Raw genomic sequence first — 67,732 nt, forward strand, 5'->3', positions numbered from 1 at the left:
TAAATCACAGTTCCAAGGCACACATGACCTGATTCTTCAGGCTTAAGTAGATCCTGTTCGTGACGCCAAGTTTTGCAGCGCCCCCACCGCCGCAGGGCCGAGGGGTACCCGGTACCGGGCCTCTGAGTCTCTGCTCTGGGGTTGTCACGGTGGCTAGGCCCCGGTCCGTGACCCTGCCGAGGGGCGCGCAGTAAATGATATGATGGATGTGGATGATGGTGGTGCGGTGCCGGACGCGGGTAAATAACGAGGACACCAGGTTGCAGTCTCTTTACCTCTTTACTGAAGATCTCTGGGTCCTCAGTCCGGAATCCGGATAACCAGGCTGCGCAAGTCCGATCGGTCCAATGGCACCTCCAGAGTTCTCTTAGCAGGTGGAAATCTGTGCCTCCCTTCTAGCGCTAGGTGTTGCGGTCCTTCCCTGCTGTGCTTACGGAAAGTCCCCACAACTGTTGTGTCCGTTTCTTAAGTTCCCTCACAACTCGATTAGATGATGTTCTGCTAATCCTCCGTCCCTCCCTGATGTTACGGTTAGGACGGCACCCGTATGACAGGTAGGCTCGGAGCTCTTCCGGGACCCTAGAGTCGCCCCTCTCCACAAGTTGCCCCCCAAGACTGCATAGGTGATTTAGGTGAGACAGCCCGCCTTAGACTGACTGTCCTGCCGTTGGTTTAGAGTATTGCCTGAAGCTGAATATTGTAATACTCCCTCGGCGTTCCGGCCGCCGGTTGTGCGCCTCAGTAGGATGTTGCCTCGGTCTCACAGCACGACTCCTACTGGTATTCTCCTTGTTGCTTTGATCTCGTTTCTCACTCAGCACAATCTATCTCGCCTCTAATCCTTCCTTGGGTACCGCCGCTATACTGAGCAGGCACGGTCCCGTTACGTTCTCTCAAGTTGCCAGGCCTCTGTCAGGATCCCACCCCTGACAGGGACCCTACCGAATCTTCTCCCACAACACCCTCTGCCACAAGGTGTTGCCTGGTTCCAACCCAGTCAGCTTTCTCTCTAACTTCCTGCCTGACCCCCAGTTTTACCAGTATGTGAGGAGTGGCCTAATGAATAAAACCCTTAGCTCCCCCTGGAGGCCCGGCTGTGAAATGTATTGGTGTCTGTGATACCTGGTCAGATGAACTCCTTCAGTGCCATCAGACGTACCATAGCTCCCCTTAGTGGCGGAGCCACAGTACTGCAACGACCAGGACTCTGGGGCGCTGCATTATGAACCTGTAACCATGGCAAACCCAACACGAGAACATCATGCAAATTATGCAACACCAAAAAGCGAATACTTTCCTGATGTGTGGGAGCCATGCACATGGTCAGCTGAGTCCAGTACTGGGGTTTATTCTTGGCCAATGGCGTAGCATCAATCCCCCTTAAGGGAATAGGAATCTGCAAAGGCTCCAAGAAAAAACCACAGCGCCTGGCAAACTCCAAGTCCATCAAATTCAGAGCAGCGCCCGAATCCACAAATGCCATAACAGAGTAGGACGACAATGAGCAAATCAGAGTAACAGATAAGAGAAATTTAGGCTGCACAGTACTAATGGTGACAGACCTAGCGAACCTCTTAGTGCGCTTAGGACAATCAGAGATAGCATGAGAAGAGTCACCACAGTAAAAACACAGCCCATTCTGACGTCTGTGTTCTTGCCGTTCAGCTCTGGTCAAGTCCTATCACATTGCATAGGCTCAGGCCTTTGCTCAGAGGACACCGCCAAATGGTGCACAACTTTGCGCTCACGCAAACGCCGATCAATCTGAATGGCCAAAGACATTGATTCATTCAGACCAGCAGGCGTGGGGAACCCCACCATAACATCTTTAAAGGCTTCAGAAAGACCCTTTCTGAAAATTGCTGCCAGGGCACACTCATTCCATTGTGTAAGCACAGACCACTTTCTAAACTTCTGGCAATATACTTCTGCTTCATCCTGACCCTGACATAGAGTCAGCAAGATCTTCATCTACATTAAGCAATGCAGGATTTCCTGGCTCAAGGGAGAATGCCCAGTCTTGCGGGTCACCACGCAACAAAGAAATAACAATCTTTACTTGCTGAATGGGGTCACCAGAAGAGCGGGGTTTCAGGGCAAGAAACAGTCTGCAATTATTTTTTTAATTCAAAAATTTAGATCTATACCTGAGTCCTGAACCACCCAGAGGTTAAGGGGAAAAGAAAGACAAAACAAGCAGCAAAGAAAAAAAAATTGACTCAGAACTTCTCTTTTCCCTCTTTTGAGATGCATTAACACTTTGTTGGCCAGCTGTACTGTTATGGACCTGGTGGTTAGGAGCACCCGAAATGACCTGATGGTTAAAATGGAAAAACCTGGGACAAGCTCTGAGGAAGTGGTAACTCTACTGACCGCAATCCCTAATCCTATCACACACACTAGAAATAGCCGTGGAGCGTACCTAACTCTCCCTAGACGCCTCTTCACAGCCTAAGAGCTAACTACCCCTAAAGATAGAAATAGCAGCCTACCTTGCCTCAGAGAAATTCCCCAAAGTAAAGGTAGCCCCCCACAAATATTGACTGTGAGTTAAGAGGAAGTAACAAACACAGGAATGAAACAGATTTTAGCAAAGGAGGCCGAATCTTCTCTAGACAGACAGAGGATAGGAAAGGGAACTATGCGGTCAGTATTAAAAACTACAAAAACCATGCAGAGTGTGCAAAAAGACCTCCACACCGACTCACGGTGTGGAGGTGCAGCTCTGCACCCCCAGAGCTTCCAGCTAGCAAGGAAATATCATAATAGCAGGCTGGACTGAAACATAGCATGTACTAAGAAATATATTCAAAAAACCAATGAACAGCAAATGAACTAGTGAGGACTTAGCTTCTGCTGGAGTAGACAGGTCATCTGGTTATGACCTGGTGTTTAAGAGGCCACACTGATATGACCTGGTGGCTAAAACGCAACATGGGACGAGCTCTGAGAAGGTGGTATCTCTACTGACCGCAGTCCCTAATCCTAACACAACAATACTAGTAATAGCCGTGGGATGTTCCTAACTCTCCCTAGACACCTCTTCACAGCCTAAGAACTAACTACCCCTAAAGAAGGAAATAGAAAGCTATCTTGCCTCTGAGAAAACCCCAAAAGGAAAGATAGCCCCCCACAAATATTGGCTGTGAGTGAAGAGGGAAATGACGTACACAGAAATGAAATCAGATTTCAGCAAAGGAGGCCAATACTAAACTTGATAGACAGAGAGAAAAGGATACTGTGCGGTCAGTATTAAAAACTACAAAATCCACGCAGAGTTTACAAAAATGAACTCCACACCGACTCACGGTGTGGAGGGGCAAATCTGCTTTCCCAGAGTTTCCAGCTAGCCTGAATATGACATAGTGACAAGCTGGACAAAAAGAGACATATTTGCAGAGCAATAGAGTCCAAGCAAATGGACAAACAAGAACTAGCAAAAACTTATCTTTTGCTGACAAGGACAGGCCATATGAGAAATCCAAGGAGAGAACCAAATCCAAGCCAAGGACATTGACAGCTGGCATGAACTAAAGCCCAGAGCAGGTTTAAATAACAAACCCAGGCAAGGCGATTAGTGAAGGCAGCTGCCACAGCTACCCAAAGGAGCAGCAGTTCCACTCGAAACCACCAGAGGGAGCCCAAGGGCAGAACTCACAAAAATACCATTAGCAACCACAGGAGGGAGCTCCAGAACGGAATTCACAACATACTACGTGGCTGTCTGTGTTATATACTACATGGGATGTGCTATATACTACGTGGGCTGTGCTATATACTACGTGGGCTGTGTTATATACTACGTGGGCTGTGCTATATACTAAGTGGCTGTGCTATATACTACGTGGCTATGCTATATACTACGTGGCCTGGTTGTATACTACGTGGCCTGTGTTATATACTACGTGGCTGTGCTATATACTACGTGGCTGTGCTCTATACTACATGGGCTGTTTTTATATACCACGTGGGCTGTGTTACATACTGCATGGCTGCTATACACTATGTGGCTGCTATATACTATGTGGCTGCTATATACTAAGTGGCTGTGCTATATACTACGTGGCTATGCTATATACTACGTGGTCTGGTTATATACTACGTGGCCTGTGTTATATACTACGTGTCTGTGCTATATATTACGTGGCTGTGCTATATACTACGTGGCTGTGTTATATACTACGTGGCTGTACTATATCATCCATCCCGAACCCCCGACATCCTGCGCCCCGAACCCCCGACATCCAGAGCCTCAAACCCCCGAATTCTGCGACCAATCAGCGACAGGCGCAGTGCGGCCGCAAATTGGCGCGGAATTTGAACCACGCTTCGCTGATTGGTCGTACCCGGCCGGCCACGACCAATCAGTGATATCGGCGTGGAACTTAACCCCCACTCACAGTGCGACCTACATACATACATATTCTAGAATACCCGATGCGTTAGAATCGGGCCACCATCTAGTTTGTAATAAACAGCTGATGTGCGCATGACCAGAATGTATACGCCCACTCAAAAGAGAATATAAGGGCAGATGTGATCGAATAAAGTTTATGGCGTTGGAAACAGATCATGCTTTTTCTGTCCCATCACTGTTCGAGCATCCTCATATCTGGCAACCATCCAATATCCCTGATGGTCTGACTTACAGACCAACCTCACACTACCATAATTGTACATCCCAGTTATGCTGGCGCACAGTAGATGTGTAGGAGCTGCCTGTTTTTTACAGTCGATACTCCACTGTAACGGGGATAACGGCTAACAGGTAATTCCATATAGCTGTAGGGTGGGCCCCCTAGGCTCAATTCCTCCCATGGGCACCAGACACCCCAGTCTGACACTGATGGCTAAAATAATAAGAATGGCAATCATACATCTCCTATAACAAAAATAAAACTAGCGCCCTCACTCATATATGAAAAACAGGATGCAACAGAAATCTGCAGGCAAACTTAGGATTCTGTGTGCTAAAATCCAAGGAATAAGCCAAAAACTGAAAATACAAGCATTAGTTTGTCACGCTAGTCCATTAATGAGGTTGGTGGCAGGAGTTAAATCCCTAGTAGGAGTGAATGTCTAATGGAAAAAATATGTATACTCATGCAGTCCAGAATAATAAACCATCGTCTCAGAACTGAAATAAAGTAAAATTAAATAAAAATACGGCATTCAAATCATAATCAAGAAATGAACACTGATAATGAGGTACCAAAAAAGCCTTTTTGGGCCATCCGCTGTCTACACTGTTATGAACTGGTGGTTTAGGAGCAACATGGGACGTGCTCTGGAGGAGGTGGTACCTGTACTAACCGCAGTTCCTGAGCTTAACACAACACTAGAAGTAGCCGTGGAATGTTCCTGTCACTCCCTAGACACCTCGTCACAGCCGGAGGACTAACTACCCCTAAAGATAGAAACAGGAAAGCTATCTTGCCTCAGAGAAAATTCCCAAAGGACAGACAGCCCCCCACAAATATTGACTGTGAGTGGAGAGGGAAATGACATACACAGAATGAAACTAGGATGTAGCAAAGGAGGCCAATCTAGCTAGATAGATAGAACAGGACAGAATACTGTGCGGTCAGTATTAAAAACTAGAAAAATCCACCACAGAGTTTACAAAAATCTCCACACCTGACTAAAGGTGCGGAGGGTAAATCTGCTTCCCAGAGCTTCCAGCTTAACTGAATAAATCCATACTGACAAGCTGGACTAGAAAAAACATAGAATGTGCTGAACAATAAAGTCCACAACAAGTGGAAAGCAAAAGAACAAAGCAAGGACTTATCTTTGCTGAACTGGTCAGAATATCAGGGAAATTCAAGAGAGATGTGAATCCAAGCAGGAACCATTGACAACTGGCACTGGCTGAAGGATAGAGCCAGGATAAATAGCCGAGCCAGAATAGATGATCAGTGGACGCAGCTGCTGACTGCTAAATCCAAGGAGCAGCAGTTCCACTTAAACCCACCGGAGGGAGCCCAAGAGCAGAACTCACAAAAGTGCCACTTACAACCACCGGAGGGAGCCCAAGAGCGGAATTCACAACACTACACATTACAAAGAAAGCCATAATCCTATAAGGGCCTAACCTTTTTTGGTATCCAAACTGTATGAAAATATTGGAGAGATGGAAATTATCTAGATCAAACATCACAGGTGGAATCCAAATGAATTTTTTTTTACTTAATGGTCTAGCCCCAAAGGGCTTGATTTATGATTTGGAATTGCATGCCTTTTAAATTCCACCCCACACACTTTTTTTTCCATACCCCTCTCCTACGCCCCTCTTCCCCCTCCTTCCCTCCTCTCTTTAGATTTATTTCCCATTTACCTGTGCAATGTATGCATAACCTCCATTTAATCCCTGGTTTTATTAAATTTATTAGTAAAATTAAATATTTTATGAATTACTAATACTAATGTAAACATACTTATCAATGAGTTTTGCATATCTACTTTTACGTGCCATCAGGGAGTGCATCCTGGAGTGGTTCTTAACCAATCCCTATCCTTGCCCTATTTACACCACTTGTATATCCCTATTTTAATATCTGTACACAGAAGCAGTTAATGAACGTTTTTTTTTTAAATGTTTCAAATATATTTTTTAATTAATCTAAACAGATACTGTGTATAGCTAGCCTCCATTGTACCATAATAAATTTGCAGTAAGTCAAACATTGGTGGATTAAGGGAGGATCCAAACCACATGCTTGGAGAAAGAGGGTACGAGCCTATAAAGCAGTGTCCTCTGTTCTGTTATTGCACAGACACCTTGAGGAAGACAACCGTGTATTCCCTGAAATGCGTCGGTTTGCTTTTTGGTCTTCCAGACACTCCGTACTACAGTGACGTCACACGCTGTCAACAAGCATCGTCGGACATTTTTTTTCTGCCGGGTAACCAGGGATGCTATCGGCTGAAACGCCCCTGGCTCTACGCGTACCCTCCTCAATCTACACCATGACGGAGCTGCATTCATTCTTTTTGGACATCGGCAACAGGCCAGCACCTACAATGACTGAGAAGCTTTTCACGGCATCATACCTGAACTGTGCGACTGCAGGGTAGGTCACATGCCACTCTTACTAGGGATTTAACTCCTGCCAAACACCAGCCTCATTAATGGACTGGTGTAACAAACTAATACTTGTATAATCATAAAACTTCAACTATGAGTACTTAAATTGGATTCTTACTGACTTGAAAGAACAGAACTCTGAATAGAAGAACAAGATGAGATTTTGCTTGTTTAAGTATATCATACATCACTATTAGGAGCAGTGACCAATTTTTTTTTTTTTTAGCATGACTTGAAGGGAAAGTGACAATTTCCAGTCAAGAACAAAGATAGGGCCTGAAGAACATCAAGAAAGGACCTAAGGTTCAATGTTAACAGTGTCGCATCCTGGGATGTCCAAAGAGAGAGGAGACCAAAAGGACAAGATGGCGAGATCCAGAGCAGAAGTGACTGAGAGACAGAGTGGCTTTTCATAGACTGGTCCTGGGAGAGGACATCTGGCAGAAAGGCCAGGACTGGGTACGTAAGACGAATAGAGTGACCCGGGCGAGAGTTCCAGAGGGTCAGAATTAGAGAAGATAAGTACAGGCCATACTGGCCCCAAAGCTCTCCTAAATGGAGTGAAGATGCAGAACCGCGGGTTGAGTAAAGAACTCTTGCAAAACAGAACTGTAGTGTCGAGCTGGATTGTGGTGAAGTAATGAGGAACAGTGAAAAAACAAAAAAGAGGAAGGAATTGAAAATGTGGAAAATGCTCTGAGTTGTGAAGGAAACGTTCATAAGGCTGTGTACCCGCTATCTCCTGTATATGTTCCCTGCCAAGTTCCCGTTCAGTAAAAAGTTTATTTTTGAATTATGGTCTCTCTCATCCTGATGGTCTCCCTCATTGAACGGTGAAACATCTGGTCCTGGAAAATCAGTTTAATCAGTTATATGCGGCCTGCACGGGCGTAGCACCCTCACAGCACAAGTCCACATACCCAACAAAGACCCCTACCTTCATGTAACATGTGAGGGGAGTACGTCGCCCATGGCTACTGCCCCGCTCCACATTACAAATAGACTGAGACATTACCAGTTTCGCCACTATGCACCATGTTAACTCTAATTTGTATCTTAACTTTAATGGTACAGAGGGTATAAACACTGTAATTCTGGATAACAGTCTAAGGGTATGTTTCCATGGTCAGGAAACGCTGCTTTTTTGACGCTGCGCAGAGCTGCAGCGTCAAACAAGCAGCGTCCAGATGTTCCAGCATAGTGGAGGGGATTTTATGAAATCCCGTCTCCACTTTGCGTGGAAACCCGCACGCGGCGGCCCTGCGACTCCGGACATGCTGCGCGTCTTTTCAGATCGCAGCATGTCATGGTTCTCAATGACAAGAGAACTACAAACAACAAGAGCTTCCAGCTACAGCAAAATACAATAACTGTGAACTGGAACAAAAATGCAAAATAATACTCAGGACAAAAGTCCAACTTAGCTGATCAGAAGACTAGGAGCAGGAACATGCAACAGAAAGCTCTGGTTACATTGATGACCGGCAAGGCAATGACTGAGCAGCAAGGTTAAATAGGAAACTCCCATATCCTGGAGGAAACAGGTGAACAGAGAAGTGAAGACAAGTCCAGTACCACCAGTGACCACCGGGGGAGCCCAAAACCAAATTCACAACAGCAGCATGTCCGTACACCTTGCGGGGACGCAGCGTCCCCGCAAGGCATATCACAGGGCGCTATGGGAGAGAGCGATCATCCCGGATGTGAAGAGTTAACACATCCGGCATGATCGCGTCCCAGAAAGGGGGCGGGGCTTAGTGCCGAGCGGCTTCGCCGCTGCGGCGATACCGCCGGCCATCCTGAACGTGGAGACATAGCCTAATACAGCCAACAGGCAATGGTAGAGATAACTATTTATACATAGGTTACACTTTAAGATCTAATAGTGGTGCATTAACAAATTTTTTTTGGGGATTGACAGATTCCAACAAGAATCTGCAAAACCCCTGAACCATCCAAGAACATGAAAGTGATAAGAATTAAAAAGTTTACTGACTCCAAGATGTCATACGCAGCAACAGGGAGATCATCTCATGGACCGCTCATACTGTTCCTGTGTAACAATCAGAACAGTCTTACCTCAGTCTTTCCAAAAGGGTGTTCATCTCCAGAGCCCTGAGGTAGTATGCCAAGCCAAACTCCTAGACGGTAGGCTGTAAACCACAGGCAGGCCAAGAGGGAGGAAGCCACAGCCAAGCTAAGGGGCAGGAGGCCACAGCCAAGCCAAGGGGCAGGAGGCCACAGCCAAGCCAAGGGGCAGGAGGCCACAGCCAAGCCAAGGGGCAGGAGGCCACAGCCAAGCCAAGGGGCAGGAGGCTGAGCCATTAGGCAGCCGTAGGGATGGTGAGATTTGTGGACCGCTGATCTGTCGACTTAGACAATTAAGTGTCATGAACTTTTCACAACTGGTTCATGATCCAACAAGAAGGGGGGCACTGATAGGCAAGCCAGACCACATATCAAATATAAAGGTTGGGGGTCACATGGGTAAAAGTGATCACAAAATAATAAGTTTTCATGTATCCTTTAATAAGATGTGTAGTAGAGGGGTTACAAGGACACTAAACTTCATGAAGGCAAATTTCCAACGGTTGAGAGATGATCTTAGTTTAATAAACTGGGATGATATCCTGAGACATAAAAGTACACAAAAAAGGGAGACGTTTATTAGCATCCTGAATAGGACCTGTGCACACTATATACCCTATAAATAAACATGCTAGAAATAGGAGGAAATCACTATGGCTAAATAGAGATGTAAGGGGCGCAATAAGTGACAAAAAGAAACTATTTAAAGAATTAAAGCAAGTAGGTAGTGATGAGGCATTAAATAAATACAAAAAATTAAATAAATTCTGTAAAAAGCAAATCAAGGCAGCAAAGATTGAGACAGAGAGACTCAATGCTAGAAAGTAAAAATAATCCCAAAATATTCTTTAACTAGATAAATAGTAAGAAAAACTAGATGGGTATTTCCTGAAGGAACTACAGATAGTGCTTTGAAATGGTGCCCAGGCTGCCCCTGCAAGAGTTTTACACTTGGATGCCCCTCAGGACCGATTTGGTGAGCGGGGCACCTCAGTTGCCGATTTGGTGGGCAGGGAACCTCAGGTGCCAATTTGGTGGGCGGGGAACCTCAGGTGCCAATTTGGTGGGCGGGGAACCTCAGGTGCCAATTTGGTGGGCGGGGAACCTCAGGGGCCAATTTGGCGGGCGGGGAACCTCAGGTGCCACTTTAGTGGGCTGGGAACCTCAGGTGCGAATTTAGTGGGCGGGGTCCGATTTGGGGGGCGGGGTCACTCGGGGTCCGATTTGGCGGGCGGGGCCCCTCGGGTCTGATTTGGAGGGCGGGGCCCCTGGGGGTCCGATTTGGCGGGCGGGGCCCCTGGGGGTCCGATTTGGTGCGCGGGGCCCCTGGGGGTCCGATTTGGTGGGCAGGGCCCCTCGGGGTCCGATTTGGTGGGCAGGGCCCCTCGGGGTCAGATTTGGTGGGCAAGGCCCCTCGGGGTCCGATTTGGTGGGCGGGGTCACTCTGGGTCCGATTTGGTGGGCAGGGTCACTCGGGGGTCTGATTTGGTGGGCAGGGCCCCTCGGGGTCAGATTTGGTGGGTGGGGCCCCTCGGGGTCCGATTTGGTGGGCGGGGTCACTCTGGGTCTGATTTGGTGGGCGGGGTCACTCTGGGTCCGATTTGGTGGGCAGGGTCACTCGGGGGTCTGATTTGGTGGGCGGGGCCACTCGGGGTCCGATTTGGTGGGCGGGGCCCCTCGGGGGTCAGATTTGGTGGGCGGGGCCCCTCGGGGTCCGATTTGGTGGGCGGGGTCACTCTGGGTCCGATTTGGTGGGCGGGGTCACTCTGGGACCGATTTGGTGGGCGGGGTCACTCTGGGACCGATTTGGTGAGCGGGGTCACTCTGGGACCGATTTGGTGGGCGGGGACACTCTGGGACCGATTTGGTGGGCGGGGTCACTCTGGGTCCGATTTGGTGGGCGGGGTCACTCTGAGTCCGATGTGGTGGGCGGGGTCACTCTGGGTCCGATGTGGTGGGCGGGGTCACTCGGGGTCCGATTTGGTGGGCGGGGCCACTCGGGGTCCGATTTGGTGGGCGGGGCCACTCAGGGTCCGATTTGGTGGTCGGGGCCACTCGGGGTCCGATTTGGTGGGCTGGGCACCTCAGGGTCCGATTTGGTGGGCGGGTCACTGTAAGAGCTGATATTATCTGGCAAAACTGTTGCCTGGTGGGGTCATGTAGAGTTCGTAGGCGTTGGCATAGTAACTGGGTCTGACTGCGCATATCAATGAGCTAATCAGCCCAGGTGGCAGTTACATTTCAAATTGCCTCAGAAATCAGGCCATTATAACCCTATGGGAAAATTTCCCTATTGAAATACATTGAGACAATGCTCTCCAATGAGGGGGAAAAAAATTTCAAACGCAAATTGTGCCGAAACTACAAATCCGATCGACACAAAAAATACTTAGCACACCTCTCGTGGACACTGGCTTCGAAATGACGCCTCACTGGAGTCTGTGCGTGCAGCGGTTCGGGCCGCATTAATTGCGGAAAAAAGCCTAATAATAATAACTAGAGGGGTATTTCCTGAAGGAACTACAGATAGTGCTTTGGAATGGTGCCCGGGCTGCCCCTGCAAGACTTTCACACTTGGGTGCCCCTCAGGCGCTGGTTTGGTAGTTGTAGCCCCTCAGGGTTGAGGATTTGGTGGGCTGGGCCATTCGGGTCCGATTTGGTGGGCGGGGCCCCTCGGGGCCCGATTTGGTGGGTGGGGCCAATCGGGGTCCGGTTTGGTGGGTGGGGCCCCTCGGGGTCCGGTTTGGTGGGCGGGGCCCCTTGGGGTCCGGTTTGGTGGGCGGGGCCCCTCGGTGTCCGATTTGGTGGGCGGGGCCCCTCTGGGTCCGATTTGGTGGGCGGGGCCCCTTGGGGTCCGATTTGGTGGGCGGGGCCACTTGGGGTCCGATTTGGTGGGTGGGGCCACTCGGGGTCCGATTTGGTGGTCGGGGTCACTCGGGGTCCGATTTGGTGGGCGGGGTCACTCTGGGTCAGATTTGGTGGGCGGGGTCACTCTGGGTCCGATTTGGTGGGCGGAGCCACTCTGGGTCTGATTTGGTGGGCTGGGCACCTCAGGGACCGATTTGGTGGGCAGGGTCACTCAGGGTCCGATTTGGTGGGCTGGGCACCTCAGGGTCCGATTTGGTGGGCGGGTTCACTCTGGGTCCAATTTGGTGGGCGGGGTCACTCTGGGTCCAATTTGGTGGGCGGGGTCACTCTGGGTCTGATTTGGTGGGCGGGGTCACTCAGGGTCCGATTTGGTGGGCTGGTTCACTCTGGGTCCGATTTGGTGGGCGGGGTCACTCTGGGTCCGATTTGGTGGGCGGGGTCACTCTGGGTCTGATTTGGTGGGCGGGGTCACTCTGGGTCCGATTTGGTGGGCGGGGCACCTCAGGGACCGATTTGGTGGGCGGGGCACCTCAGGGTCCAATTTGGTGGGCTGGGCACATCAGGGTCCGATTTGGTGGGCGGGGCACCTCAGATGCCAATTTGGTGGGCGGGTCACTTTAAGAGCTGATATTATCTGGCAAAACCTGTGACCTGGTGGGGTCATGTAGAGTTCGTAACTGGGTCTGACTGCGCATATCAATGAGCTAATCAGCCCAGGTGGCAGTTACATTTCAAATTGCCTCAGAAATCAGGCCAATATAACCTTATGGGAAAATTTCCCTATTGAAATACATTGAGACAATGCATTCCAATGAAGGGAAAAAAAATTTTCAAATGCAAATTGCGCCAAAACTACAAATCCAATCGACACGAAAAATACTTATCACACATCTCGTGGACCGAGGCTTCGAAATGACGCCTCACTGGAGTCTGTGTGTGCAGCGGTTCGGGCCGCATTAATTGCGGAAAAAAGCCTAATAATAATAAGAAGAATAAGAATAAGAAGTTAACCACGTTCGGATTACAATATAGTGCTTTGTTCCAAAGCACTATAATAAGAAGAATAAGAAGTTAACCACGTTCGGATTACAATATAGTGCTTTGTTCCAAAGCACTATAATAAGAAGTTAACCACGTTCGGATTACAATATAGTGCTTTGTTCCAAAGCACTATAATTATAGTGTTGGACCCCTTTAAAATAGTCTGGGGGAAATGGTGGATGAGGATGAGGAAAAAGCCAATGTGCTAAATTACTTTTTTCAACAGTATTTACAAAAGAAAATCCCATGAAGGACAACATGATTAGTGATAACAAAAATTCTCCATTAAATGTCACCTGCTTCCAGCAGGAAGTGCGGCGGCGTCCAAAAATCACTAAAGTTGACAAAATCCCCGAGCCCGGATGGGATACACCCCGAGTGCTACAGGAATTGAGTACAGTCATTGATAGACCATTATTTTTAATGCTTAAAGACTCCATAATAACAGGGTCTGTACCACAGGACTGGCGTATAGCAAATGTGGTGCCAATATTCAAAGGGGACAAAAACTGAACTCAGAAATTATAGGCCAGTAAGCTTAACCTCTACTGTGGGTAAAATCCTGGGGGGTTTTCTAAGAGATGCTATGCTGGAGTATCTGACGAGGAATAACCTCATGACCCCATATCAGCATGGGTTTACTAGGGACCGTTCCGGTCAGACAAATCTGATCAATTTCTATGAAGAGGTAAGTTTCAGACTGGACCAAGGGAACGCAGTGGACGTAGTGTATATAGACTGTTCAAAAGGTTGATACATAAAATGAGAACAATGGGAATAGGGGAAAATATGTGTAAGTGGGTTAAGAGCTGGCTCAGGGATAGGAAACAAAGGGTGGTTATTAATGGAGCACACTCGGACTGGGTCGCGGTTAGCAGTGGGGTACCACAGGGGTCAGTATTGGGCCCTCTTCTTTTTAACATATTTATTAATGACCTTGTAGGGGGCATACAGAGCAGAATTTCAATATTTGCAGATGACGCTAAACTCTGCAGGGCAATCAATACAGAGGAGGACAATTTTATACTACAGGAGGATTTATGTAGACTAGAAGCTTGGGCTCATAAATGGCAAATGAGCTTTAATGGGGACAAATGTAAGGTCATGCACTTGGGCAGAAGAAATAAGATGTATAATTATATGCTGAATTATAAAACTCTGGGCAAAACTGTCACTGAAAAAGACCTGGGTGTATGGGTGGACGACAAACTCACATTTAGTGGCCAGTGTCAGGCAGCTGCTGCAAAGGCAAATAAAATAATGGGATGCAATAAAAGAGGCATAGATGCTCATGAGGAGAACATAATTTTACCTCTATACAAGTCACTAGTTCGACCACACTTAGAATACTGTGTACAGTTCTGGTCTCCGGTGTATAAGAAAGACATAGCTGAACTGGAGCGGGTGCAGAGAAGAGCGACCAAGGTTATTAGAGCACTGGGGGGACTGCAATACCAAGATAGGTTATTACACTTGGGGCTATTTAGTTTGTAAAAACGAAGGCAAAGGGGTGATATTATTACAATATATAAATACATGCGCGGACAGAACAAAGACCTTTCTAATGATCTTTTTGCTCATAGACCTGAGATGGGGACAAGGGGGCATCCTCTACGTCTGGAGGAAAGAAGGTTTAAAGGGAACCTGTCACCCCCAAAATCGATGGTGAGGTAAGCTCACCGTTATCAGGGGCTTATCTACAGCATTCTGTAATGCTGTAGATAAGCCGCCGATGTTACTTGAAAGAGGAGAAAAAGAGGTTATAATATACTCACCTGGGCGGTCCCGCTGTGGTCCGTGGTCAAATGGGCGTCTCAGGTCTGCTCCGGTGCTCTTCTGGTCTCCGCGCCGCTGCTTCGGCGCAGGCGTACTCCTCCGCCCTGTTGAGGGCAGAGCAAAGTACTGCAGTGCGCAGGTGCTGGGCCTCTCTGACCTTACCGGCGCCTGCGCACTGCAGTACTTTGCTCTGCCCTCAACAGGGCGGAGGAGTACGCCTGCGCCGAAGCAGCGGCGCGGAGACCAGAAGAGGACGTCATGGAATGAAGATAGGAGGTGCCGGAGCAGACCTGAGACGCCCATCGGAGCAGACCTGAGACGCCCATCGGAGCAGGACCGCCCCTGGGTGAGTATAATCTAACCTCTTTTTCTCATCTTTCAGGTAACATCGGCGGCTTAACTACAGCATTACAGAATGCTTTAGATAAGCCCCTGATGACGGTGCGCTTACCTCACCATCGATTTTGGGGGTGACAGGTTCGCTTTAAGCATAATAACAGTGAAATATATCGTGACACAGCTGTGTTGGTGCACTAGATAGGTTCCCCAAACCAGTGAACATATAGTAAATAATTAGGCACTCAACTTATTCGTGGTTGTAGCTTTGAAAAAAGTTTTTTTTATTGCAGTCCAAAATAAAACGTTTCGGTCAACACGAGACCTTCTTCGGCGGACACCGCGTTAGAGGCGCAACACTACAGACACTTATGGGCACGCATATCCACTGAGTTCGCCCTCCTTTATCCAAGTGACGTATTCTACTATAATCCGTTAACCTGCTTTTTGTCCTCCCTACTACAACTTTGAAGCCCTGGACCCTGATGCCTGATTAGACATATAGCCACACCGGCTCTGCCCACTTCTAGTGACTTATAACAGTTATTGACACAATATAAATTTGGAGCTTTTGGCCTTCACGTCACATTAGACGCATAACAACGACTGGGTGATTACTCTCCCGTTAGGTCACTTAGGGCTGTACCCCATATATTTGGACCCAATTGATGTACAGGGACACCTGCTATACTTACCACTTGAGCAGTCAGTTTACTTTAGAAGGTCTCGTGTTGACTGAAACGTTTTATTTTGGACTGCAATAAAAAAACTTTTTTCAAAGCTACAACCACAAATAAGTTGAGTGCCTAATTATTTACTATAAGCATAATAACAGACGCGGATTCTTTACTGTAAGAGCAGTGAGACTATGGAATTCTCTGCCGTGTAATGTTGTAATGAGTGATTCATTACTAAAATTTAAGAGGGGACTGTATACCTTTCTTGTAAAGTATAATGTTACAGGTTATATATACTAGATTCCTTGATAGGGCGATGATCCAGGGAACTAGTCTGACTGCCGTATGTGGAGTTGGGAAGGAATTTTTTTCCTCAGTGTGGAGCTTACTCTTTGCCACATGGGTTTTTTTTGCCTTCCTCTGACTCAACATGTTAGGGCAAGTTAGGTTAGGCTATGGGGTGAACCAAATGGACTTAAAGTCTTCTTTCAACCTTAAATACTATGTTACTAATTATAATCTAGAGGACAGAGGCTAAATGTGCACAAAATAAATATATAAAAAAAAATGTATGTGTGATAAAAATAACATTTATTAGAAAGTGGAAAAAAATGCTTGCGTGGTTTTGATTCGGGGTATACCGCACTTCGGCCTCCTCACGTTGTACGTTTTCTTCTCTCAAGTGTAGAAACTACTTTGTAAGATTCTACAGTTCGGTGCTATTGCCGCCATCCACGGTCTTGGAGCGGATTTTCTTTGGAAGGATCTCTGTCAAGAACTTAATTTTTTCCTCTTTCAACTTTGAAGACGATTTCTGCTTCAAATTGATCTCCAGATAGCACTCTTCTGCGCCGTACTCCGGCCACGTTGTCAGACCAGGACTATTGGGATTCCTGCAGTACACAACGTGGCATTATTATTATTGGGCAGGATAATTAGGTGACACCAACGCAGTGAATGTGCAGTCATTCTTGTATGGAGCATGGTCTTACCCAGTGCGAGCGAAGTTTGCCCAGTATTTCATTGTGGTTCTGGCCAGGCGTTTTTCTTCCTGGGTTGCAGGTCCTGAGAAAGAAAAGAGCAGCAGTGAATGAGACTGGGACCATAAGGGGATATAGACTTCATTCACACACTGGCACCCGAAAAAATAATACTTATTCTCATTGACTCACCAGAGTATAAGATGCCATCTCTTAGGAAGGCTCCTCCAGACACAAAAAATAGCTCGTCGCCATGATCGGCCTTCAGAAAACCTGGTCTTACTTGTTCTAGTAAGCTTGGCGGGTGCTGGAACTCATACAGATACACGGGGAGCCTCATATCTATCGAGAAATAAGAAGACCAAGAGTCGTGTGTCCGCACCATGACATTGTACAGTATATTGTAATAGTGAGATATTACGAAGGATAAGGGTACTGTCACACAGTGGCACTTTGATCGCTCCGACGGCACGATCTGTGACGTTGCAGCGTCGCTTGATTATCGCTCCGGCGTCGTAGACTGCGGTCACACTTTGCAATGCACGGCGCTGGAGCGATAATTTCATGACGTAGTTGTGATGTAGAAGTCATACGGGACATTGGGAATATCGTGCACTCCTTTGTTACACGCTGCGATCATGCCGCCACAGCGGGACACTTGACGACGAAATAAAGTTTCAAACGATCTGCTACGACGTACGATTCTCAGCGGGGTCCCTGATCGCAGTAGCGTGTCAGACACAGCGATAACGTAACTATATCGCTGGAACGTCACGGATCGTGCCGTTGTAGCGACCAAAGTGCCACTGTGTGACAGTACCCTAATGCTCATCCATCAGCTGCTGCTGTGCCTTTATGAAACTGGGACAGTCATCTCCTGGGCATCTTGAAGGTGTTGAGGCAGTTAGCAAAACAGGAGGTATCAGTGGGGGTCCTCAGCTGCCGGTACAGCTTGTTTAGTACACCCCTACCTGTTATTAAATTATATGGACACCTTTGGGGGGGTCAATTTTTTAATTATTTATTTATTTACTTACATGCATGTATTTGATAGTTGCAAAATGAGTTAATTGAGTTCATTCTGAGAGCAGCTCATAAAAATGAAGATAAAAGTTATAAACTCTTATGGATTAAGGGGGAAGAAAACACCATAAAGTGTCCTTAGCTTTTAAAAAGTGACAAATAGTAAGTAATTAATTTTGCTGCTTGACTGACAACTCCTTTGTCTGAAGTCACATAGCCAAGAAGAAAGCTGTGATGGGCGGGGAATAGAGCTGGAGTGACAGAGGCTTCAGATCTACAAATAGCTGTTCATTCTCACTTACATATCAATTAAAACCCTGATTTCTCAGTAACGGAGGAACAACGTGTATTGCTGGATTTGTCAGAGAGGTACATGAGCATATAAATAGTTTGGTGGAAGGAATATAGCTGACAGATTTCTTTTAACAACATCAGCAATATATTAAGACTACAAGTCCCAGCATGTCCTAACAGCAAACAAGCTACAATGTGAACGGCTTGTACCTCGATGGTATTTTGCAATTTTTATAGTCGGTATAACGAACACAAGATCGCCGCACAAATCCTGGAAGAGGTTGCGAATCTCCACTGGATCAGTGGTGTTACCAAGATACTCGTCCATGATGTGAGGAATTTCTTCTGGCCTCAGAGACTAAATGGACAGTAAATATACAAAAAAACATAGAAAGAATTTCTCATAGAAATATAATTGGATAATAATTATATAAATGCGCCGCGTTCATCTTATCTCACCAGTATGGGAAGATTTTGAAGCTTTATCATCGCAGTTGCTCGCGTCATTCCGGCTGTTACGTCTGATAAGTTTATTAGCTAAATGCAAAGATATATCGTGTATCATAACATAGAAATCGCTTCCAAAATGCCACCAGAAACTTTCATGACAGTCACAGAATACGATGTGGTGGGCATTACGGAAACCTGGTTTGATGAAAGCCATGACTGGTTAACAAACGTAGAGCGTTACACTACATTTAGAAAGGACAGGAAAAATAAAAAAGGTGGTGGAGGGGTGTGCATCTTCCTAAAATCCACATTAAAACCTGTGCTCAATGAAGACATTGTGGGGAGTTACAGCAATGAAGAATCACTATGGGTAAATGTACATGGGGATGGCAATAATGGAAAGCTGCTACATTGGAGTTTTCTACAAGCCTCCTATTATAGATGAACAGGTAGAGGATGAAATGCTGCAACAAATTAAAAAGGCAGCAAACAGTAATAGGGTTCTTATAATGGGGGATTTTAACTATCCAAACATTCAATGGGACACAGACTCTTCTGGTTGTGCTAAAAGCTACAAGAACTTATCCACAGTTCAGGACAATTACCTCTCTCAGCTGGTTGATGAACCAACCAGGGGAGGTATTCTGCTGGATCTGATTCTGTCAAATAGACAAGATACAATTTCAGATCTACAGGGAGCATTTCAGAAGCAGTAACCATAACATGCTAAGTATCAATGTAATTTTCAATCAAACATTCAAAGGGGGAAATGCTAAATCCTTGAACTTTAAGAAAGCTGATTTCAACAACTTAAGGGAAGAGCTTAATCATACAAACTGGGACAACGGCATGGTAACTGGGGATACCAAACACAAATGGGGCATATTTAAGTACCGTATATACTCGAGTATAAGCCGACCCTAGTATAAGCCGACCCCCCTAATTTTGCCACAAAAAACTGGGAAAACTTATTGACTCGAGTATAAGCCTAGGGTGGAAAATACAGCAGCTACCGGTGAATTTCAAAAATAAAAATAGATGCTCCATACCGTTCATTATTGCCCCAAAGGAGGTTCCATATAAAGCTGTGCCATATATAATGCTCCATACCGTTGATTATTGCCCCATAGATGCTCCATATATAGCTGTGCCATATAGAATGCTCTGCACCGTTCATTATGGCCCCATAGATGCTCCTTATAAAGCTGTGCTATTGCTCTGCACCATTCATTATGGCCCCATATACAATGCTCTGCACCGTTCATTATGGCCCCATAGATGCTCCATATAAAGCTGTGCCATATACAATGCTCTGCACTGTTCATTATGGCCCCATAGATGCTCCTTATAAAGCTGTGCCATATATGCTCTGCACTGTTCATTATTGCCCCATAAATGCTCCTTATAAAGCTGTGCCATATAGGCTCTGCACTGTTCACTATTGCCCCATAGATGCTCCTTATAAAGCTGTGCCATATATGCTCTGCACTGTTCATTATTGCCCCATAGATGCTCCTTATAAAGCTGTGCAATATATGCTCTGCACTGTTCATTATGGCCCCATAGATGCTCCTTATTAAGCTGTGCCTTATATGCTCTGCACTGTTGATTATTGCCCCATAGAAAGCTGTGCCATATATGCTCTGCACTGTTCATTATTGCCCCATAGATGCTCCTTATTAAGCTGTGCCTTATATGCTCTGCACTGTTCATTATGGCCCCATAGATGCTCCTTATAAAGCAGTGCCATATATGCTCTGCACTGTTCATTTTTGCCCCATAGATGCTCCTTATTAAGCAGTGCCATATATGCTCTGCACTGTTCATTGTTGCCCCATAGATGTGCCATATAAATCTGTGCCATATATAACGCTGCTGCTGCAATAAAAAAAAAAAAACCACATACCTCTCTTGCTTGCAGCTCCTCAGCGTCCCGTCCCGGCGTCTCTCTGCACTGACTGTTCAGGCAGAGGGCGGCGCGCACACTATATGCGTCATCGCGCCCTCTGACCTGAACAGTCAGAGCCAGAGGACGGGAAGACAGAGCGACGCCCGGCAGATGGAACGTGGACAGGCGAATATAAAATACTCACCTAGTCCCGGCGCTCCCCCTGCCTGTCACACTGTCTTCGGGTGCCGCAGCTCTTCCTCTGTCAGCTGTCACTGGCACCGCTGATTAGAGAAATGAATATGCGGCTCCACCCCTATGGGAGTGGAGTCCATATTCATAACTTTAATGAATGGTCCCATGTGACCGCTGAACAGGGGAAGAGCTGCGGCACCCGAAGACAGTGTGACAGGCAGGGGGAGCGCCGGGACTAGGTGAGTATGCGACAATCCTCTCTCCCCCTCACCCGCTGACCCTGCCGCCGACCGTGACTCGAGTATAAGCCGAGAGGGGCACTTTCAGCCCAAAAATTTGGGCTGAAAATCTCGGCTTATACTCGAGTATATATGGTATATACTACAAGAATCATGCTGAAATCTTATACCCTCTGGTAATAAAATGTCAAGGAATAAAAAAAAGCCATTATGGATAAATAAGACAGTGGAAGGTTTAATAAGACAAAAACAAAGGGCATTCAAAATCTTGAAAGCCGAGAATACAGAAATAGCATTTCAGGAGCATAAAGATCAAAATAAGAAATGTAAAAAAAAAATCAAGCTAGCAAAGTTATCCACAGAGAAAAATATCGCCAACAACATTAAAATAAAGCCTAAAATTGTTTATAAATATGTTAATGACAAAAAGAAAAAAAAAATCAGATGGTATTGGCTCCTTAAAAGATGACAATAACAAGATAATTACAGAGGACAAAGAAAAGGCTGAGATATTAAAAACGCACGTTTCATCCATGTTCCCCAATGAACTGTCTGTTTCATGGATCATTCAACAAGGCAAAAATCAAAGTTCACCTGATATAATTAGTTAACACAAAAAGAAGTAAATCTACGTCTGAGCAATTTAAACATTGACAAATCCCCTTTCCTTGATACACATAACATTGAGGGTTATAGTTAAATTAGTGACAAAATGTACAACCTATGTAACAATGAATGAGTTGCAACCTACCGATAGAGACATCCAGCCGAACTCCTGATTGTTCATTCCCAGGAGGAACGGGACCTTGTTACTTTCCTTGTTAGCAAACATCGTCATTGCTGGTTTCGGTAGAAAAACGCCGTCCACACAACCAGGTAGGAACAGCATGCCCTACAGAGACAGAATATTGTGATGGATCAGTGGGTATGTGCACATCGATATATGACAGATAAATGTTGGTTATATGAAAGCAGAACAGAATATTTGACACTGGATCGCTGATATTCTCTTACATTGCCTGACACTGAGGTCCGAATTGCACCACAGTAAGAATTTAGGAATAACCCTCTTCATGCCTCATGATTTTGCACTTTCACTTTTTCCTCCTCGTCTTCCAAGAGTCTTATTTTTTTATTTTTCCACCCCCATAGCTATATGAGGGCTCGTTTTTTTGCAAGAGAAGTTGTAGCATTGAATGGCACCCCCAAAAGTGGTGAAAAAAACCCCAAATCTCTGTGGTTGCTTTATTGGTGTTTACGGTTAGGTAGAAATTACCTGATAACAGATTCTCCAGGTTGGTAAGATTACAGTGATACCAACTTGTAGTGTTTTTTTTTTTTACTAAGTAGTAAAAAAAATTTCTGAACTTTGTAAAGAAAAAAAAATGGTTTGAGTCACTATTTTAGAGACCAATATTTTAATTTCATTTTTTAAATTTTTTTAATCAATGGAGCCATGTAAGGAATTGTGTTTTTTGTGCATGCTGAGCTGTACTTTTTATTAGTACATAAAATCTTTTAAAGTGCCCCTGTCAGCAGCATTGTGCTCAGTAACCTACAGACAGTGTCAGGTTGGCGCCGGTACACTGTGTATGGTGTATCGGTGTACTCAGGGGAAATTGCACAACAAATTGTATGGTGCAATTTCTCCTGGTACCCTTATGAAAATGCAACATTTGGGTTCAAAATAACATTTTTGAGGGGAAAATATGATTTTTTAAAATTTTTCACGGTTCAACATTATAAACTTCTGTGAAGCACCGAAGGTTTCAATAAGTTCACCACCCATCTAGATCAGTTCACTGAGGGATCTAGTTTCCAAAATGGTGTCACATGTGGGGGGTTTCCACTGTTTAGGCACATCGCGGGCTTTCCAAACCCGACATCGTGTTCGCCAATTGTTCCAGCAAATGTTGCATTAAAAAAGTAAAACAGCGCTCCTTCCCTTCCAAGCTCTGGCGTGCGCCCTAATAGTAGTTTTTTACCCTCATATGAGGTATCGGCGTACTAAGGAGAAATTACACAACACAATTTAGGGTTTAGTTTTTCCTGTTACCATTGTAAAAAAAATAATTGGATCTGAAGTAATTTTTTTTTTTTTTTTTTAAAGTTAAATGTTCATTTTTGTTTTCCACATTCCAAAAATTCCTGTGAAGCACCTGAAGGGTTAATAAACTTATTGAATGTGGTTTTGAGCACCTTGAGGGCTGCAGTTTCTACAATGGTGTCTGTAGCGCCCCCACTGCCGCAGGGCCGAGGAATACCCGGTACCGGGCCTCTGAGTCTCTGTTCTGGGGTTGTCACGGTGGCTAGGCCCAGTCCGTGACCCTGCCGAGGGGCGCACAGTGAAAGATGTGACGGGTGAAGGTAGTGGTGAGGCTGTAGTGGTGCGGTGCAGTAAATAACGAGGACACCAGGTTGCAGTCTCTTTACCGCTTTACTGAAGATCTCTGGGTCCTCAGTCCAGAATCTGGATTACCAGGCTGCGCAAGTCCGGCCGGTCCAATGGCACCTCCAGAGTTCTCCTAGCAGGTGGAAATCTGTGCCTTCCTGCTAGCGCTGTTGTGAAATTGGATTCTGGGCTCCCCCGGTGGCCACTTGTGGAATTTAACTTGTGTGCATCATCCCCTCTGTTCACCTGCTCCTATCAGGATGTGGGAGTCGCTATATAACCTTGCTCCTCTGTCAGTTTCATGCCGGTCAACAATGTAATCAGTAGCCTTTCTGTGCATGTTCCTGCTACTAGACAACTCCCAGCTAAGTTGGACTTTTGTCCTTGTGTGTTTTTGCATTTTGTTCCTGTTCACAGCTGCTGTTTCGTTACTGTGTCTGGAAAGCTCTTGTGAGCGGAAATTGCCACTCTGGTGTTATGAGTTAATGCTAGAGTCTTAAAGTAATTTCTGGATGGTGTTTTGATAGGGTTTTCTGCTGACCATGAAAGTGCCCTTTCTGTCTTCATGCTATCTAGTAAGCGGACCTCGATTTTGCTAAACCTATTTTCATACTACGTTTGTCATTTCATCTTAAATCACCGCCAATATATGTGGGGGCCTCTGTCTGCCTTTTGGGAAAATTTCTCTAGAGGTGAGCCAGGACTGTCTTTTCCTCTGCTAGGATTAGGTAGTTCTCCGGCTGGCGCTGGGCATCTAGGGATAAAAAAACGTAGGCATGCTACCCGGCCACTTCTAGTTGTGCGGCAGGTTTAGTTCATGGTCAGTATAGTTTCCATCTTCCAAGAGCTAGTTCTCATATATGCTGGGCTATGTTCTCTCGCCATTGAGAATCATGACAGTTTGACCGGCCCAAAAAAGGGTTAAATTACTGGCTGAGAAAGGAGAGAAAAAAGAAGTCTGCTACAATTTTTTTTTTTTTTTTCCCTCTAGTTCTGAGTGTGCTCTTAATTGAATCACTTGCTAGTCTGCCTATACTGCAGCCTTCCTCTCTTCCTCTCCTTCTAATCCTTGAATGGCTCTGTGTTCACCTGTTTCAAATGGATCTTCAGAGTGTAGCTACAGGTTTGAATAATCTCGCCACAAAGGTACAAAATTTGCAAGATTTTGTTGTTCATGCACCTATGTCTGAGCCTAGAATTCCTTTGCCTGAATTCTTCTCGGGGAATAGATCTCACTTTCAAAATTTTAAAAATAATTGCAAATTGTTTTTGTCCCTGAAGTCTCGCTCTGCCGGAGACCCTGCACAGCAGGTCAGGATTGTAATTTCCTTGCTCCGGGGCGACCCTCAAGACTGGGCTTTTGCATTGGCACCAGGGGATCCTGCGTTGCTCAATGTGGATGCGTTTTTTCTGGCCTTGGGGTTGCTTTATGAGGAACCTCATTTAGAGCTTCAGGCGGAAAAGGCCTTGATGTCCTTGTCTCAGGGGCAAGATGAAGCTGAAATATACTGCCAAAAATTCCGCAAATGGTCTGTGCTTACTCAGTGGAATGAGTGCGCCCTGGCGGCGATTTTCAGAGAAGGTCTCTCTGATGCCATTAAGGATGTTATGGTGGGGTTCCCTGTGCCTGCGAGTCTGAATGAGTCCATGACGATGGCTATTCAGATCGATAGGCGTCTGCGGGAGCGCAAACCTGTGCACCATTTGGCGGTGTCTACTGAGAAAACGCCAGAAAATATGCAATGTGATAGAATTCTGTCCAGAAGCGAGCGGCAGAATTTTAGACGAAAAAATGGGTTGTGCTTCTATTGTGGTGATTCAACTCATGTTATATCAGCATGCGTTAAGCGTACTAAGAAGCCTGACAAGTCTGTTTCAATTAGCACTTTACAGTCTAAGTTTATTCTATCTGTGACCCTGATTTGTTCTTTGTCATCTATTACCGCGGACGCCTATGTCGACTCTGGCGCTGCTTTGAGTCTTATGGATTGGTCCTTTGCCAAACGCTGTGGGTATGATTTGGAGCCATTGGAGGCTCCGATACCTCTGAAAGGGATTGACTCCACCCCATTGGCTAGTAATAAACCACAATACTGGACACAAGTGACTATGCGTGTTAATCCGGATCACCAGGAGGTTATTCGCTTTCTGGTGCTGTATAATCTACATGATGTTTTGGTGCTGGGATTGCCATGGCTGCAATCTCATAACCCAGTCCTCGACTGGAGAGCTATGTCTGTGTTAAGCTGGGGATGTAAAGGAACTCATGGGGACGTACCTTTGGTTTCCATTTCATCATCTATTCCCTCTGAGATTCCTGAATTCTTGTCTGACTTTCGTGACGTTTTTGAAGAACCCAAGGTTGGTTCACTACCTCCGCACCGGGAGTGCGATTGTGCCATAGACTTGATCCCGGGTAGTAAATACCCTAAGGGTCGTTTATTTAATCTGTCTGTGCCTGAACACGCTGCTATGCGAGAATATATAAAGGAGTCCTTGGAAAAGGGACATATTCGTCCTTCGTCATCTCCCTTAGGAGCCGGTTTTTTCTTTGTGTCTAAGAAAGACGGCTCTTTGAGGCCGTGTATTGATTATCGACTTTTGAATAAAATCACGGTTAAATATCAATATCCGTTACCACTGCTTACTGATTTGTTTGCTCGTATAAAGGGGGCCAAGTGGTTCTCTAAGATTGATCTCCGTGGGGCGTATAATTTGGTGCGAATCAAGCAGGGGGATGAGTGGAAAACCGCATTTAATACGCCCGAGGGCCATTTTGAGTATTTGGTGATGCCTTTTGGTCTTTCAAATGCCCCTTCAGTCTTCCAGTCCTTTATGCATGACATTTTCCGCGATTATTTGGATAAATTTATGATTGTGTATCTGGATGATATTCTGATTTTTTCGGATGACTGGGACTCTCATGTCCAGCAGGTCAGGAGGGTTTTTCAGGTTTTGCGGTCTAATTCCTTGTGTGTGAAGGGTTCTAAGTGTGTTTTTGGGGTTCAGAAGATTTCCTTCTTGGGATACATTTTTTCCCCCTCTTCCATCGAGATGGATCCTGTCAAGGTTCAGGCTATTGGTGATTGGACGCAACCCTCTTCTCTTAAGAGTCTTCAGAAATTTTTGGGCTTTGCTAACTTTTATCGTCGATTTATTGCTGGTTTTTCTGATGTTGTAAAACCATTGACTGATTTGACTAAGAAGGGTGCTGATGTTGCTGATTGGTCCCCTGATGCTGTGGAGGCCTTTCGGGAGCTCAAGCGCCGCTTTTCTTCCGCCCCAGTGTTGCGTCAGCCTGATGTTGCTCTTCCTTTTCAGGTTGAGGTCGACGCTTCTGAAATCGGAGCTGGGGCGGTGTTGTCGCAGAGAAGTTCCGACTGCTCCGTGATGAGACCTTGTGCTTTTTTTTCCCGTAAATTTTCGCCCGCCGAGCGGAATTATGATATTGGGAATCGGGAGCTTTTGGCCATGAAGTGGGCTTTTGAGGAGTGGCGTCACTGGCTTGAGGGGGCCAGACATCAGGTGGTGGTATTGACTGACCACAAAAATTTAATTTACCTTGAGTCTGCCAGGCGCCTGAATCCTAGACAAGCGCGCTGGTCGTTGTTTTTCTCTCGGTTTAATTTTGTGGTGTCTTACCTACCGGGTTCTAAGAATGTTAAGGCGGATGCCCTTTCTAGGAGTTTTGAGCCTGACTCCCCTGGTAATTCTGAGCCCACAGGTATCCTTAAAGATGGAGTGATATTGTCTGCCGTTTCTCCAGACCTGCGGCGGGCCTTGCAGGAGTTTCAGGCGGATAGACCTGATCGTTGCCCACCTGGTAGACTGTTTGTTCCTGATGATTGGACCAGTAGAGTCATCTCTGAGGTTCATTCTTCTGCGTTGGCAGGTCATCCTGGAATCTTTGGTACCAGGGATTTGGTGGCAAGGTCCTTCTGGTGGCCTTCCCTGTCACGAGATGTGCGAGGCTTTGTGCAGTCTTGTGACGTTTGTGCTCGGGCCAAGCCTTGTTGTTCTCGGGCTAGTGGATTGTTGTTACCCTTGCCTATCCCGAAGAGGCCTTGGACGCACATCTCGATGGATTTTATTTCGGATCTGCCTGTTTCTCAGAAGATGTCTGTCATCTGGGTGGTGTGTGACCGTTTCTCTAAGATGGTCCATCTGGTTCCCTTGCCTAAGTTGCCTTCTTCTTCCGAGTTGGTTCCTCTGTTTTTTCAAAATGTTGTTCGTTTGCATGGTATTCCGGAGAATATCGTTTCTGACAGAGGGACCCAATTCGTGTCTAGATTTTGGCGGGCATTCTGTGCTAGGATGGGCATAGATTTGTCTTTTTCGTCTGCTTTCCATCCTCAGACTAATGGCCAGACCGAGCGGACTAATCAGACCTTGGAGACATATTTGAGGTGTTTTGTGTCTGCGGATCAGGATGATTGGGTTGCTTTTTTGCCTTTGGCGGAGTTCGCCCTCAATAATCGGGCCAGCTCTGCCACCTTGGTGTCCCCGTTTTTCTGTAATTCGGGGTTTCATCCTCGATTTTCCTCCGGTCAAGTGGAATCTTCGGATTGTCCTGGAGTGGATGCTGTGGTGGAGAGGTTGCATCGGATTTGGGGGCAGGTGGTGGACAATTTGAAGTTGTCCCAGGAGAAGACTCAGCTTTTTGCCAACCGCCGTCGTCGTGTTGGTCCTCGGCTTTGTGTTGGGGACTTGGTGTGGTTGTCTTCTCGTTTTGTCCCTATGAGGGTTTCTTCTCCTAAGTTTAAGCCTCGGTTCATCGGCCCGTACAGGATATTGGAGATTCTTAACCCTGTGTCCTTCCGTTTGGACCTCCCTGCATCCTTTTCGATTCATAATGTTTTTCATCGGTCATTGTTGCGCAGGTATGAGGTACCAGCTGTGCCTTCCGTTGAGCCTCCTGCTCTGGTGTTGGTTGAGGGTGAGTTGGAGTACGTTGTGGAAAAGATCTTGGACTCTCGTGTTTCCAGACGGAAACTCCAGTATCTGGTCAAATGGAAGGGATACGGTCAGGAGGATAATTCTTGGGTCACTGCCTCTGATGTTCATGCCTCCGATCTTGTCCGTGCCTTTCATAGGGCTCATCCTGATCGCCCTGGTGGTTCTGGTGAGGGTTCGGTGCCCCCTCCTTGAGGGGGGGGTACTGTTGTGAAATTGGATTCTGGGCTCCCCCGGTGGCCACTTGTGGAATTTAACTTGTGTGCATCATCCCCTCTGTTCACCTGCTCCTATCAGGATGTGGGAGTCGCTATATAACCTTGCTCCTCTGTCAGTTTCATGCCGGTCAACAATGTAATCAGTAGCCTTTCTGTGCATGTTCCTGCTACTAGACAACTCCCAGCTAAGTTGGACTTTTGTCCTTGTGTGTTTTTGCATTTTGTTCCTGTTCACAGCTGCTGTTTCGTTACTGTGTCTGGAAAGCTCTTGTGAGCGGAAATTGCCACTCTGGTGTTATGAGTTAATGCTAGAGTCTTAAAGTAATTTCTGGATGGTGTTTTGATAGGGTTTTCTGCTGACCATGAAAGTGCCCTTTCTGTCTTCATGCTATCTAGTAAGCGGACCTCGATTTTGCTAAACCTATTTTCATACTACGTTTGTCATTTCATCTTAAATCACCGCCAATATATGTGGGGGCCTCTGTCTGCCTTTTGGGAAAATTTCTCTAGAGGTGAGCCAGGACTGTCTTTTCCTCTGCTAGGATTAGGTAGTTCTCCGGCTGGCGCTGGACATCTAGGGATAAAAAAACGTAGGCATGCTACCCGGCCACTTCTAGTTGTGCGGCAGGTTTAGTTCATGGTCAGTATAGTTTCCATCTTCCAAGAGCTAGTTCTCATATATGCTGGGCTATGTTCTCTCGCCATTGAGAATCATGACATAGCGCTATGTGTTGCGGTCCTTCCCTGCTGTGCTTACAGAAAGTCCCCACAACTGTTGTGTCTGTTTCTTAAGTTCCCTCACAACTCGATTAGATGATGTTCTGCTAATCCTCCGTCCCTCCCTGGTGTTCTGGTTGGGACGGCACCCGTTTGACGGGTAGGCTCGGAGCTCTTCCAGGACCCTAGAGTCGCCCCTCTCCACAAGTTGCCCCCCAAGACTGCATAGGTGATTTAAGTTAGACAGCCCGCCTTAGACTGACTGTCCTGCCGCTGTTTGGAGTATTGCTTGAAGCTGAATGTTATTATGCTCCCTCGGCGTTCCGGCCACCGGTAGTGCGCCTCAGTAGGGTGTTGCTTCGGTCTTACAGCACGACCCCTACTGGTATTTCTCCTTTTGCTTGATCTCGTTTCTCACTCAGCACAATCTAGCTCGCTTCTAATCCTTCCTTGGGCACCGCCGCTACCCGGAGCAGGCACGGTCCCGTTACGTTCGTTCAAGTTGCCAAGCCTCTGTCAGGATCCCACCCGACAGAGACCCTACTGTATCTTCCCCCACAACACCCTCTGCCACAAGGTGTTGCCTGGTTCCAACCCAGTCAGCTTTCTGATCTAACTTCCTGCCTGACCCCCAGTTTTACCAGTATGTGAGGAGTGGCCTAATGAATAGAACCCTTAGCTCCCCCTGGAGGCCCGACTGTGAAATGTATTGGTGTCTGTGATACCTGATCAGATGAACTCCTTCAGTGCCATCAGACGTACCATAGCTCCCCATAGTGGCGGAGCCACAGTACTGCAACGACCAGGACTCTGGGGCGCTGCACTCCCCCCTGGTTAAACACAGTACTCCGGGACTGAGAAGAAAACAACAATACAAGTTAGCAAAAAGACATACAGTTTTGTCGAGTGCAATAACAATAAGTATACTTAAACAGAGCTTCCCTTTATGGGAGGTGAGGACACTTGAACGTTACAAACATGGTTAGATATCATAGCAACATGCTATAATTAACTTTCCTTTTACCCAACCGGGTATTCTACTAAGTGCAAAATTGTTGAACAATAATTTAACATTGCCTTTAAGGACATACACTCTGCATCCACTAAAGACCTTCTTATAATCACATTATAAGGCAATTTAACTTTTCCATTCTCCTTCTTTAAATCTGCAGGACCGCCTGTCCTAAAGGCACCAGACCTACTGCCTCTCCCTTCTATGCAGGACCGCCCCGTTCAGCCCGGGCCTACTGCCTTTTCCACTACTATACACAGTATAGAACATAACATTACTTTCAGTTTAAGAGCACCGAGCCATTTTTACATGACTCCTCTGAGGACTCAGGGTTCACCTTCTGTTGTGGATTCTGTTTGTGGGCTCCCTCTGGTGGTTACTGCTGGTACTGGGTGACTTTGGTGGGTTGCGGCCTTTGGTTTCCACCTGTCCATCAGAGGCTGGGTGGTTCCTATTTTACCTGGCCTTTCTGTCATTCCCTTGCCGGCTATCAATGTATTCAGATGTGCTCTGTTTGGTTCCTGCCTACCTGCTCCCAGATCTTTCAGGATAAGCTAAGTGCTGATTTTCAGTTGTTGGTTTTTTTGTCCAGCTTGCTTATTATGTCTTTATGCTAGCTGGTAGCTCTAGTGGACTGAGGTTCTCCCCATGTGCCATGAGTTGGCACATGGGTTCTTGTAATCTCAGGATGGTTTTTTGATTAGGGTTTTTTGCTGACCGCTCAGACCCCTTTTGTATCGTTCTGCTTTCTAGTTTACAGCGGGCCTCAATTTGCTGAACCTAGATATATCATCTCTATGTGTGTGCCTTCCTCTCATTTCACCGTCAATACATGTGGGGGGCAACTATACCTTTTGGGGTTCATTCCTCTGGGGGCAAGTGAGGTCTTTATTTTCTCTGCAGTACTAGTTAGCTCTTAGGCTGATGCGTGGCGTCTAGAACCAACGTAGGCACGCTCCCTGGCTATCTCTAGTTGCGTTTGTCAGGCGTAGGGCAGCGGTCAGCCCAGGTTCCATCACCCTAGAGCTTGTCCGATATTTTGTATTACTTTGCTTGTCCCTTGCTATCCCTAGCCATTGGGATTCATGAAAGTATAGCCGGCCCACAAAGTGTTAATTGTTTGGGCTGAAGCAGGAGAAAAAGAAGTGTTTAAGGGAATTTTTTTTTTTTTTTTTTTTTTTTTCCTTCAGAGTTTTGCTGCCTAGCCCTTAATTGCTGTCTAGCTGCTTCTTACCTCCTCTTAACCCTTGAATGGCTCTGATATTAGCTGTTTAACATGGATGTCCAGAGTTTGGCTTCCAGCCTGAGTAATCTCGCGGCAAAAGTTCAAAACATACAGGATTTTGTTGTTCACACTTCCATGTCTGAACCTAAAATTCCTATTCCGGGGTTCTTTTCTGGAGATAGATCTACCTTCCTGAATTTCAGGAACAATTGTAAATTGTTTCTTTCTTTAAAATCTCGCTCCTCTGGAGACCCTGCTCAACAGGTTAAGATTGTAATATCTTTCCTGCGGGGCGACCCTCAGAGTTGGGCATTTGCATTGGCACCAGGGGATCCTGCATTGCTCAATGTGGATGCGTTTTTTCTGGCATTGGGATTGCTCTATGAGGAACCCAACCTGGAGATTCAGGCTGAAAAGGCTTTATTAGCCCTCTCTCAGGGGCATGATGAAGCGGAAATATATTGTCAAAAATTTCGGAAATGGTCGGTGCTTACTCAGTGGAATGAGTGCGCCCTGGCTGCAAACTTCAGAAATGGTCTTTCCGAGGCCATTAAGGATATTATGGTGGGGTTCCCTACGCCTACAGGTCTGAATGAGTCGATGGCTATGGCCATTCAGATTGATCGGCGTTTACGGGAGCGCAAACCCGTGCACCACTTGGCGGTGTCTTCTGAACAGGCACCTGAGACTATGCAATGTGATAGAATTCAGTCCAGAAGTGAACGGCAAAATTATAGGCGGAAAAATGGATTGTGTTTTTATTGTGGTGATTCAGCTCATGTTATATCAGCATGCTCTAAACGCACAAAAAGGGTTGATAAATCTTTTGCCATTGGTACTCTGCAGCCTAAGTTCATTTTGTCTGTGACTCTGATTTTTTCACTGTCTTCCATTTCCGTCGATGCCTATGTGGATTCAGGCGCTGCCCTGAGTCTTATGGATTGGTCATTTGCTAAACGCTGCGGTTTTAGTCTGGAGCCTCTGGAAGTTCCTATCCCTCTGAAGGGAATTGACTCTACACCATTGGCTATGAATAAGCCGCAGTATTGGACACAAGTGACCATGCGCATGACTCCCGTTCATCAGGAGGTGATTCGCTTCCTTGTACTGTATAATTTACATGATGTACTAGTGCTTGGTCTGCCATGGTTACAAACTCATAATCCTGTCCTGGACTGGAAAACAATGTCTGTGTTAAGCTGGGGATGTCAGGGGGTTCATGATGATGCACCTCCGATTTCAATCGCTTCATCTACTCCTTCTGAGATCCCTGCGTTTTTGTCTGACTATAGGGATGTTTTTGAGGAGCCTAAGCTCAATTCGCTCCCTCCTCATAGAGAGTGTGACTGTGCTATAGAATTGATTCCTGGCAGTAAGTTCCCTAAGGGTCGTTTATTTAATCTGTCACTGCCAGAGCATACTGCTATGCGGAATTATATTAAGGAGTCCTTGGAAAAGGGACATATTCGTCCATCTTCGTCCCCTCTGGGAGCAGTTTTTTTTTTCGTGGCCAAAAAAGATGGTTCCCTGAGGCCTTGTATAGATTATCGCCTTCTGAATAAGATTACAGTCAAATATCAGTATCCACTGCCATTATTGACTGATTTGTTTGCTCGCATTAAGGGGGCTAGGTGGTTCACTAAGATAGATCTTCGCGGTGCGTATAATCTGGTGCGGATAAAACAGGGTGACGAGTGGAAAACCGCATTTAATACGCCTGAGGGCCATTTTGAGTATTTGGTAATGCCTTTTGGACGCTCCAATGCTCCGTCAGTCTTTCAGTCCTTTATGCACAATATTTTCCGTGAATATCTGGATAAGTTTATGATTGTGTATTTGGATGATATTTTGGTGTTTTCTGATGACTGGGAGTCTCATATTTTACAGGTCAGGAAGGTGTTTCAGGTTCTGCGGGCCAATTCTCTGTTTGTGAAGGGCTCAAAGTGTCTCTTCGGAGTCCAGAAGATTTCTTTTTTGGGGTACATTTTTTCTCCTTCTACTATTGAGATGGATCCCGTCAAGGTTCAGGCGATTTGTGACTGGACACAACCTACATCTGTTAAGAGCCTTCAGAAGTTTTTGGGGTTTGCTAATTTTTATCGTCGGTTCATTGCTAATTTTTCCAGTATTGTTAAACCTTTGACTGATTTGACTAAAAAGGGTGCTGATGTTGCTGATTGGTCTCCTGTGGCCGTGGAGGCCTTTCGGGAACTTAAGCGCCGGTTTTCTTCTGCTCCTGTGTTGTGTCAACCAGATGTTTCACTTCCTTTTCAGGTTGAGGTTGATGCTTCCGAGATTGGAGCGGGGGCGGTTTTGTCACAGAGACGTTCTAATGGCTCGGTGATGAAGCCATGTGCATTCTTCTCTAGAAAATCCTCGCCCGCCGAGCGCAATTATGATGTGGGTAATCGGGAGCTTTTGGCCATGAAGTGGGCATTTGAGGAGTGGCGTCATTGGCTTGAGGGTGCTAAACATCGTGTGGTGGTCTTGACTGATCACAAGAATCTCATTTACCTTGAGTCTGCCAGGCGTTTGAATCCTAGACAGGCTCGTTGGTCGTTGTTTTTTTCTCGTTTCAATTTCGTGGTTTCATACCTGCCAGGTTCTAAGAATGTGAAGGCAGATGCTCTTTCCAGGAGTTTTGTGCCTGACTCTCCTGGAGACTCTGGGCCTACTGGTATCCTTAGGGATGGGGTAATATTGTCCGCCGTATCCCCAGACTTGCGACGTGCATTGCAGGAGTTTCAGGTGGATAAACCGGATCGTTGTCCGCCAGAAAGACTGTTTGTTCCGGATGATTGGACCAGTAGAGTCATCTCCGAGGTCCATTCTTCTGTGTTGGCTGGTCATCCTGGAATATTTGGTACTAGAGACTTGGTGGCCAGGTCTTTTTGGTGGCCTTCCTTGTCTAGGGATGTGCGTACCTTCCTTGCAGTCTTGTGAAGTGTGTGCTCGAGCTAAGCCTTGCTGTTCTCGGGCCAGTGGGTTGTTGTTATCCTTGCCCATCCCGAAGAGGCCTTGGACGCACATTTCCATGGATTTTATTTCTGATCTCCCGGTTTCACAGAAAATGTCCGTTATCTGGGTTGTGTGTGACCGCTTTTCTAAGATGGTTCATTTGGTGCCCTTGCCTAAGTTGCCTTCCTCCTCTGAGTTGGTCCCTTTATTTTTTCAGAACGTGGTTCGTTTGCATGGGATTCCGGAGAATATCGTTTCTGACAGGGGATCCCAGTTTGTGTCTAGATTTTGGCGGACGTTTTGTGCCAAGATGGGCATTGATTTGTCTTTCTCGTCTGCATTCCATCCTCAGACGAATGGCCAGACGGAGCGAACTAATCAGACCTTGGAAACTTATTTGAGGTGTTTTGTTTCTGCTGATCAAGATGACTGGGTTGCTTTTTTGCCACTGGCCGAATTTGCTCTTAATAATCGGGCTAGTTCTGCCACGTTGGTCTCTCCTTTTTTTTGTAATTCGGGGTTTCATCCTCGTTTTTCCTCTGGTCAGGTGGAGTCTTCGGATTGTCCTGGAGTGGACGTGGTGGTGGACAGGCTACATCAGATTTGGAATCAGGTGGTGGACAATTTGAAGTTATCTCAGGAGAAGACTCAGCAGTTTGCTAATCGCCGTCGCCGCGTGGGTCCCCGACTTCTTGTTGGGGATTTGGTGTGGTTGTCTTCTCGTTTTGTCCCTATGAAGGTCTCTTCTCCTAAGTTCAAGCCTCGGTTCATCGGTCCTTATAGGATCTCGGAGATTCTTAACCCTGTATCTTTTCGTTTGGATCTCCCAGCATCGTTTGCTATTCATAATGTGTTCCATCGGTCGTTGTTGCGGAGGTATGAGGTACCCGTTGTTTCTTCGGTTGAGCCTCCTGCTCCGGTGCTGGTGGAGGGAGAATTGGAGTATGTTGTTGAGAAGATCTTGGATTCTCGTGTTTCCAGACGCAAACTCCAGTATTTGGTTAAGTGGAAGGGTTATGGTCAGGAGGATAATTCCTGGGTGGTCGCCTCCGATGTTCATGCGACTGATTTGGTCCGCGCCTTCCATAGAGCTCACCCTGATCGCCCTGGGGGTTCTCGTGAGGGTTCGGTGACCCCTCCTCAAGGGGGGGGTACTGTTGTGGATTCTGTTTGTGGGCTCCCTCTGGTGGTTACTGCTGGTACTGGGTGACTTTGGTGGGTTGCGGCCTTTGGTTTCCACCTGTCCATCAGAGGCTGGGTGGTTCCTATTTTACCTGGCCTTTCTGTCATTCCCTTGCCGGCTATCAATGTATTCAGATGTGCTCTGTTTGGTTCCTGCCTACCTGCTCCCAGATCTTTCAGGATAAGCTAAGTGCTGATTTTCAGTTGTTGGTTTTTTTGTCCAGCTTGCTTATTATGTCTTTATGCTAGCTGGTAGCTCTAGTGGACTGAGGTTCTCCCCATGTGCCATGAGTTGGCACATGGGTTCTTGTAATCTCAGGATGGTTTTTTGATTAGGGTTTTTTGCTGACCGCTCAGACCCCTTTTGTATCGTTCTGCTTTCTAGTTTACAGCGGGCCTCAATTTGCTGAACCTATATATATCATCTCTATGTGTGTGCCTTCCTCTCATTTCACCGTCAATACATGTGGGGGGCAACTATACCTTTTGGGGTTCATTCCTCTGGGGGCAAGTGAGGTCTTTATTTTCTCTGCAGTACTAGTTAGCTCTTAGGCTGGTGCGTGGCGTCTAGAACCAACGTAGGCACGCTCCCTGGCTATCTCTAGTTGCGTTTGTCAGGCGTAGGGCAGCGGTCAGCCCAGGTTCCATCACCCTAGAGCTTGTCCGATATTTTGTATTACTTTGCTTGTCCCTTGCTATCCCTAGCCATTGGGATTCATGACAACCTTCTATCCCCACCATCTATCAACATTATCAAAAGCAGTTTCTTTTATCGAACATTAAATCTTCTCATTATCTTTCTCACTAACATGCATGCTGGACACCACGTCTTCCCCTACGGGCCCACTGCATCCTTCTTCTAGCTTTCACTTTCTTTCGGAGAACATCATCAGCATTTCTTTACAATTAACTAGTTGGATACATATAACTTTCTCATATAAACATTATCATCACTTTCTTTTATCAAACATTATTGCTATCTTTTAGCCTTTAAAGCAATATCACCATTTAAGCGCAACAAATGAACATCCCCTTTAAGAGGGAACCAAGTCTCTATGAGGTAGCATATCTTCTCAAGCTACCAGTCCGTACTCGGCAAAGGTTCCAGTGTGGTATCTTCACAAAGAGTCCTTTTTGAAGTAAAACCAGTAGGGAGCACCTTTAATAAGGTGCAAACTATGTACAAAAAGTTTGTATCATGCACTGTTCATGATTGCGGCAGTTCTGGAAACTTGTGCAAAACTTAGAAAAAACAACCAAAACAATAGGGATCCCGGGTCAACAAAAGGATCACCTTTAAGAGTTAACCCTAGACGGGTTTTAGCAGCAAAATCAGGAAACAAACAACAGTTAAGAAACTATGTACATATTCAGAATACGGGAACATCTACTCAAACCACCCAGGGGGCAGCACCGGCGGGGGCAACCCCTTTGGGTATTGCGAGCCGCCTGGTACTGCATAAGGGGGTCTGTCGTCCCATCTGGGGGTCTGTGTACCCACAGTCTTCAGTCCTTGGGCAGTAGACACGCTGGTCACCTGAGGAGGTGCCTGCGTGGCCACGACAGCGGTGGAGGTCATGACGCGGCAAGTCGTGGTCTTCACAATTGTGCCTGTTGGGGTGACCACGGTGGTCTCAGTGGTAATCGTGGGCCGGTCACAAGGGGGCACCCTGGCCACGGGGGACAACTTTTCGGACACCCTAGGCAAGGGTGTTATGACCCCAATGGCAGAGGGTCTCAGAAATAATTACTAAGTCTGCAAACACAAAAAAACAGCTCATAGGGCAGTGGTAACTGAGCTGACCATATATCTAATCCTAGCACCACAAATAGCAGCAGCCGGGGAACGTGCCTACGTTGGTTCTAGACGTCTCGCGCCAGCCGGAGAACTAACTAACCCTAGAAGGGAAAAGAAAGACCTTTCTTGCCTCCAGAGAAAAGACCCCAAAAGTTGGATACAAGCCCCCAACAAATAATAACGGTGAGGTAAGAGGAAAAGACAAACGTAAGAATGAGCTAGGTATTTAGCAAAGAGAGGCCCACTAGCTAATAGCAGAATATAGTAAGATGACTTATATGGTCAGCAAAAACCCTATCAAAATATCCACGCTGGATATTCAAGAACCCCCGAACCGTCTAACGGCCCGGGGGGAGAACACCAGCCCCCTAGAGCTTCCAGCAAGGTCAGGAATCACATTTAGTACAAGCTGGACAAAAATGAAAGCAAGCAAATAACCAAAAAAACAAAGAAGCAGGACTTAGCTTAATTTTGCACGAACCGGGATCAGCAGACAGGAGCAAACAGAAAGGATCTGATTACAACGATGCCAGGCACTGGACTAAGGATCCTGGAAGCTTATATAGCAACACCCCTGGACTAACGACCCAGGTGGGTGCCAAACTGAGGAAAGACAATCCCAGAGTAATATCACTAGTAACCACAAGAGGGAGCCAAAAAGTCTAATTCACAACACAAGGGGGTCATGGGACTGTGCGTCTTGTGGACGTGGACGTTCAGGGCAAACCACCCCTTCTCTCCAAGGTGCCGGGTGTAAATGACATCATCCCCTGGATAAAGATCCCGGCCTGGGTGGCCCTCTCTAAGATGCGACTCTACATCCCGCCGGTTAACAAAAACTTCGGCATATAGACCCGGCTCCTTTATAAAGCCCCAGCCTCCACGGAGCTTAAAGTCAATGACGGTGCCCTGCCTGCGCAGGGCCTGCTGAGCAGTGGGATCCTTGCGGGCCCGGTCCTTGACCGCCAAGTCTTTTTGATGGTGGGCCTCCAGCCCGGCCTGGTATGTTTTCTCCTCCTCTTTCCACTGTTGTTCTAGCTGTACCCGGTATTCCTCCCAGCTTAGGGCCTGTACCATCTCCCCCTCTTGGGTCTTCACCCCGGGGAACCCCATAAGGTTAGATCCTGTGTTCACCCAGCGACACACTGTGCGCTCTGCACGGACTTCACACAGCAGGGTGGTTGGCGCGATCGGGGCCTTCATGCGGTGTTCCATGCCCGTGGCCTCCTCCCAGGGTAACAGGCGTTGGAGTCTATGGGTTCCAGGGAGAGGGGGTGCCGCAACGGGGCCTACCAGTAAGCCCTCGGCCGGTGGGACGGGGTCGGTGGACTCACCAGCCGATGCAGGGGCCTCCTCCGCGGCAGATTCCTCCGGCGGTGTCGACGAGGATCTCAGCGGTTGCTCCGGTAACGGTGCAGGATCCGACGCCTGAGGACCTTCTTCCGGCGCTGCCTGGTGCGGAGCCTGGGCCTTCATGTTCAGTTGGAGGAGTTGGTTGATCAGGCTCTCCATCTCGACCCGCAGAAGTTCAGTGCTGTCCACGGAGAACGGGCTGCTGTGCTCATCCGGGTAGTTGGGGGAGACTTCCACTTCAACCCCACTGTCGGGTTCGGAGCTGCTGGCCATAGCGTCCTCCACGTGGGTCACTTCCTGGTCTTTTTCCCACTCTCTCCTTCGTGGGCGGTGTCGTTTTCTCGGTCTCCGCCCTCCATTGAGGATTAGGAGGCGGATCTCTGCTGCTGACGGACACGTCCTCACGGTGCAGAAATATTTAGACTGGGCGGCCATTGTTTTTCGCGCTCTTCAGCTTTCCTACGCCCACTCCACGCCCCTCTTCTTCTCCTGCGCTCTCCTCAGCGCTGTAATGGCGGTGGATTTTGGCGGTAAATGGCGCAGCACAGTCTTTGTAATAAAGTACAGTCCAAGCACAACAAATCACAGTTCTAAGGCACACATGACCTGATTCTTCAGGCTTAAGTAGATCCTGTTCGTGACGCCAAATTGTAGCGCCCCCACTGCCGCAGGGCCGAGGAATACCCGGTACCGGGCCTCTGAGTCTCTGTTCTGGGGTTGTCACGGTGGCTAGGCCCAGTCCGTGACACTGCCGAGGGGCGCACAGTGAAAGATGTGACGGGTGAAGGTAGTGGTGAGGCTGTAGTGGTGCGGTGCAGTAAATAACGAGGACACCAGGTTGCAGTCTCTTTACCTCTTTACTGAAGATCTCTGGGTCCTCAGTCCGGAATCCGGATAACCAGGCTGCGCAAGTCCGGCCGGTCCAATGGCACCTCCAGAGTTCTCCTAGCAGGTGGAAATCTGTGCCTTCCTGCTAGCGCTATGTGTTGCGGTCCTTCCCTGCTGTGCTTACAGAAAGTCCCCACAACTGTTGTGTCTGTTTCTTAAGTTCCCTCACAACTCGATTAGATGATGTTCTGCTAATCCTCCGTCCCTCCCTGGTGTTCTGGTTAGGATGGCACCCGTTTGACGGGTAGGCTCGGAGCTCTTCCGGGACCCTAGAGTCGCCCCTCTCCACAAGTTGCCGCCCAAGACTGCATAGGTGATTTAAGTTAGACAGCCCGCCTTAGACTGACTGTCCTGCCGCTGTTTGGAGTATTGCTTGAAGCTGAATGTTATTATACTCCCTCGGCGTTCCGGCCACCGGTAGTGCGCCTCAGTAGGGTGTTGCTTCGGTCTTACAGCACGACCCCTACTGGTATTTCTCCTTTTGCTTGATCTCGTTTCTCACTCAGCACAATCTATCTCGCCTCTAATCCTTCCTTGGGCACCGCCGCTACCCGGAGCAGGCACGGTCCCGTTACGTTCGTTCAAGTTGCCAAGCCTCTGTCAGGATCCCACCCCTGACAGAGACCCTACTGTATCTTCCCCCACAACACCCTCTGCCACAAGGTGTTGCCTGGTTCCAACCCAGTCAGCTTTCTGAACTAACTTCCTGCCTGACCCCCAGTTTTACCAGTATGTGAGGAGTGGCCTAATGAATAGAACCCTTAGCTCCCCCTGGAGGCCCGACTGTGAAATGTATTGGTGTCTGTGATACCTGATCAGATGAACTCCTTCAGTGCCATCAGACGTATCATAGCTCCCCATAGTGGCGGAGCCACAGTACTGCAACGACCAGGACTCTGGGGCGCTGCATGTCACTTTGGGGTATTTTCTGTCATATAGACTCCTCAAAGTGACTTCAAATGTGAGGTGATCCCTAAAAAAACGGTTTTGTAAATTTTGTTGGAAAAATGAAAAATCGCTGGTCAACTTTTAACCCTATAACTTCCTAACAAAATAAAATTTTGGTTCCAAAATTGTGCTGATGTAAACTAGATATATTGAATAAAGAGGTATCAGGGTGTTTCCTTCAGAGGATCCTTAACCCAATTTGGAATAAGAGGGTTATATAGCCAAATAACCAAGTAGATATGTGGGAAATGTTATTTACTATTTTGTGTGACTTAAGGGCATGAAAATTCAAAGTTGGAAAATTGCGAAACTTTCAACATTTTGGCCAAATTTCCATTTTTTTCACAAATAAACACAAGACATATTGAAGAAATTTTACCATTCACATGAAGTACAATATGTCACAAAAAAAATTCTTAGAATCACTGGGATCCATTGACGAGTTCCAGAGTTATAACCACACAAAGTTACAGTGGTCACAATTGTAAAAATTGGCCTGGTCATTAACGTGCAAACCACCTTTGGAGGTAAAGGGGTTAATAAAGCAGGAAAAGAAATGGAAAACTAAAAAAAACTGATCAGTTCATGAAATTTGTATCTTAAACATTGCCCAAGTAGTTCCCCGTGCGGCAGTACTGCTGTAGTGTGACACGGCACCTACCATTTTTTTGATAATCGTGTACATTTCTTCCTCTGATTTCTTCATCAGACAGTCAGCTATGGAGGCAAGATCACAGCCCGATGACTCCGATACTTTCTGCAATGAAAATTGGTCTTATATTCAGATACCGCATACATTTTAAGACTGTTTTTTTTTCTCATTTTATTTTTTTTCTTGTTTTTTTTTGGTGTGGTGAAAACACCAGCAAAATGAGGTGCAGAGGCCAGATTTGCAAAGAGTGTAAAGTTTATTCAGTCGCACTCCCCTCGCCAACCTCTATTAATATGTAACTGCTCAGACACCGGTGTTATTTCTAATGGGGTAAATGGGGAGGGAATAATTACATTTTGGAAGATGATGAACTCTTCAGATGTGCTGACCACCATGGCTGACATAGCTACAGTTCCGCTCTCAGAGATGGCGCGGTGGAACAGACCTTTTGCTAAAGGAGACGCCACCTAGAAGAAGAGACAATCCAGATTATTGTGCTCTTTATCCCATGGAATTAGACGCATTAATTGTTATTTTTTTAGACTTTTTTTTGCACAGTTTTTGGACAGTGACCTGTACTTTAATAACTACTATCATGGTAAAATAAGAGAGTAAACTGAAAGCTAAGGGATGATAAGTTCACAATTACTGGACAGGACTTACAAGAACGGAAACGCTGATTCCTCCAGCAGATTCACCAAATATAGTGACAGAGGAGGGATCACCCCCAAAATCTGCAATATTTTCCTGTATCCATTGGAGGGCAGCAACTTGGTCCAGAAACCCATAATTGCCACGTAATCGGTCATCTCCAGTACTGGAAAAAAAAACATAAATGGATAGGAAAATAAAGTCTGAAAGCAATATATATACATAAAAATCATCTATACTGGGGTACATCCTGTATTATACTCCAGAGCTGTACTCACTATTCTGCTGGTGCAGTCACTGTGCACATACATTACATTACATTACTGATCCTGAGTTACATCCTGTATTATACTCCAGAGCTGCAATCACTATTCTGCTGGTACATACATTACATTACTGATCCGGTAATGATGGTAAATGATGAATAATGGAGGATATAACTGGAAATATCTTTACCTGAAGAACCCCAGGATCCCCAGCCTGTACTGGATGCTCACCACCACTATGTTCTCATAGGCACTAAGTGCGGAGCCATCAAACATGCCGGCGAGCCCGAACAGCAGCCCTCCACCATGTATATAAACCATGACCTAGGGGAACAGAATAACATTTATGGGATAAGTCATTGTTCTTCCAGGCCTACCACTAGTAACCTCCTCAGAAAACAGCACATAGTGCTATATGGTGCTGTAGATATCGCTCATATACTTAATATTACAAGAGAAATGTAGCAAAGAATAAAAGTAGGAAACTAATGGAAAAGCGCCGAATTAAACTAATATTTAACAAGAACAAAGACTGAAACAACATATCATTAATAACAGACTTACAACATAACGAGACTCCCAACAGGGTGCACCTAACTGTGAAGACATGCTCAGGGCACTCATATTCAGGGAGTAGATACAGATTAGATATTACAACTTTTTGACAGTGAGGGTGATCAATGAGTAGAACAGGCAGCCAGGAGAGGTGGCGAGCTCTCCATCAATGGAAGTCTTCAAACAGAGGCTGGACAGACATTTGCTGAGATAGTTTAGTGAATCCTACATTGAGCAGGGGATTGGACACGATGACCCAAGCTTGAGGTCCCTTCACTAACATTCTATGATTTTATATAGGTAAACTCCGCAGATACTTACAGGTAACTTAGATTCCTTGTGTCTGTCGGCCGGAGTAAACACATTCAGGTACAGGCAATCTTCTGAGGAACGGGGCAGCTGGAAAGTGGATTGGTAATATACTGCTACCCCCTTCATGGTATCTTCTGCCTGCAAACACCTGAAATATACAGAATGAATAATAAAAAATAAATAAAATTCACCTGCATTACTGAATGCTAGCTGTTCTTAGTGTCAGCTGGGGGAAGCGGACCAGAGTGGATTTGTGTTGGAGTCGAAGAGAGACAAGCCAGAATCTCTCTCTGAGAAGAGTCTGCACAGACCGTGTGCACCAATCTGCAAGTATCAGTGGCTGCTATGGATGATAGCTGTTTTGTTTGACTGTACTGGGACTATCTCAGCCGGGTGTGAGTAGCCAGGGTCTAATTTGTTTAGTTAGCGTCTGCACAAGGCTAAAGGTACCTTCAAACTAAACGACGCTGCAGCGATATCGACAACGATGCCGATCGCTGCAGCGTCGCTGTTTGGTCGCTGGAGAGCTGTCAGACAGCTCTCCAGCGACCAACGATGCCGAAGTCCCCGGGTAACCAGGGTAAACATCGGGTTGCTAAGCACAGGGCCGCGCTTAGTAACCCAATGTTTACCCTGGTTACCAGTGTTAAATGTAAAAAAACAAACACTACATACTTACATTCGCGTCCCCCGGCGTCCGCTTCCCTGCACTGTGTGAGCGCCGGCCCTAACAGCAGAGCGGTGACGTCACCGCTGTGCTTTGCTTTACGGCCGGCACTGACACATTCAGTGCAGGAAGTTCTGAGCAGCAGCGCGGACGCCGGGGGACGTGACAGACATCAGAGGGTGAGTATGTACTGTTTTTTTTTTACTTTTACAATGGTAACCAGGGTAAACATCGGGTTACTAAGCGCGGCCCTGCGCTTAGTAACCCGATATTTACCCTGGTTACCATTGTAAAACATCGCTGGCATAGTTGCTTTTGCTGTCAAACACGACGATACACGCCGATCTGACGACCAAATAAAGTTCTGAACTTTCAGCAACGACCAGCGATATCACAGCAGGATCCTGATCGCTGCTGCGTGTCAAACACAACGATATCGCTATCCAAGACGCTGCAACGTCACGGATCGCTATCGTTATCGTTGTAAAGTCGCTTAGTGTGAAGGTACCTTAAGGGTAGGGATTTTCAGTTTATGGTTTTGTTTTTGGTGCTATGCAATTTGTGGAAATAATCGTCACATTGCTTTGATACAAGAATCCAGTGCCTGTGTGAACGCTTCCTAATGATCAAACAGTAGCATCAGCAGCTTAAACAGCAGATGACTCTCTTGGCAGAAATTGTCTGGGCCAGGGAGATGGCACCTCCTGCCATCCAAAGTGAAGATATCTCTGTGAAAAAAACTGTACAGGAGGCCTTGCAGAAGATGGCTCTGGAGGATGTTGTTGAGGCTTTTCTTACTGTCTTTGAAAGAGAGGCAGATGGGTCAAAACTGCCCCCAGAACAAAGGGCAGAGGTTCTGGCTCCATATCTTACTGGGTATCAGCAGAAAGCAGACTATGGCCATGCTCTGCAGCATGCCAAGGAATTCAGCAAGCTAAATGTGAAGATTATTGCAAGTTTGGGAGTCACCCTGTCAGTTCGGGTATAACAGGTACACTTCTGGGGGTAAATTGCATCCATGGAGACGTTAAGAACTATCCCATGGCCCAAGTTGCCATATCCGTACACTGCGGTTCCGTGTCTCAACAAGTGGGATTCGTCAGGGACTTGTTGCATGCTATTGTCATAGGCCAAGATTTTCTTTTATTATGAGACTTATGGGCTGAAGCTGTGTTAGTGCCCATAGGATAGTGCAAGTTCCCTACCCAGTGTCAGGGACCTATAGGGTTCCTAAGATTCCAAGGCACCTGTGACGATACAGCATTTCATTTTATTTAGCCAGACATAAATTCAGTAGGCCCAAAATAATAAACTGCTGTCTGAAGTATTGTAGGTTAAATTGATAATTGTAAATGGACGAATATGTAAATGGACGAATATTTACCTCTTATATCAGCTCCTACAGTTTATTGTACTGTTATATTTGCAAAACAGGCATGCAGGGTCAATCAACAATTATGTTTGCTGATATGTTGATTACACATTGTACTGTTCCATGCAGTTTGCTGACTTGCAAGCATCGAAAGATAAACTATAAATAATCAAACAATGCGAGTTTACCTCAACACATTTTTCTCTTGACCTCTGGATGTCGGCTTAAAGGACAGTTGTGAACTATATAAGGAGACTTTTCCTCTGTACCAGAGGAGTCTACAGAATGTTAGCTTAGGAGACCACAGGCCCAGCTTCATTGACCATCACTGATTCCCAAAGACATATTGAATAATCCAGGTTGGGACAATCAGGTTACCTGGCTACATATCTGACTGCTCTCGGTTAGCTTCCTAAGATTGTTGTTACCTCCTCTCTGTGGGGGGCCAGCAAAAGCGGGGTGCCACTGGTGGGGGTCGTCAGCCCTGGAAGCAGCTGTAATGCCGGCGAAAGGGTGAGACTCTGTAATTTACGCCATCTTGGGTATTTTGCAGGGACTGTTCTACATGCTAATGTTTGATGGTGGCTCAATAAATTATTGCCAAACTGAGCAGGCATTCAGTGGCATGTACCCTGTCCCATGCGGTTTTGGGTAGCGGACCCACTGCCCCTTTGTCTTCATAGCACCACAGAAAGTTTGGATAAAATGTACCGTAGTTTTAATTCCATCCTTAAAAACGCATGGTGAAATTACAAAAATGAGGTAGACAATGCAACGTTTCAGCCCTAACAGGCATTTTTCAAGCCATAAATACACTAAAAAAATCACAGACACGGCGCCTGGACAAGGCTAGGGATTTTGTGTTTATGGTTTTATTTTGGTGCTGTGCAACCTATGAAAATAAATGTCACATTGTTATGACACAAAAATCCAGTGCCAGTGGGAATGCTACCTAATACCTACCTGAAAGCGGGAATCTCTACAAAATATACAGTATTATATACACATATACACTCACCGGCCACTTTATTAGGTACACCTGTCCAACTTCTTGTTAACACTTAATTTCTAATCAGCCAATCACATGGCAGCAACTCAGTGCATTTAGGCATGTAGACATGATCAAGACAATCTCCTGCAGTTCAAACCGAGCATCAGTATGGGGAAGAAAGGTGATTTGAGTGCCTTTGAACGTGGCATGGTTGTTGGTGCCAGAAGGGCTGGTCTGAGTATTTCAGAAACTGCTGATCTACTGGGATTTTCACGCACAACCATCTCTAGGGTTTACAGAGAATGGTCCGAAAAAGAAAAAAAATCCAGTGAGCGGCAGTTCTGTGGGCGGAAATGCCTTGTTGATGCCAGAGGTCAGAGGAGAATGGGCAGACTGATTCGAGCTGATAGAAAGGCAACAGTGACTCAAATCACCACCCGTTACAACCAAGGTAGGCCTAAGAGCATCTCTGAACGCACAGTGCGTCGAACTTTGAGGCAGATGGGCTACAGCAGCAGAAGACCACACCGGGTACCACTCCTTTCAGCTAAGAAGAGGAAACTGAGGCTACAATTTGAACAAGCTCATCGAAATTGGACAGTAGAAGATTGGAAAAACGTTGCTTGGTCTGATGAGTCTCGATTTCTGCTGCGACATTCGGATGGTAGGGTCAGAATTTGGCGTAAACAACATGAAAGCATGGATCCATCCTGCCTTGTATGGAGCATCTTTGGGATGTGCAGCCGACAAATCTGCGGCAACTGTGTGATGCCATCATGTCAATATGGACCAAAATCTCTGAGGAATGCTTCCAGCACCTTGTTGAATCTATGCCACGAAGAATTGAGGCAGTTCTGAAGGCAAAAGGGGGTCCAACCCGTTACTAGCATGGTGTACCTAATAAAGTGGCCGGTGAGTGTATGTACACACAATATGTCACTACAACCTCGAGTCACCACAAATACACGAGACTCACATGGGAGAAGGCTCGGAGGCATCTCTTACACATTTCCAGGGCTCCGGAGGTTCGGGTTTACCAAATCTCAGTGGTCTCACAGGAGGTTTCGCAAAAGGAACTCCGAAAAATGCATGTATGGCCCTAGATGTCTCCTTTACTGGCACTGTGATGCCCCGTAGGTCTCCATACTTAGTTGTTACTAATGGTCTTCCATCTTTCACTCCTAAAATCAAAGATATTATTGGGGACAATTAAGGATAGTATTAATGTTTAATATTCTCATTAGTGGCTCCTCCTGATATTACATACAGCTTGTACTACATATATTTACTAATCCTTAGGGTACTGTCACACTAAACGATTTACCAACGATCACGACCAGCGATACGACCTGGCCGTGATCGTTGGTAAGTGGTTGTGTGGTCGCTGGGGAGCTGTCACACAGTCAGCTCTCCAGCGACCAACGATGCCGAAGTCCCCGGGTAACCAGGGTAAACATCGGGTTACTAAGCGCAGGGCCGCGCTTAGTAACCCGGTGTTTACCGTGGTTACCAGCGTAAACGTAAAAAACCCCAAACAGTACATACTTACATTCCGGTGTCTGTCCCCCGGCGTTCTGCTTCTCTGCACTGTGTCTGCCAGCCGGAAAGCACAGCGGTGACGTCACCGCTGTGCTCGCTTTCCGGCCGGCGCTCACAGTGCGGAGAAGCAGAACGCCGGGGGACAGACACCGGAATGTGAGTATGTACTGTTTTTTTTTTTTTTTACGTTTACGCTGGTAACCACGGTAAACATCGGGTTACTAAGCGCGGCCCTGCGCTTAGTAACCCGATGTTTACCCTGGTTACAAGTGAACGCATCGCTGGATCGCTGTCACACACAACGATCCAGCGATGACAGCGGGAGATCCAGCGACGAAATAAAGTTCCAAACGATCTGCTACGACGTACGATTCTCAGCAGGATCCCTGATCGCTGCTGCGTGTCAGACACTGCGATATCGTAACGATATCGCTAGAACGTCACGAATCGTACCGTCGTAGCGATCAAAGTGCCAATGTGTGACAGTACCCTTACTGTACAAGTATTAATAACTATGTAATGGATAAGGACACCGCGCTAACCAGCTGGAAACGTGCAATAAGATCAAAGTATCTAAAGAATGAGAAACCTAAGAATGGATGCAAAGGAGCTGCTGATAGGCAGCTAACAACAATGAGGAAGCGGCTCCGTCCCTCCAACAACACTGCTGGTCACAACTCCACTATTAATAGGTAGGTGCAATATATATGTAAGTGTATAACGAATGAGTTAAAGTTAATACACTTACTGTTGAGTTGCAGGTGCTAGCGTTGTGCTGGTGTAAAAAGGAGCAGGGGCAGCTGCCAGCTGTGTGTCCGGAGCAGGAAGGTCCAGACGGCGATGAGTGGCGGCAGAAGCACTCACTAATTCGGGAGCGTCCTCCCTAGCTAGTGCTCTGCTTACACACGCCTGGAGCGCTGTTTGGCCGGCACACGTGGGCTGCGAGAATACCGCTAGACAGAGCGGTGGAGTAAGGGGGCGTGTGGTAAGGGTGACGTCACCAGGATGGAAAAGGGGGAAAGAGCAGAGGACGGGTGCCGATAGGGACCACAGTGCCTACGCGTTTCGAAGGTCTCCGGACCTTCTTCGTCAGGGCTGTAGGTCCCGGCTGTCTCCTGCTCTTAATATAACCACTGCTGCTCCAAAAAAATGTAGAAAAACCACACCCACTAGCAACGCTGGTCTGAGATACAGTTTAGGTGAATAAATAAAGAAGATGAGTGTGGAGTGTGTGCCACCAAAAGCGCTATATGTCCCTATATGTGTTAAAAACCTTATATGTGTAAGGAACTTTATTACATAAATTACATTAGAAAACATATTAAAAATGAATTAAAAATACATTAAGAATCCATATTTAATGGTGGTATCTTAAAAGACAAAAACGTACAAAAACATTCAAAAAACCACCTCATGTTATAATGAGTATAATACACCCCCCAAAGACAATATGCAAATGGTGGGGCAAAGAGTAATTAAAACCCCAGGCAACAATATGGGTAAAAAATGGTTTAAAATAGGTTAAAATGGGCGCATAAGGAAAAGGGAGGGAAGTTCCCCAGGAATTTAAAATGGAATGAGGGGCATCTTCATTCATGAAAAGGCATATAGTTCGACCTCATGATTCAAGCCTCTAGGGGCTAGGCTGTCTAATGTGAAGATCCACTTGGATTCTGTGCGTGACATTAGTTTAATATAGTCACCCCCCCTCCAATTTTTTTGTACCCCCTGAATACCACAGAAGGTAAGTCCCCTTGTTGATCTTCCATGATGCTCCTTAAAATGTCTTGACAGAGGATGGCCTTCAAAACCTTTATCTATATTATTAAAGTGCTCCTTCAGCCTATCCATCAGTCTACGTTTAGTGCGGCCTACATATATTTTTTCGCAAGGGCACTTAATTAAATAAATGACTCCCGAAGACCAGCACGATATGTCATCCTTAATTAAAAATTCCCGGGTTCCACCTGAATTGTAGAATTTCAGTTGTTTAGTTTTCCTGAAATTGGTACGCACACAACAGGAACAAGTACCACATGGTGTGAAACCTGGATTTTTTGAAAGTGTTCTTGTAATGGGACCCTTTGTAGTTGTAGGGGCTATAATATTACCAATGGTTTGAGATTTCCTAAAGATAAATCTTGGTTGTTGTGGTAATAACTCACCTATCACTCTATCTAGTTGGAGAGTTGGCCAGTGTTTGCGTACGATTTTGGTGAAATGTTTATACCCATAATGGTATTGCGTGATGATGGGTAGTTGTTGAATTTGTTCTGGAATGCCCTCTAGGGTACTAGTATCCCTCCTTGTTTTGTGTATGAGGGTGTCCCTAGAGGTTTCATATACCTCCTTATTGGCTGCCTCAACTAAATCCTTCGGATAGCCTTTTTCGAGGAATTGCCCTGTCAGGTGTTCTGCCTCAGTTTCATAATCTTGTAGTTTAGTGCAATTCCGTCTTATTCGGGTAAATTGCACTAAACTACAAGATTATGAAACTGAGGCAGAACACCTGACAGGGCAATTCCTCGAAAAAGGCTATCCGAAGGATTTAGTTGAGGCAGCCAATAAGGAGGTATATGAAACCTCTAGGGACACCCTCATACACAAAACAAGGAGGGATACTAGTACCCTAGAGGGCATTCCAGAACAAATTCAACAACTACCCATCATCACGCAATACCATTATGGGTATAAACATTTCACCAAAATCGTACGCAAACACTGGCCAACTCTCCAACTAGATAGAGTGATAGGTGAGTTATTACCACAACAACCAAGATTTATCTTTAGGAAATCTCAAACCATTGGTAATACTATAGCCCCTACAACTACAAAGGGTCCCATTACAAGAACACTTTCAAAAAATCCAGGTTTCACACCATGTGGTACTTGTTCCTGTTGTGTGCGTACCAATTTCAGGAAAACTAAACAACTGAAATTCTACAATTCAGGTGGAACCCGGGAATTTTTAATTAAGGATGACATATCGTGCTGGTCTTCGGGAGTCATTTATTTAATTAAGTGCCCTTGCGAAAAAATATATGTAGGCCGCACTAAACGTAGACTGATGGATAGGCTGAAGGAGCACTTTAATAATATAGATAAAGGTTTTGAAGGCCATCCTCTGTCAAGACATTTTAAGGAGCATCATGGAAGATCAACAAGGGGACTTACCTTCTGTGGTATTCAGGGGGTACAAAAAAATTGGAGGGGGGGTGACTATATTAAACTAATGTCACGCACAGAATCCAAGTGGATCTTCACATTAGACAGCCTAGCCCCTAGAGGCTTGAATCATGAGGTCGAACTATATGCCTTTTCATGAATGAAGATGCCCCTCATTCCATTTTAAATTCCTGGGGAACTTCCCTCCCTTTTCCTTATGCGCCCATTTTAACCTATTTTAAACCATTTTTTACCCATATTGTTGCCTGGGGTTTTAATTACTCTTTGCCCCACCATTTGCATATTGTCTTTGGGGGGTGTATTATACTCATTATAACATGAGGTGGTTTTTTGAATGTTTTTGTACGTTTTTGTCTTTTAAGATACCACCATTAAATATGGATTCTTAATGTATTTTTAATTCATTTTTAATATGTTTTCTAATGTAATTTATGTAATAAAGTTCCTTACACATATAAGGTTTTTAACACATATAGGGACATATAGCGCTTTTGGTGGCACACACTCCACACTCATCTTCTTTATTTATTCACCTAAACTGTATCTCAGACCAGCGTTGCTAGTGGGTGTGGTTTTTCTACATTTTTTTGGAGCAGCAGTGGTTATATTAAGAGCAGGAGACAGCCGGGACCTACAGCCCTGACGAAGAAGGTCCGGAGACCTTCGAAACGCGTAGGCACTGTGGTCCCTATCGGCACCCGTCCTCTGCTCTTTCCCCCTTTTCCATCCTGGTGACGTCACCCTTACCACACGCCCCCTTACTCCACCGCTCTGTCTAGCGGTATTCTCGCAGCCCACGTGTGCCGGCCAAACAGCGCTCCAGGCGTGTGTAAGCAGAGCACTAGCTAGGGAGGACGCTCCCGAATTAGTGAGTGCTTCTGCCGCCCCTCATCGCCGTCTGGACCTTCCTGCTCCGGACACACAGCTGGCAGCTGCCCCTGCTCCTTTTTACACCAGCACAACGCTAGCACCTGCAACTCAACAGTAAGTGTATTAACTTTAACTCATTCGTTATACACTTACATATATATTGCACCTACCTATTAATAGTGGAGTTGTGACCAGCAGTGTTGTTGGAGGGACGGAGCCGCTTCCTCATTGTTGTTAGCTGCCTATCAGCAGCTCCTTTGCATCCATTCTTAGGTTTCTCATTCTTTAGATACTTTGATCTTATTGCACGTTTCCAGCTGGTTAGCGCGGTGTCCTTATCCATTACATAGTTTTCCATATTACGTGACAGATTTGGCACAGTGGCTGTCTAGGCACCAGCAGCTTTCCATCTTATTTATCTTAGGAGCGCCAGTGTGTTCCCTTGTTAAGTATTAATAACTATAATTACTGCATCTGCAACCCTCCGGACAGTAACAAGATAATTACAGAGGATAAAGAAAAGGCTGAGATATTAAACAGGCACTTTTCATCCGTGTTCACCAATGAACCGTCTGATACAGGGATCATTCAACACGGCAAAAATCTAAATTCGCAAGCTGATATAACTAGATTAACACAAAAAGAATAATAATTTTCTCATGACATATAACATTGCGGGTTATAGTTAAATTAGTGACAAAATGTACAATTGGTGGAGAAAAGTTGAACTTGAGGGACCTAGGACTTTTTTCAACCCATGTAACTACTATAATACTACTCCTATATACAACAATATAACTACTATCATACTGCACCTATGTACAAGAATATAACTACTATAATACTGCTCCTATGTACAAGAATATAACTACTATAATACTGCCCCCTATGTACAAGAAAATTTCTACTAAAATACTGCTCCTATGTACAAGAATATAACTACTATAATACTGCCCCTATGTACAAGAACATAACTACTATAATACTCCCCCTCTATGTACAAGAATAAAACAACTATAATACTGCCCCTATGTACAAGAACATAACTACTATAATACTCCCCCTCTATGTACAAGAATAAAACAACTATAATACTGCACCTATGTACAAGAATATAACTACTATAAGACTGCCCCTATGTACAATAATATAACTACTATAATACTGCTTCCTATGTACAAGAATATAACTGCTATAATACTGCCCCCATGTACAAGAATATAATTTCTATAACACTGCCCCCTATGTACAAGAATATAACTACACTGTAATGCTGCCGTTATGTTCAAGAATATAACTACTATAATACTGCTCCTATGTACAAGAATATAACTACTATAATACTGTGCCTATGTACAAGAATATACATAACTACTATAATACTGTCCCCTATGTACAAGAATATAACTACTATAATACTGCCCCCTATGTACAATAATATAACTACTATAATACTGCTTCCTATGTACAGGAATATAACTGCTATAATACTGCCCCCATGTACAAGAATATAATTTCTATAACACTGCCCCCTATGTACAAGAATAACTACTGTAATACTGCCCTTATGTTCAAGAATATAACTACTATAATACTGCTCCTATGTATAAGAATATAACTACTATAATACTGCTCCTATGTACAAGAATATAACTACTATAATACTGCCTCTATGTACAAGAATATAACTACTATAATACTGCCCCTATGTACAAGAATATAACTACTATAATACTGCCCCTATGTACAAGAATATAACTACTATAATACTGCCCCTATGTACAAGAATATCATAGATATAATACTGCCCCTATGTACAAGAATATAACTACTATAATACTGCTCCTATGTACAAGAATATAACTACTATAATGCTGCTCCTATGTACAAGTAAATAACTACTATAATACTGCCCCTATGTGCAAGAATATAATTGCTATAATACTGCCCCTATGTACAATAATATAACTACAATAATACTGCCTCTATGTACAGGAATATAACTACTATAATGCTGCCTCATGTACGAGAATATAACTGCTATAAATACTGCTCCTATGTACAGTCATGGACAAAAATTTTGAGAATGAGACAAATATTAATTTTTCCAAAGTCTACTGCTTCATTTTTTCTAATGGCAATTTGCATATACTCCTGAATGTCAGAGTGATCAGCTTAACAGCAATTACTGTACTTGCAAAGTCAATATTTGCCCAGAAAATGAACTTTAGCCCCCAAAACACATTTCAACATCATTGCAGTCCTGCCTTAAAAGGAGCAGCTAACATCGTTTTAGTGATTGGTCCATTAACACAGGTGTGGGGGTTGATGAGGACAGGGCTGGCGATCAATCAGTCATGATTAAGTAAGAATGACATCACTGGACACTTTAAAAGGAGGCTGGTGCTTGGTATCATTGTTTCCCTTCAGTTAACCATGGTTATCTCTAAAGAAACACGTGCAGCCATCATTGCACTGCACAAAAATGGCCTAACAGGGAAGAGTATCGCAGCTACAAAGATTGCACCTCAGTCAACAATCTATGGCATCATCAAGAACTTCAAGGAGAGAGCTTCCATTGTTGTCAAAAAGGCTCCAGGGCGCCCAAGAAAGACCAGCAAGTGCCAGGACCGTATCTTAAAACTGTTTCAGCTGCGGGATCGGACTACCAGCAGTGCCGAGCTTGCTCAGGAATGGCAGCAGGCTGGTGTGAGTGCTTCTGCACGCACTGTGAGGCGGAGACACTGTGAGCAAGGCCTGGCTTCAAGGAGGGCAGCAAAGAAGCCGCTTCTCTCCAGAAAAAACATCAGGGACCGACTGATATTCTGCAAAAGGTACAGGGAGTGGACTGCTGAGGACTGGGGCAAAGTCATTTTCTCTGATGAATCCCCTTTTTGATTGTTTGGGACATCTGGAAAGCAGCTTATTCGGAGAAGAAGAGGTGAGCGCTACCACCAGTCTTGTCTCATGCCAACTGTAAAGCATCCTGAAACCATTCATGTGTGGGGTTGCTTCTCAACCAAGGGAATCGGCTCACTCACAGTCTTGCCTAAAAACACAGCCATGAATAAAGAATGCTACCAGAATGTCCTCCAAGAGCAACTTCTCCCAACCATCCAAGAGCAGTTTGGCGCCCAACAATGCCTTTTCCAGCATGATGGAGCACCTTGCCATAAAGCAAAGGTGATAACTAAATGGCTCATGGAACAAAACATAGAGATTTTGGGTCCATGGCCTGGAAACTCCCCAGATCTTAATCCCATTGAGAACTTGTGGTCAATCATCAAGAGACGGGTGGACAAACAAAAACCAACAAATTCTGGCAAAATGCAAGCATTGATTATGCAAGAATGGACTGCTATCAGTCAGGATTTGGTCCAGAAGTTGATTGAGAGCATGCCAGGGAGAATTGCAGAGGTCTTGAAGAAGAAGGGTCAACACTGCAAATATTGACTTGCTGCATTAACTCATTCTAACTGTCAATATAATCTATTGGTACTCATAATATGATTGCAATTATATTTCTGTATGTGATATAAACATCAGACAAACACTAATAAAAACCAGAGGGCAGCAGATAATGTGAAAATATAATTTTGGTGTCATTCTCAAAACTTTTGGCCATGACTGTACAAGAATATAACTATTATAATACTGCTCCTATGTACAAGAATATAACTACTATAATACTTGCCCCTATGTACAAGAATATAACTACTATAATACTGCCCCTACATACAAGAATATAACTACTAGGATACTGCTCCTATGAACAAGAATATAACTACTATAATACTGCCCCTATGTACAAGAATATAACTACTATAATACTGCCCCTATGTACAAGAATATAACTACTATAATACTGTCCCCTATGTACAAGAATATAACCACTATAATACTGCCCCTTTGTACAAGAATATAACTACTATAATACTGCTCCTATGTACAAGACTATAACTACTATAATACTTGTCCCTATGTACAAGAATATAACTACTATAATACTGCCCCCTATGTACAAGAATACAACTACTATAATACTGCCCCTATGTACAAGAATATAACTACTGTAATACTGCCCCCTATGTACAAGAATATAACTACTATAATACTGCTACCTATGTACTAGAATATAACTACTATAATACTGCTCCTATGAACAACAATATAACTGTCTATAGTAAAGATTAATACATATATTGCAAAAACAAAGAATGTCATTAATGATAACAAGAAATTCTGGATTTGCACATTTATGCACATTGTTATTTGCTCTCTCTATACTCCTCTTTAATTCCTATGTTATAGCATCCTGTTACCCGCTTCTCACCTATTCCGATTGCAGTTATAAACAAGGGGGTAAGAAGCAGAATATGCCGCAGGCTTTCCATGTCCCGTGCACTGCATTCACCTGGTGGATAATGTTCTGTATTTCCTTGCGCTGTGATCTCAGGTCACTGATGATGATGATGTTCTTGTTACTGTTTAACAGATCACAGTATAATTTCCGATTCCTACCTATACACTATAGGATGGACACAGCGTCTCTTTAACCTTGAAGAAGGAAGTAATTTGCTTTGTGGAGTAAAAGTTTAGTAATTTCTCATTTAAAATTCACTTATTTAATTTTTGATGATATCTCTGCAGACACGACCAATCCTCATCACCAGTGGAGGGGAGCCAGCTCTATGGCACTGCGAGTTCTAGGTGTTTTCGGCTATTTTATGGCTTACCAGGTGAGGTGGATTCTCTAAGCCATAGGTCAGGGTGAGATGCACGGACCGGAAGATCAATAGAGGTGGAGAAGTTAGAAGGCACTTAGAACTGTGACAGAGGATGTGCAGACTTACACCATGGAGGAGCAGAACCATGTTAGCAGACAGCTGCATTGATATAGCAGGGCTGGGTGCTATATCTCCACATTTCCAAAAATTAGTGGCAGACACCACCAAAGTTGCATCAATTTCACCACAGTAGAAATAGTACAGTATAATGGGGAGCAACATCTTTTCCACTACAGCCAACCCAGCAGATGGAGACCCAACCAGGAGTGTTCACATTTCCACTCATTAGTGTTAACATCTGCAGCACCAGGAACAGCAAGCACAGAAGCCACACTAAATATATTACAGACTGCAAATATGCAATAGCAATGCAACACTGAAAACTACATCGCCTAGTCTGTACAGTCTGTGATTGGGGTGCAAAAGTCCTTGGAAATCCATGACTTGTTCATCTTGATGAAAGTTAGGCAGTTTACACTTTCAGGGGATAGCCCGCTGCACTTATCAGTCAGGACACCACCAGCAGCGCTGAAGAGACGTTCTGAGAGAACGCTGGCTGCCGGGCATGATTAAACCTCTAAGGCAGGGGTCCCCAACCTGTAGCTCAGGAGCAACATGTGTCTCGCGGCCCCATGAATTGTGGAACCCGGCTGTCTGTCAGCTTGGTGTATTAGCTCCAGTTCTAGCAAACAGGTATGAAGAGGACATCTGAAAATGGTGAACTTTGTGAGCAGCCCTGCACAGAAGAAGAGATCTGGATGCACATATACTGGTCTTAGGGGTTTTGAGATGATTTATGTATGGTACGCTGGAGACATCATGCAGGAAAATAAATCTCCAGTGTGAAAATCCATTTCAGTAAAAAGTCCAATGTTTTATTGATAACAAATTTAAAAATCCAGTATCAAAATTGGAAAGACATGATGACAATGGGGAGACAAGATGACAATACCTGTCATAGGTGTTTGAAGCTGGATGTGACAGTGACTTGGGAGTGCTTTATAGGAGAATACTGAATGGGGGTATTGTGGGAACTCCTGGATCTTAGTACACTGCTTTGGGGTGATTTTTGTGGAAAAGCTTTGGTTACCATTATGCCTGTAATGGGGGCTATGGTTGCCACTATTGTGAGGGAGCTGAATGTGGCTCGCGACCCTCTCTCAGAGCTGAATGTGGCTCTCAAGGTCAGAAAAGTTGGGGACCTCTGCGCTAAGGCATGAGAGGCGAGCTCAGGCCACTCATCCATTTTTGAAGACTAAAATGTAAAACGGTCCAAAGCCTCCCTGATGGTATTGATATTGAGTTCTAGATACTCCTGCACCATCCTTTTCAGTCGTTCCCCACGTGTCAGACTTGGACTATGTTGTGCTGGTGCATGAGCTGGTCTAAAAAATGTGCCAAAGGACTCACAGAAATTGCTTATGCCACTTACACTACTGCTGCTGTTGCTAATGTTTTGGTGTTGGCGAATTGACGTGCCGGAGGTTGGAAGTCTACAGCCGCAATGCACATTGTGTGCCTCACTGCTGTCTCGGGAGAAACCTCTCTTAAGGTTGTGTAAAAGTGTGTTTCGATACTCCAGCATTCGCGGGTCCTTTGAAGAGCGGGAAGCATCTGGTAACATTTTGTCTTATAACGTGGATCTAATAGAAGGGCAACCCAGTAGTCAGCACTAATTTGAATCCTAACTATACGGGGATCTTGTTGCAGATAGTGCAGCAAGAAGGCACTCACATGTCGGACTCTTCCATGAGGTCCAAGCCCATGCGGTGTGGGTGGTTGGGTAAGATGATGCTTTGTTTCCTCCGTCCCCTCCCACCAACAAGAGATGGGATGATTATCATCTTCATCTCCTGACAGTTGCTCGCCAATTATCTCTTCCTCCTCCATTTGTTCCTCAGCTTTTGCACCTTCACTAACAGTTTGCCTGGTATCACCAGCCCACCTTGATCGCAGAAATCCACCCTACCTTGGCACCCACCTGTGTGACGACAGTCTGGAACTTTAAGACATTGTTATCTCTTCCGCATCCTCCTCCGCTTCCTCTTCTGGAACCACCACCTCCTCCCGCAGGCTATTCAAAGTCTCCACCAGATTGTAGATAACCAGAATAGTGATGCTGATGAAGGCATTGTCAGATTAAACCATCTTAGGAGCCATTTCAAAACTGTGCAGAAGTTTGCAGAGGTCCTTAATCTGTGCCCAATCCGTAAACATGACATGCGCCACGTCTGTACGACATGACAGACTGCGTCAGGGTTCATTGCTGATACCACAGTCGCTTCAACATGTGCAGAGTAGAATTCCGCTGTGTCGGCACATCACATATCAAACTGTTGACTGCATGGACAAAAATCTCTGCATTGATACAAGTCGATGACCTGAAAGGTGCAAACAGCATAAATGAGCAGTTTCCGTGCTTACTTCAGCAGCACTCCCAGGCCAGGATAGTAGCGGAAAAATTGCTGTACCACCAGGTTGAGGACGTAAGCCATGCAAGCCACGTGTGTGAGCTTGCCTCGGTATAGGGCCACAACCAGGTTCGCACCAATATCGGACATGGCCTTCCCTAGATACAGGTTCAGCGGAGACAGCCATTGCTCAAATTCGGCCTGGAGAGCTGTCCACAATTCTTCAGCTACATGACTGTGATCTACAAGGCATATCAATTTAAACACTGCCTGGTGAGCCATGGCTGTGCAGTACAGCACTGTTGGAACGTGTCTCATTAAGGCAGAGGTTAAGGGTGCAGGTGAAGGCCCTAGACAAGGTAGAGGAGGAGGCAGAAGCAGTGGAGGAAATATGAAAAACAGAGGTTTGTACTGCAAGCCTTGGGGATTCCAAGACTTGTGGAGCAGCATCTTCCCCGCCTGTCCCCACAGCCACCAGAGTCACCCGGTGCCCAGTCAGCGAGATGTAACGCCCTTGGCCATGCTCACTCATCCAAGTGTCTGTGGTGAAATGCACCCTGGCAGACATAGATTTAGTCATGGAATGGGTGATGTCTGCGACATGCTGGTGTATCCCAGACACAACTTTCTTAGAGAAGTAAGGGCATCTGGTACTGGGGGACTGTGATGGCCATCAGCTTTCGGAAACTGTCTGTATCTACCAGGCGGAAAGGCAGCATTTCCGTGGCCAACAGATTGGAGATGGTGGAGTTCAGCATCTTAGCTTTGTCATGTGTAGGAGGAAACATTCTTTTATGTGACCACAACTGCACGACTGAGGGCCGGCTGCAGTTCAGTTATTTTTTTCAAAGTTGACAGAAAACGTGAGTTTGCTCATCCTTTGAGGTGTCAAAAAAGTCCCAAGCTAGACAACCCTTTCCGCCCCTGCAAGCTACAGACCATGAACGCTGCTAGCCATAGCGACAGTTGTAGCTGAGTATGCAGTTCTCGTTGTGGTTGCATCACTCAGTGTCTGCAATGTACGGCGCCACGTAACCTCTTCGTCTTCTTCCTCCTCCTCCATCTCCTCAGATTACCTACTCAGCTGTATGCCTCTATGTTCACACCAAGTGGGATCTGCAACCTCATAATCAGCCTGTGTTATCCCATTCCTTGCCCTGAGAGTCACCCTCCTCCTCTTCCTTCCCTAACAGCACAATACAGTTCGCGTGAGCCTCAGATATGAGTCTCATCAGGATCCCCTTCCCCCCAGGGGATATCGTCTGGTGACGAGGGTCAGGTGATTTCCTCCTCTTGACTTTGTGAATTTTTGGAGTACACTTCTGATGCCCATGGCATAGAATATGTGAATAGCTCTGCAGACTTACCCATCTGTGGTTCCCTTCAGTCAGTTGGGCAGGGGGTAAGCAAAGGTAATTGGGGTGCCATCTCTGTGGACTACTGTGTGTGATGTTGAGGTGTAGGAAGAGGAGAGGCCACTTGAAGCTGCGCTTGCCAGCCACTCGAGCACATGCTCTTTCTGGGTCTCATCAAGTTGCACTGCTGTGCGGCTGCCAAAGACAGGTAGTGGAGTAGCCCGTCCAGTAACAGAAGTTGTCAGTTGTTTTTGGATAGGACTTGACGTTGTTGGTTCACTAGTGCTTTCACTAACATTACCACCTACCCCACGTACACCTTGAACACCAAGCCTAATCCCTCTTCCACCACGACCTTGTTTTTACTCAGTCATGTTGCTCAGATAGTGTGGTAGGAGCACACTACTAGCAACAAAAAATTCGTTTTTTTTTTACTCTGCACGAGCTCTGCACATAGCTGAATTTCAGCGGCACAAAATGACAAGGTGAAACATGGCGTGCTGAATCGCGTTAGCAACAGAAGAAATAATTGTTTCAGTGTGGATGAGGCCTGTATAAGAAAGAAGATATGCTCCAAACAATTCCAAAAAGTGAGATCTCCCCTACTTGAGATCTTGATGGTTCACAGTAGTCTTTTTGTCGTCTTCTCCTTCATCAGACATAAAGGCTCAATGGATAAAGACAACATATGGACTTATTTCTGCTTCCCTCCATTTCTTTTGCGGGCTCTCATCCAGATCCCAGAGCGAATATATCATCTCTTTCTTCTTTTCTTTCCTTTTTCTCTCCCCTAGTGAACTGCTGCTGTAAAATAGATAAATGTATTATTGATTATCATGTAATTGATATGTGTGTGTGTGTGTGTATATATATATATATATATATATAAGATTTTTTTTTCTCCATACATAACATGTGGAGCACCATGTGGTGTTCTCCTGACCTCAGACACGGTTTGTCATGTGGCTGAAGTGGTGCACATATTCCAAAGAGTGACTTATTTAAACAGAACTTTTTTCCTGTATACGAGTGGTCTTTTCCTGATGAAGAAGTAACTGTATACTTCGAAATGCGTTGAATAAACCACCATCTTTCAGTTCATCATAGCTGGATGTACGTCTCATATCTATTCAGCAGCGCAGATAATATCCACAGACATCCTGTTAATCTGATTCTAATTGGCTAGCCGCAATGTGCACACATAAAGTTAGAAATCTATTTTTTACAAGAACGCCGATCCTCTGAGTCCTGAAAACTCCCTAACCTCATCAAGCATGTGCCCCACGCTCATGATACACCACCATTATCGTAGCCAAAGTGCTCAAAATACTTTAGTGGCAACGCAAATATTTTCCCACACTTTTACCGAATGTTAACGAATGTTACCGATTTTATGAAAATTTGCTTGTATTTCCGATCATTAATCAAAATGTGCCATATTCGTGTTGAATTTATGTTTGACAATTGTTTTTGAGCATATTCGCTCGTCTCTAACAGCAATCACTAGATTTTCAATTAATTATTCTTTTGTCCACATTGCTACAACTGGGATGCGAACCTTAGTTAGGTAGTTTTTGGGGCGGGAAACGTTAAATTCATCAGCCGTATTAGAGGCTGGAGCCATCACGTCATCAAGCAGGGAGACAAACCAATCACTTCACTCAAATATCCTTCCGACCATATTACTGGCGGGAATCCTAATCTTAGCCGTATTAGAGGCTGGAACCAGAGTAATTGTAACATAGTAACTAGTGTTGAGCGATACCGTCCGATACTTGAAAGTATCGGTATCGGAAAGTATCGGCCGATACCGGCAAAGTATCGGATCTAATCCGATACCGATACCCGATACCAATACAAGTCAATGGGACTCAAGTATTGGACGGTATTCCTGATGGTTCCCAGGGTCTGAAGGAGAGGAAACTCTCCTTCAGGCCCTGGGATCCATATTAATGTGTAAAATAAAGAATTAAAATAAAAAATATTGCTATACTCACCTCTCCGACGCAGCCTGGACCTCACCGAGGGAACCGGCAGCGTTCTTTGCTTAAAATGCGCGCTTTTACTTCCTTCCGTGACGTCACGGCTTGTGATTGGTCGCGTGCCGCCCATGTGGCCGCGACGCGACCAATCACAGCAAGCCGTGACGTAATTTTCAGGTCCTCAATGCCTAATTCTAGGCATTCAGGAATTTAAAATTACGTTCCGGCTTGTGATTGGTCGCGTCGCGGTCACATGGGCGACGCGACCAATCACAAGCCGTGACGTCACGGGAGGCAGGAGACGCGCGCATTTTTAAAATTACGTCACGGCTTGTGATTGGTTGCGTGCCGCCCATGTGACCGCAACGCGACCAATCACAGCAAGTCGTGACGTAATTTCAGGTCCTGATGCCTATTTCTGCATTGAGGACCTGAAATTACGTCACGGCTTGCTGTGATTGGTCGCGTCGCGGTCACATGGGCGGCACGCAACCAATCACAAGCCGTGACGTAATTTTAAAAATGCGCGCGTCTCCTGCCTCCCGTGACGTCACGGCTTGTGATTGGTCGCGTCGCCCATGTGACCGCGACGCGACCAATCACAAGCCGGAACGTAATTTTAAATTCCTGAATGCCTAGAATTAGGCATTGAGGACCTGAAAATTACGTCACGGCTTGCTGTGATTGGTCGCGTCGCGGCCACATGGGCGGCACGCGACCAATCACAAGCCGTGACGTCACGGAAGGAAGTAAAAGCGCGCATTTTAAGCAAAGAACGCTGCCGGTTCCCTCGGTAAGGTCCAGGCTGCGTCGGAGAGGTGAGTATAGCAATATTTTTTATTTTAATTCTTAATTTTACACATTAATGTTGTTTCGATACCGATACCCGATACCACAAAAGTATCGGATCTCGGTATCGGAATTCCGATACCCGCAAGTATCGGCCGATACCCGATACTTGTGGTATCGGAATGCTCAACACTAATAGTAACATAGTAACATAGTTAGTAAGGCCGAAAAAAGACATTTGTCCATCCAGTTCAGCCTATATTCCATCATAATAAATCCCCAGATCTACGTCCTTCTACAGAACCTAATAATTGTATGATACAATATTGTTCTGCTCCAGGAAGACATCCAGGCCTCTCTTGAACCCCTCGACTGAGTTCGCCATCACCACCTCCTCAGGCAAGGAATTCCAGATTCTCACTGCCCTAACAGTAAAGAATCCTCTTCTATGTTGGTGGAAAAAACCTTCTCTCCTCCAGACGCAAAGAATGCCCCCTTGTGCCCGTCACCTTCCTTGGTATAAACAGATCCTCAGCGAGATATTTGTATTGTCCCCTTATATACTTATACATGGTTATTAGATCGCCCCTCAGTCGTCTTTTTTCTAGACTAAATAATCCTATTTTCGCTAATCTATCTGGGTATTGTAGTTCTCCCATCCCCTTTATTAATTTTGTTGCCCTCTTTTGTACTCTCTCTAGTTCCATTATATCCTTCCTGAGCACCGGTGCCCAAAACTGGACACAGTACTCCATGTGCGGTCTAACTAGGGATTTGTACAGAGGCAGTATAATGCTCTCATCATGTGTATCCAGACCTCTTTTAATACACCCCATGATCCTGTTTGCCTTGGCAGCTGCTGCCTGGCACTGGCTGCTCCAGGTAAGTTTATCATTAACTAGGATCCCCAAGTCCTTCTCCCTGTCAGATTTACCCAGTGGTTTCCCGTTCAGTGTGTAATGGTGATATTGATTCCTTCTTCCTTCTTCCCATGTGTATAACCTTACATTTATCCTGTATTATCATACTTAGAAGTCTCCCTGTCCTTTCAGTCTGGTTAAAACTAGAGATGAGCAAACTTGTTTGGAAAATGTTCGCCAATCTCAAATTAGGCACGAACGTACCACATTCGGATTCATGCTCGGTTTCCCAGCATTTTTACTCCAAGTCGGCAAAGTTTGGTCACAATTCGGTAAATCATCGCGTTTCCTTTAATGCTTTTGTTATTACTTTGGCTAGGATAGTGGTGCTGTATGATCAGCGGCAGGTAGGGGTGATAAGGAATAACTTCTCAGTCTCCAAAGAGTGACGTCACAACCTTCTAATGGATTAAAGAAAGGTTTATTGTAGCCACAAGAATTCTGATCAGTGTTAGAACAGAACAGCCTCAATTATGTCAGGGCACAATTCTTATAGTAAATTACAGAAGGATGTACAAGTAGGAGGAACATAGGGAGATCATCACATAACCATTCATATTATAGTACATATAATTAATAACCAATCTGAATATGACAAGAGGTTACATAAAAATGATTCTATTTGTTTATGCGAATAGAAAAAGATGCAATGCAAGTGGTTGATGTTCAAGGTTCTTACACCAGATCACATTGACCTAAAGGATAACATGACCAGGTCAAGTGGCTTCTGCAAATACTGCAGTAGCTTCTGTAAACGCTACATCTTTACTTAGTAATTACTTATTAATCCTAAAATGATCAAGTTGCTGATATATTTGGTTTTCTGTTCTGCTATGAAGAGTGTTAAAGGGGTATGGGGTAGATTGGTTAAAGAAATTTAATTAAGGTTTATTCATTTCTTATCACGGGGGGATGTGTTTGATGAGGGGAGGGGGTGTAGAGAGGTTAGAGAAGCTGCGGAGTGTAATTTTTTTTCTTTAATAACTTAATGTGTGTACATTCTGGCAGCCAACCATCCACGTCATGACAAAGGTCTTCCATGGTTGGCTGCCATAGTCACATGTCCCTGGCCATATAAAAAGCAGACATCTTATTTGTTGGCGGCATTTTCTCAGTATCACAATGCAGAGAAGCAGCTCCTGCTAGTGCAGCTGCAAGTGAACTTGTCAGTTAGCTAGATGAAATCCTGTCCCATGTGAAGTCGATCTTCCAGCATCTAACTAGACTGTGCAAAAACTGTGCTGCAGTAAGGAAGAGGTCCCATTTGCTAATCCAAATAGTTTGGGATAAAAATGTGCTTCAGTGAGAAATCAGAAGGCCATATTTCCACTAAATAATAGTAAGGCTTAATATTGGGGTGCAGCCAAGAGGCTCAATTTGCTAATCAAAATTATTTGGGCTAAAACTGTGTTTCAGTGAGAAATCAGAAGACCACATTTCCACGTAAAAAATTGTTGGGCTTAATATTGGGGTGTAGCCATGAGGCCCAATTTGCTAATCGAAATCGTTTGTGATAAAATTGTTGCGTTGCAGTGAGAAATCAGAAGGCCACATTTCCTCTCAAAAATCGTTAGCATTAACAGTTTTGTTCAAGCACACTAAGAAAATAAAAAGTGATTGTCCATTTAGTGACGGGTGACTGACTTGTCTGTGCCTAGGGTTGTGAAACAGCAGGTTACTGTATAAAAAGGGAAGGGTACATACACCATGAGTGAGAAAAAGTGAAGTCGTGGTGGAAGGGGGATTAGGCTTGGTGTTTGACATGTACATGGGTTAGGTGGTAATGTTAATGAAAATCAACTAAGCAAACACCACTCGTCCTATCCTAAGACCACTGACAACATCTGTTACTGGATAGGCTGCTCCCCTCCCTTTTTTTGGCAACCGCCTATCGGTACACCTTGTAGAAGAGGGCCAGAAAGAGCATGTTCGCTAGCAAGCGCTGCATCAAGTTGGTTCTAGTCCTCTTCCTCCACCTTAACATCACACATAGTACAATCCTCAGAGGTGGCACCCCACCACGTTAAAAAATTTCCAAACACCCAGATGACTGTGGGGAACCACAAATTGGCCATTCTGTGAGCTGTTCATGCATTCCTTTACATGGGCATCAGAGGTCTGCTCCAAAGATTCACAGAATCCAGAGGAGGAAAGCTGTCATGATCTCCATGGCCAGAGAACTAGCATAAGCCTCAATAGGAACAAGCTCTTGGAAGATGTAACTGTACTGACCATGAACTAAACCTACCGCATCATCTAGAAGTAGCCAGGTAGCATGTCCTACTTTTTATCCCTATATGCCCAGCGCCGGCCGGAGAACTAAATAATGCTAGCAGAGGGAAATATAAGACCTGACTCACCTCTAGAGAAATGCCCTAAAAGGAGACAGAAGCCCCCCACATATATTGGCGGTGATATGAGATGAAACAACAAACGCAGCAGGAAAATAGTTTTAGCAAATTTGAGGTCCGCTTTCTAGATAGCAGAAGACAGAAAGCATACTTTCATGGTCAGTAGAAAACCCTAACAAAACACATCCAGAAATTACTTTAGGACTCTGGCATTAACTCATAATACCAGAGTGGCAATTCCTGATCAACAAGAGCTTTCCAGACACAGTAACGAAACTGCAGCTGTGAACTGGAACCAAAATACAAAAACAAAACATGGACGAATGTCCAACTTATCTAGTAGATGTCTGGGAGCAGGAACAAGCACAGAGAGGCTTCTGATAACATTGTTGACCGGCAAGCATCTAACAGAGAAGCCAGGTTATATAGCGACACCCAGATCTAATCAGAACAGGTGAACAGGGAAGATGATGTCACAAGTTCAATTCCACCAGTAGCCACCGGGGGAGCCCAGAATCCAAATTCACAACAGTACCCCCCCCTCAAGGAGGGGGCACCGAACCCTCACCAGAACCACCAGGGCGATCAGGATGGGCCCTATGAAAGGCACGAACCAGATCAGAGGCATGAACATCAGATGCAGTGACCCAAGAATTATCCTCCTGGCCGTATCCCTTCCACTTGACCAGATACTGGAGTCTCCGTCTGGAAACACGGGAGTCTAGGATTTTTTCTACAACGTACTCCAACTCACCCTCAACCAACACCGGAGCAGGAGGCTCAACGGAAGGCACAACCGGTGCCTCATACCTGCGCAATAACGACCGATGAAAAACGTTATGAATAGAAAAGGATGCAGGGAGGTCCAAACGGAAGGAAACAGGGTTAAGAATCTCCAATATTTTATACGGACCGATGAACCGAGGCTTAAACTTAGGAGATGAGACCCTCATAGGGACAAAACGAGAAGACAACCACACCAAATCTCCAACACAAAGCCGAGGACCAACACGACGGTGACGGTTGGCAAAAAGCTGAGTCTTCTCCTGGGACAACTTTAAATTGTCCATCACCTGCCCCCAGATATGATGCAATCTCTCCACCACCGCATCCACTCCAGGACAATCCGAGGATTCCATCTGACCGGAGGAAAATCGAGGGTGGAACCCCGAATTACAGAAAAACGGGGACACCAAAGTGGCAGAGCTGGCCCGATTATTGAGGGCGAACTCCGCCAATGGCAAAAAAGCAACCCAATCATCCTGGTCAGCAGACACAAAACACCTCAGATATGTCTCCAGGGTCTGATTAGTCCGCTCGGTCTGGCCATTAGTCTGAGGGTGAAAAGCAGACGAAAAAGACAAATCTATGCCCATCCTAGCACAGAATGCCCGCCAAAATCTAGACACAAATTGGGTTCCTCTGTCAGAAACGATATTCTCAGGAATACCATGCAAACGAACAACATTTTGAAAAAACAGGGGCACCAA

At 45.5% G+C, this 67,732-nt stretch overlaps 1 protein-coding gene across 1 annotated transcript; it reads right to left on the reverse strand.

Annotated features, from left to right (window-relative positions):
• Positions 1–16,447: 16,447 nt before the first annotated feature.
• On the reverse strand, positions 16,448–56,346 carry LOC143807349 (fatty acyl-CoA hydrolase precursor, medium chain-like). Its single transcript, XM_077288793.1, has 13 exons — positions 55,981–56,346; positions 47,029–47,233; positions 43,032–43,170; positions 42,346–42,479; positions 41,902–42,055; positions 41,592–41,705; positions 41,248–41,343; positions 21,694–21,834; positions 18,630–18,707; positions 18,381–18,528; positions 17,046–17,195; positions 16,866–16,938; positions 16,448–16,766 (listed from the first exon to the last, which is right to left on the reverse strand). The coding sequence occupies exons 1-13, from the start codon at positions 56,039–56,041 to the stop codon at positions 16,580–16,582; spliced, it is 1,680 nt and encodes a 559-aa protein (XP_077144908.1). The 5' UTR covers positions 56,042–56,346; the 3' UTR covers positions 16,448–16,579.
• Between the last annotated feature and the right edge of the window lie 11,386 nt (positions 56,347–67,732).

The sequence above is a fragment of the Ranitomeya variabilis genome, chromosome 2 (assembly GCF_051348905.1).
Source record: "Ranitomeya variabilis isolate aRanVar5 chromosome 2, aRanVar5.hap1, whole genome shotgun sequence".
NCBI classification, from domain to species: Eukaryota; Metazoa; Chordata; class Amphibia; order Anura; family Dendrobatidae; genus Ranitomeya; species Ranitomeya variabilis.

Bases quoted from the DNA above. Each gene is read 5' to 3' on its own strand.
- LOC143807349 (XM_077288793.1), bottom strand. From the start codon at position 56,041: ATGGAAAGCCTGCGGCATATTCTGCTTCTTACCCCCTTGTTTATAACT. The intron at 21,835-41,247 runs GTAGGTGCCGTG...CTGTCTCTGTAG, and splicing joins ACACGATTATCAAAAAAATG to GGCATGCTGTTCCTACCTGG. The intron at 16,939-17,045 runs GTGAGTCAATGA...TTTCTTTCTCAG, and splicing joins AGATGGCATCTTATACTCTG to GACCTGCAACCCAGGAAGAA.